Here is a 72,089-nt window from a genome sequence, read left to right as displayed (position 1 = left end):
CCTTTTACGACCTAACCTTGTAAGAAACATAGCAGCACTTCTGCTGTAGTCACAGAACCTACCCAGAGTCAAGGAGAGAGACACAGACCCCATCTCTCCACGAGAGGAGTGTCAAATCACCATGCAAGAGGAGCATATGGGGAGAAACCCATGTGGCCATTTTTGGAAAATGCAATCTACCACACACTCGTAGTTTATTCTGACTTTTTTTTTCACTAGTTCTTTGGCATTTCTCCCGTGAGCAGCCCACCATCTTATCCATGATAAATGTCCAACAAATTCTTTTCAAATGTTTAATGTCCGACAGACTTCTGCTCTTGATCTGCTACAATGAATCACACATTTGTGCAAATCTTTACTGATTTGAAGCTTGATAATAAGCTCTAAATCAGTTATTCCAAGAGTGAGATCACATTCAACATTCCTAATTTTTGGTGTGGAATTTAGATATTTAAGTTGCTCTTTGCACTCCCAAAGATCCTCTCTTGAGAGGGTTAATCTTCCTCCAACTCTTCTCCACTCCAGGCCTCCCAACTCACCAGGGAACTGAATGTTCACACAGCTGAAACCTGTTACCAAACCAGCTTTCTGGAGAGCACGGCATCTGGTCTCAATCCATGTGCTATTTCTACAGCTCCAGGAGCTGAGTTTGAAGGATCTGGGTAAGAATAACACATGGTTCTGTTATCAAATGGTTTGTTCATGCTTTCAAAGTCTACAGAATTGATTGACTGTGTAGGGCAAGTCCTGGTGTCATGATATGGGCTATTCAAGGGGACCCTTAATCAGCAGACTCTATAAGTGAAGGGGAGAGGATGGAGGAGTGGGGAACCATCCTGAGGACAGAAAACAAACAACGTAATTTAGCAGCAATTCACAGACAGTGTGCCTCAACATAAGTGTTCTTCGCCAGGTGCGCAGTTGTTGTTGTTGTTTTAACACATTGTCTTCCGGAGAAGTGCTTCTGGGCCTTGAGTGCAGAGTGACAACACCTGGAAATCAAACTGGGATCCCTGTGAGACAAGTCCAGGTAATTGCAGGTGCACTGAAGGCTGAGAACCAATGCTAGACGGGGTACTCATTTCTCGTTCTTTAATCCTGGGCCCCTCAAAGTGTGGTTCAGGACAAGTAGCATCAACATCACACAGGAGCTTACTATAAATGTGGAACCTGGGGCCGCGCCACTGCAGACCTACTGAGTTATAATCCACGGATTATATCTGCAGGTGAAGTTCTAGAATCCCTGTTCTGGTGCATTAGTGCTAAAACTTGACTACATGTTAGAATTAGGTAGGGAAATTTTAAAAATCCAGAGGCTTATATCTCACTGGGTCTAGACCAGCTAAATCAGCATCTCTGGACATAGGATCCAGGAAGAATCCTACAAACAGATCAGTTAACAGTTGCCAGTGCTCAGGACCGCTTTGTGTTTCTTGCATAAACCGTGCCCTGATTCACCTATCAGTTCCAATTTTTGATCTCTTTAAAGAGGGACAAGAATAAAATTACAATGAAAACAGCAGGAACAACAAGAGAGACATAACCTGAGTGTGGAATCTTTCTGCTTTTGACATTTTCTCCCCAATATTTCACACTGAGGCCACTTTTAATTTGAGAGCAATTTTTAAAGTCATTCATCTTTACTGAGATTTTCCAAAGTACTCAACTTAGTTTTATTTTTAAAAATCTCTTTTCAGTCACATTTCGTTGTTTTATATGAGTTTTTAATAGCTTGCATGATTTTAAAAATTGAGAAACGTGGATAAACAAGTTTGGGAACAAGCACAATTGACTCGGTAAGGACAGGACTCAACTTTTGGAATAAAAAAGGACAGGGTACTTAGAAAGTATTCCTTAATAGCTCATGTTGACCCATGAACAGCAGATATAAATACAATTCCCCAGGTGAATTAGACTCAGCATTTCTCACTCCATTTGTGAACTGCTTCCAAATACAGGAATTACCAGAAATGTTGCCATCTTTTATGTGAGGACAAAGTTGCCTGCTCACATTTTATGTACAAATGTATTGATGTTTTTGGACATTAGCTCCCAACAAACACAAGGGCTCCAAGTTTCCTCATACATTATTTTCAGGAAAATACGTCTTTCGAGTTATAAATATTAACCTTAGCTAGAAATGCATAGCACAGGTAAAGAGAGTTGGGAGGACACATCAGGTCTTGTTGGATGCAAAGACACCTCAGGAATCTGGTTTAAATGTGCACGTAGCTATTTTCGGATCTAATTTGTTCCCCAAGCAAAATCTAGGCAAAATCCTGAATTCCTCCCCAAGCCTCTTTGGAAATAAAACACTTGGCATGTGTCCTTTTGTCTGCAGTCCAAACCAACAACGATGCTTCTGCCAATTGCTATGGTTTAAGCTATTATGGTGAGCAAATGAAACAGTGACAGAAATAGAAACTCCAATTAAAAGATAATGCTATACCAGATCATTCTTGTTCCACACTTACTCCACATCCATAAGCTCTGTGATACCGAAGGAAGACGCAGTAAGAATGCACTGCACATGTTAAGCCGGGCTGCGGCTCTCTGCTCTCTCTCCAAATGCATTGCATTAGCAGGTAAATTTCCTCCTTGTGGGATCCAGGAAGAACTGATGTCAGTGAAGCATGTAGTTATATTACAGTGACTATGAAATATGTATTTAAATAAGCATGCAGAAATTGTAGGCACAATGATATATCAAATATTGATAAGCAATCTATTTTATTTTTTTTCCTAAGTAACAGGTTTTCATTTTATTTTTTTCTATTTATTTATTTTAAAATTTTTTTATTCTTTCTATTGGAGTATAGTTGCTTTACAATGTTGTGTTAGTTTCTGCTGTACAGCAAAGTGAATCAGCCACACGTATACATATATCCCATCTTCTTTGGATTTCCTTCCCATTTAGGTCACCACAGAGCATTGAGTAGAGCTCCCTGTGCTGTACAATCTGTTCTCAGTAGTTCTCTATTTTATACATAGTAGTGTGTATATGTCACTCCCAATCTCCCAATCCATCTCGCCCCTGCTTCTCCCCTTGGTATCCATACATTTGTTCTCTACATCTGTGTCTCTATTTCTGCTTTGCAAATAAGTTCACCTATTCCATATGTATGTGTTAATATATGATATTTGTTTTTCTCTTTCTGACTTACTTCACTCTGTACGACAGTCTCTAGGTCCATTCACGTCTCTGTAAATGGCACAATTTCGTTCTATTTTATGGCTAATATTCCATTGTATATATGCACCAATCTTCTTTATCCATTCCTCTGTCGATGGACGTTTAGGTTGCTTCCATGTCCTGGCTATTGTAAATAGTGCAGCAATGAACACTAGGGTGATGTATATTCTCAACCACTGCGCCACCAGGGAAGCCCTATTTTTAGCTTTTTAAGGAACCTCCATACTGTTCTTCATAGCAGTTGTATCAATTTACATTCCCACCAACAGTGTGAGAGGGTTCCCTTTTCTCTACACCCTCTCCAGCATTTATTGTTTGTAGATTTTTTGATGATGGCCATTCTGACTGGTGTGAGGTGATGCCTCATTTAGTTTTGATTTGCGTTTCTCTAATAATTAGTGATGTTGAGCATCTTTTCATATATTTGTTGGCATCTGTATGTCTTTTGATAAACAATCTATTTTAACAAGAACCTTGAAAGATAATGTGTATTAAAGCCACCCAATTCTTACAGATATTTTCCTATGGTTTGGGAAAATGCTTACGAATTTTAATTTTATAGTTAAAGTTTTGCCTACAATCAGTTTACAATCACAGAATAAAAAGAATATCTATTAAATTGTGAGACTATAAATAAACCCATTTGCAAATGGTCTGGCTCATCAATATCTTAAAAAAAATTGTCAAGGATGTATTCACATGCAAAAACTGCCTAATTCAGAATCGAAGCCAAATTATAGTTAATATATAAATGCTCTTACTGAATTTCATAACAGTAAACTCAAGCACAATTATGTGGATTAAAAAACCTCACATTGAGAGTATACTTCATTTCAGTAAAAACATCTTTCTTGTTTTTATTCTCACTACAAATAGTAAAAGTATTCAATATTAAAAAAGCAGAGAATGTAGAAAAATGTAAAACAAAACTGAAAAGTAAAAAAAAAAAAAAATGAAAAGTATTCGTAATCCTATCACTCAGAAGTGACTCCTTTTAATATATAGGTATATATCCTTTCATACATTTTGTTATGAGCAAACACACACACACACACACACACACTCATACATACACACACACTTATTAAAGGATATCACAACATAGAAACTGATTAACTTTTAAATTTAACAGTATAGCGTGAACAACATTTCTTAGTCAATAAACTTAGATGCAGATTACTATTTGTAATTACTGCATGGTTCTCCAAAAACTAAAATGCATCTATTTACTTCATAAACAACTTATTTTGGGACATCTAGATTATTTCTCAAAGTCATTTTAAAAATTAATTATTCTTAAATGTTTTATCTCAAAAATTGTATTGGAACTTAGAATACACAGTTTAAAACTTCAAAGAAGTCGTTAAAAAATTTAACTTTGTTTTTACGCTGAGCCATGATTTTCTTCACGTTTACATAGTTCTTATTTTTCTACATTACATGAACATAGAGAATCAGGCCAGCTCAGCATCAAAGGAAAAAATCACATAGTGCTAGACCTGTCTGATACCTGGTTTTTTTTTCCTTAGAGAAAGGGTATGCTAGCATTTTGTCCTCTGACATGTCTTACTGTAATAGGATTGTGAAACTGAAGTTCCTAAAAAGAACCAAGGCACAATAGAAATGGAATCCAAATTGAGGATTTAATTTACAAATAATAATTTAATTTCTAAAAATATTAATAATCATTTAATAAAGAAAATAGAAGATAATCAGTTTCAAGACTTCTGGGCATCTCATCTAGAGGCTCAAGAAGTGTGCAGATGTAAAGAGAGGATTTTGTGATGAGTACTTTTTAGAGAAAACTGCTCCTGAGAGGTGTAGAGAGGTTAGCGATTCCCGCAGCTGAACCCTAGTTGCTTGCGGGGAGGGCTCAGTGGGACCCCTCAGAGAACTTGAGATATATCCCCTGAGTTTTGGAGGCCCAGGAGCTGGAAGCCTGTCTCCTACCCTCCAGGAAATCTGGAGGTCAGGGGAAAGCTGGTGAGATTCTTTGGTGTTCATCTGTGAGTAGCTCTTGCATGTGGGAAGTAAGTATACTCCATTCACCCCTGGACATAGCATGTATGAGTGACCCCCATGGACCAGCTATTGACCCTGGAAGAAAGAGACCCTCCTGGAGCCGTTTCAGGTCCGGGGCAAGAGGACTGCCTTGAAGGGATGATGAGACCCTCAACGGTGAGCATGTGCACCGTGGGCTGGACATGGAGTATCTGGGCAGAGGAGAAGAATGGTCTGCGTTGTAAGATCTGCACCTGGAACGACCTGCAAAGGTAACTGCAGAGAGAGGTTGTCAGACATGGGTTCTCACAAGCCCAGCTCTGCCTGGGCCAGTACCTTCAGGAGGAGAGAGCAGGGTGGGGTAGGAGTGAAGAAGGACCAGCCCTGCCTCCACCCCTGAAACCTGACAGGCTGCAGTGGCTGAGCTGGGAAGTGGGAGATTTGACATGAAATCATCACGTTCAGATATTTCATTACTATCAAGGACGGGTCCTTCTAACTTCTATGTTGAAGCTTTGTGTGTTGCTTAAAGTGGCCATAAAACTGTCTATTGCCTAATTCATTAGACCTACCCCAATATTTACCAACAGGCAGGGAATTTAAAGGGAAATGGTAGAAAAAATTAAATTGTGTTTTGAGTATATTCTGTGAATGGTGAATGTTCAATGGGCTGGTCGCCTACTTTTTGGTGGTTTCCAACCGAAAACATCGTGGGTCTTCAGCAGCTCTGGTACCAACACTGTCAAGTGGTGGGGGAGCGGGTGTCAGCATTTAAAGTCTCTCGTGTATCATGAAAAAGTCTCTAAAAGGCAAAGGTAGAACTTTAGAAAAAGAGTACAGGGTATACCCCACTTGGATATTCTTAGTGAAGTATAGTTTATGTGATGAAGACGAAAATAATGTTTCTTGTCAAAGAACAATTCAGAGACATTTGTTAGTTTATTTTGCAGGCAGATTGTTTACTCACATGAGAAGGAGCTGCTTGGCTTGAGCCAGGGAATGAAGGCAAAAACAGGAGTCAAAGACAGAAGGGAGAAATGAGATTGGTGCATCTTGTACCAAATCTCGTTTGCACCATTTTTGCATAAACTGATTATCTGGAAGCTAGCAGAGGGAGGTCCATCTGGGCAGACTGTTTTGAGTAGGCCAACTAGGGGCATCAAAGATAGCAATTTCCATTGTTTAGGAATTCTCCAGAAAGCCCTGGAGGTTGGGCCTGGAGCAAACCGGATGGACCATCTTTCTCGAACGTCCGCCATCTTCCTTCCCTTGGCCCTTCTTCTTGGTTCAGCCGCACCTGCCCCGTGTGACCTGCTAGAATTCCTCATTATTCACAACCTCCCCCACCCCGCTGCATTTGTACTTTCTAAAACGGTCTCGGTGTGTTTGCATTAGCAAGAACGTTAGGGAGGAAAACCAGAGATGTTCCTAAAGGCTAAATTTTTCTACATTAGAAAGAACTGAGAGCTTTTCCTCTCTCTAAAAATGTGTATTTGTGCAGGGAGGAGGGGAGGAAGGGACAAAGGAGACAAGATCAGCTTGGAGTTCATTTTGGGAGAAAGCTTTGGGGAGCTTTATTTAAAAGGATGACTCTACAATTTGGGGGCAGTTGCTGTGAGGTGATCAGTAGGCTTGGGGAAAATGAATGAGGATTTAGGGGCATTTTTACTGTACATAATGTAGTATATTTCCCCTGTGGTGTTTTTCAAGAGTTCTGCAATAAAGATTTAAATTGCTTTTCAATTCTTTTGTAGCTCTTCTGAAAGCAATGCTGTGCCAAGAAAGGTAATGAAAAGGGCCAAGCTTGTTCCCCTTTTACATGTTAAAGGTTTGTTAAGGCTTCAATAAAGACACTCTTCTTTTTAAACCCAGCATTCACCAGACTTTTTTGAGCATACTATCCTAGTTTTAGAGAATGCGATTTCATACGTAATTATTTGGAACACACTTTGGGAAATGTGAGTCTCAGCTCACATTATCTCAAGGTAGGTCACGAATTTTTTTTTAAAATCACTCTCTCTTCCCAATTTTTTTTTTTTTTTTTTTTTTAAAAACCCTCTCCTTTCCCAATTTTTTTTTTTTTTTTTTTTTTTTTTGCGGTACGCGGGCCTCTCACTGTTGCGGCCTCTCCCGTTGCGGAGCACAGGCTCCGGAAGTGCAGGCCCAGCGGCCATGGCCCACGGGCCCAGCCGCTCCGCGGCATGCGGGATCCTCCCGGACCAGGGCACAAACCCGTGTCCCCTGCAGCGGCAGGCGGACTCTCAACCTCTGCGCCACCAGGGAAGCCCCCCAATTTTTTTTTTAATGTATTTTTGGCTGTGTTGGGTCTTCGTTGCTGCCCGCGGGCTTTCTCTAGTTGTGGCGAGCGGGGGCTACTCTTCATTGCGGTGCCCCGGCTTCTCATTGCGGTGGCTTCTCTTGTTCAGTAGTTGTGTCTTGCGGGCTCTAGAGCAGGGGCTCAGTAGTTGTGGCTCACGGGCTTAGTTGCTCCGTGGCATGTGGGATCTTCCCAGACCAGGGCTCGAACCCGTGTCCCCTGCATTGGCAGGCAGATTCTTAAACACCGCTCTCTTCCTAATTTGATTTAACAGAGCCATATAGCGTTTAATGGGGAGGGATGACTGTACTTGGGTGCATAATGTCTCCCCAAATTCATGTCCTTCCTGGATCCTCAGACTGTGAACTTATTTGGAAATAGGATCATTGCAGTTGTAATTAGTTAAGATGAGGTCATACTGGAATAGGGTGAGCCCTTAACCTAATACTACTGGTGTCCTTACACGAGGAGGAAAGACACAGAGACACACACATGCCATGTGAAGAGGAGGCATCTAAAAGCCAAGGAACACCAAAGACAGCTGCAGCACCAGAGGCTAAAAGAAGGGCACGGAACAGATTCTTCCCTTTAGTCCTCAGAAGGAGCAGGGCCCTTGATTTCAGATTCTAGCCTCCAGAACTGTGAAAGAAAAAAATTTCTGTTGTTTAAAGCCACTCAGTTTGTGGTAATTTGTTAAGGCAGCCCTAGAAAACTAATACAATGGACGGGTCTCAAAATTAAGAGTTACCTGATTTTGCAAACCTGCAAACTTGAAGACCACTTGGCAATAAAAAGTAATGGACTGGGCTTCCCTGGCAGTGGTTAAGAATCCGCCTGCCAATTCAGGAGACACTGGTTCAAGCCCTGGCCCGGGAAGATCCCACATGCCACAGAGCAACTAAGCCCGTGTGCCCTAAAGCCCACAACAAGAGAAGCCACCGCAATGAGAAGCCCACACACCGCAGCAAAGAGCAGCCCCCATTCGCCATAACTAGAGAAAGCCCGTACACAGCAATGAAGACCCAATGCAGCCACAAATAAATAAATAAGTTTATATAAAAAAAAGGTAATGGACTACTGACATATAAAAAACACAGATGAATTTCAGAATAGTTATGGTGAGTGAAAGAAGCCAGATTAAAAAAGAGTACATACTGTATGGTTCCATGGATATAAAATTCTAACGATGTAAACTAACCTATAGCAACAGAAAGCAGGTGGTTTCCTGGGACAGGGGTGCCAGTAGCAGTAGGAGGAATGGTGGATATGGTCACTCTCTTGATTGTAGTAGTGGTTTTATCATGTATACATATCAAAACATCAAAATTGTACGCTCTATTATATGTACAATTTATTGTATGTTAATTATACCTTAATTAAGTTGTTTAAAATGAAACAATGTAGGAATTCATTACTTTAAAATAACCAAGAAAACATTGTGCCAGTTTACATGGAGAAATGGTGGTGGTGACACAACAAAGTACTTTCACTGTTGGGTGTGTGCTCAGATTCATTCTCTCTGTCTCTCTCTGTCTCTTTGTCTCTGTCTCTCTCTCACTGTATTCTCGTCCTTAATTGAAAGTGGTAAAGCATACACATTATCAAATCAACTCTAATTATTTTCGCTGGACTAGTCTCCAGAAAATTAAGAAGAGGGAGCTGAGAAAGCCATTTCAGCCCTGAAATAACACACGAGCTCTACATCACGTGCCCAGGGGACATACCCACCACTGTGTTTAGAATGAACCTTGGGAGATGTGCCTTTCCCCTCCTGGTGTTGACACATTTATTTTCTCTCTCACTTTCCCTCCTGGCTTTAATTAAGCATCACAGCTGAAGAAGATTACCAAAGCAAATGACAAGAAGAGTTGTGCTGTCTTCTACCCATCCTTGAAGACGCAGGCCAGTCTGTCTTCCTCCATCAAGGCTATGCTCACTTCTTCTGCCTTGCTGATTCCCCACAGTGTTTACTCTCGTCCATGCCGTGTACAAGAGCTCTTCTCACATGCTGGGTTCTGCCATTTTATGTTAGTCTTCGCTCCTCAGTCAAAAGGAACCCTGTATCTTTCTACTTTGACGCCCTCTTGTCCGCTTCTAGATTCATCCCTATCCAGATACTAGGACCTATTCCATCTCCAAAGGGCTCAACAACAGCCCACAGCCCTCTTAAGCTTCCCTTCCCTTTCACTCTAGGCCCTGGAGGCGTCACTTGTCTGCCTGGAATTCTATTATGTCAACATACAGCTGATGGTTTCAGATGCCTGCTCCTGCAACTCTCTGTGACTGGAAACTTTCAGTAGGGCTACTCTGGCTCAGGACAGGCCAGAAGTGCCTGGGTATTAAGCATCCCCCAGGAGGACACTTGACAAATGAGTGATGGGAGAGGGTGTACGAATACCCCAGCCCCCTCACCCCTCAGGTGAGCTAGCTCAGAGGTGTGTTCTACAGTTTCCTCAGGCTCTCCTGTGGCGTGAAGTTCCAGTTGCTCATTATACAGCTAACTTAACAACACACTCTTTGTAGGCTGCCTTCCATTCCTGTGTTAGGCCCCCACTTCCTGGCCAGTGTTGAAGGAAACTTCCAGGTAAACTGCTTGCCTTCAAATTCTCATCTCAGTGTCTGCTTCTAGAACGCCCACCTGAGATTAAGACGTTGTCTTAGAGCCCATTGCACACTCGCTGACCTCCCTCCGCACCCTCTATTAAGGCAGCATTAGCTGCCTTCTCTTCAGAGCTCCCTGTCCTATGGTCAAGGCCCCACTCGGACCCCCACCTGTCGCCTTGTGCTTGCTCCCTGAAGTCTGATTTCCTATTTTCCTTCCCATCACACATAGCTTGGAAGAGTGGAGAGACTACAGTTGTTTCTCATGGACCAGCATCACCACAAGAGAAATAGATCTGGTGTGGTGTTGAAGGGGTGAGGAGACCTCAGCGGGAATGTGCTGGACAAACCTTGCTGAATGCACAGAAGCCGAGAGAGGAGTGCATTTGACCACGTGGATAGAGATGTACCTTCTTTTGCTCAAGAGAAATGTAGGCCCTGCAGAGATTCTCTGAGGAACCCATGAAAGGGTCCTTTCACCATTGGCCAGGCCAGTGAGTGAAAGACCCACAGCCCAGTGATGACTGTACTATCTTCTTGGCTTTCCTTACTCCAGGGCTTGGACCCTGCAGAGGGGGAGTGGAGAAGGGGAAGGAAGAATAGGACTACCCACGTGCCTTCTCCACCGCAGGGCTTCCAGCTCAAAGAACATTTCTGTAGCTGAAGTGCCAACTTGATCCCCAAACTGTGAGACCTAACCTGTGCTAGGTCCACCCCTTTATCCCACTGTGGTTAGCAAAACAAAGGTTTCCCCCAAAGGTTCCACACCTTAGTGCCTGGAACTTGTGAACACATCACCTTACACAGATGGCAGAAGAGGTGACGCAGATGTGATTAAGGTGATGCAGCTGGAGACGAGAGAGAAGCCTGAATTATCCAGATGGGTCCTGTTTAATCACATAAATCCTTAAAGGCAGAGCACTCTCCCCAGCTGGGGAGAGATACACTGGAAGAAGGAGGAGTGACGTGAAGCATAAGTGGAAATTGACCCCCCACTGCTGGCTGTGAAGATGCAGAAAGGAGGTCATGAGCCAGGAGACATGGGTGGCCTCTAGAAGCTGGGGACAGCCCTCAGCTGACAAGAAGCAAGGAGTCTTGGTCCTACAACCCAAAGGAAATGAATTCCATCGACAACCAAATGAGCAAGAAATGAATGCTCCCCCAGACCCCCCAGAAAGAAACACAGCCCTGCTCACACCTTGATTCTAGCCCAGTGAGCCGTGTTGAACTTCTGACTTAAAGAAGTTTAAGAAAATAAATTTGTGGTTCCATGAGCCACTGTTTACAGTTATTTGTTCTGGAAGCAATGAAAAATGAATACACTGACCATCTAAAGAGTTTTTCTCCCTGCTTGGGAGTCCTCTGAGAGGAGAAAGCAAACCTTTGCAAGTAGCTCCCTGCAGGTTGCTAATACAGGGAGACTAATACTTTACCAAATCACTTATTGCACTTCTGCTTATCAGGGAAAAGAGGGAGAGAACTTGGGTGCGTGATTTGAAACCAGTGGATCTGTTCTCAGTGTTTCCTCTAACTGGACAACACCAGGACATACACCTGGCTCTTCCTCTTTTCCCATTGTTCTCTTCTGCTTAATCTTATTGACCCCCTAGAAGCTGCATGTACATCTAGACTATTGTTCAGGAAGGGTCTCTGGAAAGTTCCAGTTGATAAAAACAGTATTTGTTCAGTTTTTACCCTGCTGTTAAATCCACTCTCTAATTGGATAGAAAATCCCATCTCTTTATTGGATCCTGTAATTAATCCCAGATAATACACTGAACTGTTTTTTTCCTTCCAGAATTTCAAACCAGTGATTTTCCAGGCATCAAAGCAGAGTGGAGAGGCCTAATTAATTTATAGGACTGGCAATTATACTCCAATAAAGATGTTAAAAAAAATCGATAGGACTGTGGTCACCTGTGCTGGGCTTGACACTGTGTCAGACTCAGTACACAGCCTCCGTAAGAACACTTCCTGCCTCACACTCGAGATTAAGGAGGTCTGAGGAAAACCAGCTGCCTACCAGTACATTTATTAGACCTTGCAATTTTTTTAAATTAATTTATTTTGGGCTGCATTGGGTCTTCATTGCTGCGCACGGGCTTTCTCTAGTTGCGGCGAGCAGGGGCTATTCTTCACTGCAGCGCGCGGGTTTCTCAATGCGGTGGCTTCTCTTGGTGCAGAGCACAGGCTCTAGGCGCATGGGCTTCAGTAGTTGTGGCTCGCGGGCTCAGTAGTTGTGACGCACAGGCTTAGTTGCTCCGTGTCATGTGAGATCTTCCCGTACCAGGGCTCGAACCCGTGTCCCCTGTATTGGCAGGCGGATTCTTAACTACTGGGCCACCAGGGAAGTCCCCTAGACCTTGCAATTTTATTTGCACATATTGTATTGGTTTTGGAATCAGAAGAAAAAAATCCATAGGGTTTTATTTAATTTATTTTTTAAAAAAACATTCTAAACAAACTCATCTGGAGATATGTAGGTGTTTTTATCTCAGGTATTGTCATGTTTTAGAATGGTTTTTGCTTCTCCCAAGAATGGCATTATTTTAAGAACAAGCTTTGGTGCCTGCTGTTACTCAAAGCTTCTCTAGCCTGTGCTTCCTCCCCCTTCCCCCTTTTCTTAATCACTCAGTTACCGAGAAGGGAGAGTTAAACATCCCCTACTACTATGGTAGATTTGCCAGTTTCTTCCAGCCTTCTGAAAAATGTGTTTGTTTTAGAGCTTTGTCACTAGTATCATACAAATTTACAATTCCTATAATATTTTTTGTGAATTGCAAGTTTTACCAATTTTCAGTGACCCATTTTACCTCTGAATAACGCTTTGCCCAGAAAGTCTATTTTGCTTAATATTAATGTACACCAACTCTCCTTTAGTTAGTATGTACGTAATATCTCATGTCATTTGTTTTAGGTGTGTTTATAAATACCATTTGCTTAACAATTTAAAAGATTATATGGTGGCATGTAAATATTCTTTTGGTGGTCTGTAAATTTTTTTTTTTTTTTTTTTTTTTTTTTTTTTTTATTTTGTTTTTTTTTTTTTTGCGGTACACAGGCCTCTCACCGCTGTGGCTTCGCCCGTTGCGGAGCACAGGCTCCGGACACGCAGGCTCAGCGGCCATGGCTCACGGGCCCAGCCACTCCGCGGCACCTGGGATCTTCCCGTACCGGGGCACGAACCCGTGTCCCCTGCATCGGCAGGCGGACTCTCAACCACTGCGCCACCAGGGAAGCCCGGTGGTCTGTAAATTTATGTCTTTTAACAGACTGTAAATTTTTGTCCTTTAACCAAATTTACATTGATTGCAATTACAGGTATATTTGAATTCTCTTTTATTATCTTATATTTTATTTTTTATTTTACCTTTTCATGCTTCTTTTCCTGTTTCACTTTACTTTTTACCTGGTTTACTGTCTTTTGTATCATGTGTGTGTTTTTCTAATGCATTCGTTCCTCTCATGGTTGGAAAATTATATATCCTATTTATATATTCTATTTGCTCTAGATATTTCCATCCTTATATTTTAAATTGTTTCTGAAGTATAATTCACATATAGAAAAATGTACATATCATAAGTACACAGCTTCCTGGATTTTCACAATATGAACACACTTATGTAACCAGCATCTAGATCAAGAAACAGAGCCCATGCCCAGAAGACCTCCTTATACACCCTAGAAAATCAAACACACTTACCTAACATAAGCTGAACAAGTTCTAAAATTCAGCATAATCTTTATGCTTCTTCCATAAAAAATAAGATTTTACTTTACAATATTTTACCTCCTATCACTATACCTCCTGATCTCTATACTATTGTTGTCAAGAATTTTAGTTCAACTTTATTTTTTAACACCATTAATTTACCATGGTGTTAAAAAATAAATTTAAATTACCATTAATTTACCACCATGTTTATCATTTTCTTTGCTTACCATTCTCTCTTGTATCTTAGATTTTCCAAGCATGACTTTTTTCTTTCTGAAGTTTATTTTCTGAAGTTTCTGCGGTTAGAGTCAATCGGTAGAAAAGTCTCCATTTTTTTTGTCTGTAAATGTCTTTATTTAATCTTTTTTTTTTAATTTATCTTGGCTGGCTGTACAATTTTATGCTGGTCGTTATTTTTTTCTTAGTGCTTTGAAATATCTTATTCCACAGTCCTGTGCTTTCTATTGTCATTGATACAACAGCTCTCTTTCTAATTGTCATATATTTTTCTTTTATTCTGCCTATTTAGATTTTTTTAAAATATGAGAATATATAGTCTTATTAGGATATAATTTACATATGGGTTTCTTTTTCTTTATTCTGAAATCAAGATCAATGTGTTTTCTGAATCTGAGGATTAATGTAATTTTTTTTCTGGAAATTTCTTAGTCATTAGTTCTTCAGATATTGCCTCAGTTGTTTTTTTTTCTGGAACCTTGATCACATGTGTTAAACCTCTTTACCCTCTCCTCCTTCGTACTGTCACTGTACTGCATTCTGTACCTACATCTCTGGGTACTTTTCTCAGAGAGATTTTCCATTCATGAACTCTCGTCTCAAGATGTGTATAATCTGCTGTTTTCCCCATCCATTGAATTTTTCATTTTAATTACAACAATTTTCTTACGAAGTTCCATTTGGTTCTTCTTTCAAATATGCTTAGTCAGTTTTGAGTGTCTTTTATTTATTCCTTCATCATATTTCTAACTCTCTTCTATCTATACATTTATTAAACCTATTTATTGTAGATTTTATCTCTCTTAATCCTAATGTCTGCTCTCATTACCAGTCTGATGATCTCATTTGTTGTTTTTCCTGACTGTCACTCATGGTACCTTGTTTCCTGTGCATCTGGTGTTATTTGATTGTGAGCTCTTTTCTTTGGAATTTCATCTCTGGGAATGTTTTTGGATTTTTGAGTCAAGATAATAGTCCTCCCAATATGATGTGCCCTTGTTTCTGTCAGCTCTTAGGGTACTACCAACTCAGGAACACTTCACTTTACTGTCAGAGCTTAGATTATTTCAGGAAACATGGGTTATATAAATTTTGCCCCCAGCTTGGTGATGGTGGCTTATGGTTACAGATTTTCAAGTTTCTTTTAAAAATTATTGTTATCATTAATGTTTCTCCCATTGCCACAGCCAGACATGAATGGATCACCACCCTCTCTTCCATTGGCAGAGTGTTTTTTCCTGGTCTACACCCCAGAACATTGTCTTCAAAAGGTCTCAACTTCTTGTATGGCATTTTTGATTAAGTCTCCCACCCAGTCTGGGCCCAAGTTTTGTCTCTTGTTCCCTATCACATGCTTGCACTAAAATGCAAGGTTTAGAGCACCTGATATCAGAGATAACTACAGAGAAAATGTTGGCATCAGCATTGCTTACTTCTTTGGATTTGGCTTTTCATTATTTCTACTTTTTAAAGAATTCCCTCATTCCTTTGCCAGCTAACTTATCCATGAGTTTAATTTTTTTGCTTTATTTTTTTCAATCCAGTATTGGGTGATACATGTACTATTAACTAGAATTTCTCCTCATATTTTATTATACCAAATTACTGCTGCATTTGTAACTATGTATATGATCAAGGAGGTTACCTCTTTGGTCAACTGGAGTGCGATGTAGCTGAAGAACTCTGGGAGACTGTGTAGAACACGCCTAAAGTTATCGTAAGTGAAGGATTAGGAAACTGAGATCATTAGGGACCAGCTCCCCATTCATCATTGGTTGAAGACAATTCCAGAGACATGGGAACAGGCTTGCTCTGGCTTGCTCTGTTCATAAGCAAAAAGAGAGCCTTCAGGCTGAGAATCACTGGGATTTGCTCTCAGCGTGTGGAGGTGACTACTGAGAGGTTATGGAAGGGATCCTCATAGTACCTGCCACAAGACATTGGGTGACATAAAGATTAAAGCAAACCTGAAACTTTAAGCACTTAGGCTTTCAGTTTCTTGTCCTCAGCAATTCAGGGACATATGGAAGGATAATTTTTTTAATTGAACAGAACAGACTTCAAGATCACTGATGCTCCAAAGAGCTGGCTGAGCCATCTGACAGTATAATTGATCAACTTCCAGGGTAAGGTAGGAATGTGCGGAAGACATGGAATTCTGTGCTATGAGAAGAGTGATGTAAAGGGAAGAGACAAAGCCATGGACCTGGAGAAGGATGGCGACAGCCCGGGATCTTTTTGCAGATCAGAGCTGATAGTAAGTGGGTGCACACAGTGGGACTCTTTCTTATAATGGGAGACTTGTGGCTTTACCGTTTAAAGGTCAGAGCCTGCTTGAAAGACATCATGTGTGACTAGGGAAGGCACCAGGGACAAGCTCTGTTTACCCCCAGGCATAACCAGGTGGTAAGTCCAGGCTGCCCTGCCTCAGTTGCTCTGTCTTTATTTGTAAGAGAACTTTCCTGTCTGAATCACGGACGTCCAATAATCAGCAGCAGATGAGAAACTTGTCAGAGTTCCCCACCTCTATTTCCAAACTCATTGCTTGACTGAAGTCCTGTGAACTGATTTAGGACTCATGTCAAAGGATTTGGTTATAAAACACAAGTGTTGGCCTGAGAATCAAAGTCTTGTCCTAATACAGAAGTTACCTTTTCTAGCCTTAAACACTGTTGAATATGCCCAATCTTCCTGATAAGAAAAACAGCCACCTGTAGGAAAAAAATAAAAAAGCAGACTGATATATAAACAACACAGTGACACAAGAAGCACAGCTCATTTGCTGCTAATTGGTGTAGATTTGCCAAAACTTGGACCTAAATTGCTACTTGTTCAAAGACATCAATTTCCATGGTACCCAAGATTCTGCAGTCAAACGCTCTACCCCTGAGCTATACCCCCATCCAAGGTACCCAAGATTCTGAATGACAAAGGAATTTCTTGAGTGTTCTTGAGATAATATATTTCTCATCTTACACAAATGGCAGAACACTCTATATATTATTTCACTTTCTGCTTTTCCCACTTAACATTAATTATTGGCATTTGACCCAAATCAGTACACAGAAGGCCTCCTCATTCTTCTTTGTGTCCATGTTCTTTTCTATTCTATGGAGAAGCCACCAGTCCCTTATTTATAGGTATTTAAGATGTTCCCAGTCTTGCTTGATTAGAAACTGTGCTGTAATCATTAACTTCAAGCACATGACATTTTGTACTTGGGAAGATAAACATGAATGATATTTCCTAGACTTAGAAAGATATTGCTGAATTGAAAGATGTGTGTACTTGTGATTTTAATGGATTTTGCCAAATTTCTCTCTATAAAAGCTGTACTGACTTCCCTTCCCACCTGCAATGCATCAGTCACAGCGCTGATTTCCAATGCTCGGCGTGCTCTCCATTGCAATGTGTTGTCAGCCTTGTTGATCTTTTCCACTTTAACAGGAGAAAGAGGGTAACTGCAATTTTAATATGCATTTCTCTTCCCATGTACAACACTGAGCATTTTTCCTGATATCTAAGAGCTGTGGGCTGTGGCTTCTATTCCTTAGGCTGTGATGAGGGTGGTTTTCCACTTTGTGGATTCCAGGAACTCACTAGAATTGTGTCTGGAGCAAATTGAAGCTGACTTAGGGAGAAGAAACTCGGGACAGACCTAATTTGAGAGTCAAGCTTATTTGTGTATGTAAAAGCCACAGGGAGATAAACTATGCTGATAAGATGGTGCTTAGATGCATATTTAATTACATGGAACATATATTTATGATATAGTATTAAAGGAAACAAAACAGGTTAAAATAGAGTACAGTGTGATCTCTCTTCCTCTTTTTTTTTTTTGCGGTACGCGGGCCTCTCACTGTTGTGGCCTCTCCCGTTGCGGAGCACAGGCTCCGGACGCGCAGGCTCAGCGGCCATGGCTCACGGGCCCAGCCGCTCCGCGGCATGTGGGATCTTCCTGGACCAGGGCACTAACCCGTGTCCCCTGCTTCAACAGGCGGACTCTCAACCACTGCGCCACCAGGGAAGCCCTCTCTTCCTCTTTTAAAAATACATTTGGAGATTGGGATTGACATGTAATACTGAAGTGTATAAAACTGATGACTAATAAGAACCTGCTGTATAAAAAAATTAATTAAATTTAAATTTTAAAAAAGTATACGTGAAATCTCTATACTTTGCTTTTAATCGTGCTGTGAACCTAAAACTGCTCTAAAAAATAAAGTGTATTTTAAAAAAAATACATTACATGTTTGTAGAAAGGTGATTATAAGGAAACATATGAAAAATTAACCATGATTATTTCTGAATGGAAGGACTATATGATATTTTAGTCTAATTTGTGTTTTGCTGTATTTTTGAATTGTCAATTACTAATTGCTGCCTTAAAGAATTAAAAATAATATTATAGGGCTTCCCTGGTGGCACAGTGGTTGAGAGTCCGCCTGCCGATGCAGGGGACATGGGCTCGTGCACCGGTTCGGGAAGATCCCACATGCCGCGGAGCGGCTGGGTCCGTGAGCCATGGCCGCTGAGCCTGCGCGTCCGGAGCCTGTGCTCCGCAACGGGAGAGGCCACAACAGTGAGAGGTCCGCGTACAGCAAAAAAAAGAAAAAACATAAAAAATAATAATATTATATTAAAATACATTCTGCCTCACTGTCGTACCAAATATACAAAATGATGAGAAGAGCATCAGACTAGAAGTCCGGAAACCCAATTTTTTATCCCAGTTCTGCCATTAATATGCTCTGAGACATTGAGCTTATGGTTTAAATTTTCTGGGCCTCAATTTCATTATTTGTAAAGTGGGGGAACTGAACAAATTTATATTTTTTAATCTTTATACTAAAATCCTCTCATATATTGAGATGAGTGGGACACTTTTAAACTAATGCTTATTGAGTCTTTCACAGATATATGTTTAAATAGTTGCATTCCATAAAATCAAGGTGATTCCACAAGCACCTGTTGTTCTTACGTGGATGTGTTGTCTGTGAGCTGCATTGGTGTGCGATGCAAAGCAAGTCTTCACACAGAGTAATTCTCCTCTCAAGACTTTCTGAAAGAGGTTACCTTGGTAACAAGAAATCAAACTCACCCACCTCATCTTAGGGGTCAAAACAAGGTTCTCAATGTAATCATTTCTACTCTTCAGGTACAAACTGAACCAACCTTCATAAGAATATTCAAATATTAGTAACAAGTACTTTTGTTCTCAAAGACACAGTGCTTTGAATTATTCTCTTATCATTTTGTATGAGCAGATTTACTCACAGCATCAGAGTGCAGGAAAGTCTTTGAGGACACAGACATCACTCTTACTTCTTTAGTACTTTGCCACCTAACGGGATAGTAAGGGCTACCATCTGTGGAATATTTAGTATATTCCAGGTACAGTACTGAATGCTATATTTGTGGAGCATCTCTCTAGTTCCTAAAACAACACAAGGTGTATCAGTGAGCTTTTGCTGTGTAACAAACACTCCAAACTTGTTGACCTAAAACAAAAAACCATTTATTTAGCTCATGATTCTGTAGGTTGGAAATTCAGGATAGGCTTAGCCAAAAGTATATTCTGGCCTCAGATGGGCTTACTCATGTGTCTGAAATCAACAGCTAAATTGTTGATTTAGCTAAGTTGACTGGTCTAGCGTAGCCTCATTTGGAATGGCTCTTTTCTGTTCTATGTGGTCTCTCATCATTCAGCAGGCTAACTTGGGGTTTTTTGCATCACCATTGCAAAGTTCTAAAAGTGACAAGAGATTGTGCCCTAATGTGCAAGCATTTTTCAATCTTCTGCAGTATCCTTGCTAATGTTCCACTGGCCAAAGTAAGTCACATGGCCAAGCTCAGAGTCAGTGTGGGAGGGGACACCCAAGGCCATGGGTAAGGGAGCTGTTATTGCAACAATTTACCACACAGATGGTTTGATAATAGGTCCTTGATAAATGGTAGACCAACAAGAGCCATAGGATTAATTCAGTGCATGTGGTCAGAGGGGTAGAAAGCATGCAGTCACAGGAAGCAAGAAGAGGAGCAACAGTGAAGTACTTATCTGGGTAATCTTACCCAAGGGATGCTGCTCTCTTGAGATGACCATTTGTCCCAGTTTAAGTCTGTTGTCCTGGTGGAAACATTAAGAGCCCTCTCGTTCATTTTCAGAAGTTTCCTAGTTTGCATGAAAGACTATTCTTATCCCTCTACCTCCTTAGCACCTTGGACAGTTCTTATCCACCCCTGTAGCTGGAAGGATCTGACAGCACTGATGTTTCTCCTTTGGCTTCTACCCGATAACCTCACTGATCAAGAACAACTAGCATTAACTATTCGGGATGCATTTCTAGGAATCCCAGACCCAAGAGGCAGTAGAAATTAGATAACTCCCTGCCGTGATTTCATAGATGAGGAAGCTATAAGATTAGCAACCAAGCTTCTGAATCCAGGGGTCTTTTCCTGCCAGCACTTCCACCAAGGATATTCCAGCCCTGAATACTCCCTTGTATGTGATTCCTGCCTCCCCCTCTCACAGTAATCAAGGGCTGCTGCAGAACTATACAGAACCTCTCCTTTCTTTCCCTTTTATACCAGGAGCACACTGTGTTCACCATATAGCCTCCTACTCACTTCACGGAACTGACAAGGGAAAACAGTGTGCTGGGGCACCAGAGCACAACACAGGCAAGTGACTTGAACAGGGGTGAAGTCTGGGACAAGCTCGCACTGGGCACCTTCCTGCCCTCCCTTCAGGTTCTCTGCTCAAGTTTCTGAAGGCTCAAGGCCAGAGCTGGCAGCACCTGTCTGGGGAGACCCAGCCAGTCTCCCACCTGCACAGGCAGCCCTGATGAATCAGTCAAGAGAATGTTATCGTGAAACACTGGCAGGCTGTGGCTGAATGGCTTTTCATCAACAGTCCGGGATCCCCTCTCAGGGCCTGGAGAAAACAAAGCCACAAGAATCAGGCTGTATTCAAAGCGCTGAGTAGGTGTCAAAGGCAGCATCAATCCAGACAACTGGAAACTTGCTTTAAATAAAAACACTATTTTATACTATTAGCAAGCCTACCTTGGCAACATGGGACCCCCCACTCCACTCCCTCAACAGAGATCATTTAATTTCCTCCATTAAAGGGAAGTGCAGAAAGATGACTGTTTCAGTGCCTGTAAACAACACAAATAAATCAATAAATGCAGCATTCTCTTGCTTAGCTCTGGGTTTGGAGGGGACCTGGAAGATCCTCTTACACTCTGATCATCTCTCAAGATTTCTGCCAACATTCCCCCAGAAGGTGGCTGCCAGCTCAGCCCCTGAGAACTGGCTGACTTGGCGTATGAGAGCTGGAGACGGTTAGCCAGGTCCCTGTCCAGCCCGCGCATTTTATACTCACAGAAACACAGAATCAGAAATTTTATGAGACCTACCCAAATTACATTATATGCTATTTCATCATTTTACTACCTCTTCCAGAGAATTGTTGAGATGAGATGACTATCAGATCAATTGAGTTAACAAGTAATTACTGAGTGCCCATAACATACTCACTGCCGGGAATGGCCCTGGAAGATGAGGAAAGGGCCCAGGAAACTGGCTTTCTGGGCTCCTGCCCCAGCACCATCTCTAGTCACAATGACGTGACCCCTAACATCCTTTCCTCCTGCCAGTTCTACCCAACAAATGTGTCTCTGGTCTGCCCTTCCTATGTCCTGGCACTTACCCTCCAACCTGGACCGCCAAACCTCAACAGCCTCTGTCCAGTCTTCTCGCCTCTATTACTGTTCCCTCAAGTCACCATCCACACTGCTGCCTGAATGAGCCTCCCTAGAAACCTCAGGGGATGTGTCCCTGCCCTGACCAAGCACTTCCATAGCTATTTAAATTCAAACTCCTGCCCAACTGTGAATTTCCCCTTGAGGTGGATTATGCCTACTTACCCGCCTTTCTCTTTTAGGGTTGAGCCATAATACATGAGTTCCCAGACATGCGACTCCTTCCTGGTCCCACTCTTTTTGTTGTTGGTGCTTTGGTTGGAAATCTCTCTCCATTCATCTACCTGGGGGACAGCTACCTAACTTCACAGAAGGGTGTCTCATCCCCTGTGAAAGGTCAAGAGGCCAAACCTGGGATGGGAAGCCAGTATGGGAAGAGGGGTGAGGGGTGCAGTGGAAGAAAACCTGCAGTGGTCTTGGTCTTCTTTGCCTCACAACAGAGTGGGACTTTGAGTGCTGCCAGGCCACCAGCAGGGCTTTGACTAGTGAAATGCTCGTTTAGTCGTTCGTGGGTCCTCTCTCATCTCCTTTCTTATAGTGTGTCAGCATTCATCACAGGCCATTCCAGGCACTGGGCTTCATAGAACTGATAACTCGTGTGTGAGTGTGTGTGTGTGTGTGTGTGTGTGTGTGTGTGTGTGTGTGTGTGTGTGTGTACGCTCTAAATTCCATAGCCTGACAACCTAGATTCATCAACTAGCATAAAATCCCTTGAAACGCCCTGGCTTCAAAGAACACCATGTAACTATTTTCCAAAGGGCTTTCTTTGACAGTGTTTATCATCAGGCTCTTTAAATGACTGTTTTCCAGTCTCCTGGGTACCTTCTTACACAGAGAAGAGCAAGAAGGTAATTAAAGTAGGTCCCTATACATGAGTAAAGAGAAGGAGTATTCCGCTCGGTGAGGTGGGTTTCTCGCTCCCAATTCTCTTCAGGGGACGCTCGATGGCACTGCAAGTTAAGTCATTTCAAGAACTGTGATGCTTCCATGTTATGAGCAGAGCTGAGCCATTTCTGTAATTACCTTTTGGGTCATTGGGGGCCCGGGAAGTGAAAAACATACCTCTCCAGCAAGTGCAATTATAAAATGAATCAGCATGTGTGTAACTTAAATGCTAACTGGGTCTTAGTGTTAGCTCCAGAGCTGGCTTCTTCCCTGGTGCTCTCATTTCTTAGGAAAGCATACAGTGTAGTAAATGGGAGGCTGCCCCAAATTCTCATTCTGGAGGCTTGCGGGAGGAGAGGTTTCTCTCCCAGAGCACACTGTAGCACTTTTTTCATGCTCCTAGAAGGTTAGGTACTGACCCCAGAGCTCACACCTTCCTAACCCTGAGGCTTGCTTCTTAGTGATGACCCCAGATATTTGGTCAGACATTTTTCTGCGTGTTTCTGGATGAGATTAATATTTAAGTCATAGACTGAGTGAAGCAGATTGCCCGCCGTGATGTGGTGGGCCGCATTCCAATCAGTTGAAGGCCTAAATAGAACAAAAAAGTGGAGCCTCTCCTGAGTACGAGAGAATTTTTCCCGCCTTCAGCCTCAGACTGAGACTCTTTCTGGGTCTCAAGCCTGCTGGTCTTTGGACGGGAACCACACTATCACCTCCCCTGGGTCTCCAGCTTGGTGACTCACCCTGCAGATCTTGGGGCCTGCCTGTCTTCATAATCACAGAAGCCAATTCCTTATAAAAAATAGTTCTCATCTCTCACCACCCCACCCCCCAAATCTCTCTGATTTTCAATCTGAGCAAACTGTAAGTTCAGAATTACCATTTACTGAGATGAGAAAGCCTGGGAGGAAGACTTTTGAGGCAGTAGGAGACCAGGAGGCCAGCTTTGAGCATTAAGTTTGAGGTGCCTATTATTCATCCAAGTGTAGAGATCAAGTGAGCAGTGTGATTTAGAGTGCTGGGTGAGGTCCAGGCTGGAGGTAAAGTGTTACAGCCTGCAGCATAAAAAATTTTATTAAAGCTAAGCAACTAAGTGAAATCATCAAGGGAGTGAGGGTAGATGGAAAAGTTGTGCCCATGATACAATACAATAATTCGAAAAGAACATGAGGAAAGTACTCAGACAAAGCTGTAACCTTTCAGAAATGGGCTGGGGAGCCACAGGAATGAGTAGAGTCATCCCAAATCACCAACATATAAGACTGACCCTGAGCAGGTATGATTATTCCCATGTGACACAGAAGTGGAATCCAGGGACCATAGGAACTATGGCCATAAAGCATTAATAAAAGGATCCATGTGGCTGAATGGCAATATTAGGCTGATCTGCCAATTTTAGGCAAGTTTCCTTTTCTCTGATTATCTATTGCCATGTAAGAAGCCACCCCAAGACATAGTGGCTTTAAAAAAACACCCCAGCATCTATTTTTCTTATGAACCTGCAATCTGGCTATGGCTAGGTGAGCACGGCTCATCTCTGCCCTGCACATCATCAGCTGGGGAGGCTGAAAGCCCAGGGCTAGAATCATCTGAAGGTTCGTCTACTCACATGACTGGTGGTGACACTGGCTAGTGGCTGGGACCGTAGCTGGAGCTGTTGTCCAGAACTCCTGCAGATGGCCTTGCCCAGAGGCCTGTACTTCCTTACAACGTGGTGGCCAAAGGGTGAGTATCCCAAAAGAGAAAGGGCCAGGTGGAAGCCATATTGCTTTCTATGATGTAGCTTTGGAAGTTACACAGCATCGCTTCTACAACACTCTATCTATTAAAGCAGTAACAAAAAACCACACAGATTCAAGAGGAGGGAAAATGGACTCCCACTTCTTGATGGGGGTGTGGCGAAGCTCTGGAAGACCCTGTGGAACCGGAGCTCTTGCTGTGGCCATTTATGGAAAATGAAATCTGCGGTACATCCTGCGGAATTTGCCACAGTTCGGGGTTGGCTCTCAAAACTGGAAAATCCATCACTTGGTGGCTTCTTATATCAAAATACTGATGAATAAGACTGGAATGCCCATTTATTATTTATAACGAGAAAAAAATGTCATTGCTATAGGACCACTCAGATTCTTTTTCCCTCTATACACCTGGTGAGGATGGAATCAGAACACAAGAGTGAGGGATTTGGGTGGATGACTTGAGAGGCAGCAGGTTAAAATGGGACTGGTCTTGTCAAAGGGACATGAATTATGATATCCATGGACTGAGGCTTCCGGGCTCTCTCCCAGTGCTTCTCTTTGTCACTCCTCCTGCTGTAGCTTCCTTGGCCAGCCAGCTGCTCCCTTGACTGGGATATTTTCTTTGGGTATGCCTGTCCACTCAGTCTTACCAGTCTAGGTTTGCTGAGGGGAGCCTTTCTACTCCTATAAATGCAACTTTCCACTTTTTTTTCTGATTGGTCATGTCTTGGTCTAAGAGCATATCCCTGAGAAAGCAACCTTAATTCTTTTATTTCCTACTTCTTGTGGGAGGGAGGAGTTCACCTACTTACAGTAGCCTAGGTGAGGGATGGTGGCTGGGCTAAGGTGATGTTGGTTGAATAGTGAGAGAAAGTTTGTGTTGGGATATAATTTGGAGGTCGAGCTGTCAGGATTTGCTGACTGAGTGTGGAGGAAGCAGTTCTGCGAGAGGAATAAAGGAATCCAGGATGGTATAGTAAACTCTGTCAGCGCTCCACGCAAACCCCTCCACCAGGTCAGTGCACCCATCCCCCAGCTGAGCTCTTAGCTGCCTCCTTCTCTGGAGAATTCACTTCAGGCAGTGGAAATATTGGGGTAGGAGGGAGAAGCTTGTAACCAATGACTCACTGACAGTGGAATAACAAAGCCCAGCTCCTTGCCTCACAGTGGCCAACGCTGTTGCCATTCGTGCTCCAAGCTCCCCGTGGCATCAGGCTAGACTCCAGCAGAACCCACACCTGCCAGGTGTCTTCTCCTGCCCTTACAGCTTCCCTTACACCTTTACAGGTTTTTTTCCTATGAGCTTTCTCACAGTATGTCACGTACACAAGAATCTCCAACTCAGGCTCTGCTTTTAAGGAACCCGACCTAAGACAGATAACTCTAAAGCTTTTGATTTGAGTAACTAAGTAACTTCTGGTGACATTTACTGAAATGGGGAACAGGGGTAAAAAGGTTTGAGAGGAAAAATGAAGAGTTCAGTTTGTATTTGTTAGGTTTAAGATGTCTTATATTGGACATCCATTGGAGATTCCAAGTAGGTGGATACCAAAATCTGTGGTTCAAAGGAGAGGTCTGGGCTGTAGACCTGAGGATCAAATAAAAGTATACAATTTAGACTGGAGGGTGAGGGAATGCTTCTCTAAAGAAGTGATATTAATTCATGACTTGAAGTATAAGCAGGAATTAGTGAGGCTATAAGTAAAAGGAAGAGCCTTCCAGGCAGAGGGTATGAAGTCTCTGAGTCATTTTTTATTGATGTCAGAGGCAGGAAAGTGCCCAAGTCACCGATTCCAGATGCATTGCTTACCCTTTGTCAGAATGGGTAAAATTTCTTTGAAGCTGATGAATTTAGGGGTATTTATTGCTAAGTGGCAGCCTCATCATTTTGTCTGTTGCTTTTTAGGCAGACTCTCTCTTCACCAGTAGGCAAAATTCATTAGAAAGCCTTACCCAGAAAAAGACATGCATGTCACAGAGCTTGCTATTTTGTGCTCAAAGGTAACTGTGGAAAGTGTGGAGGCCATTGTTCACAGGAAGAAAGGAGGATTAGGGGTCAGGGGCCAGCTGCAGGGACCTAGGGAGATACAATTTTTTATTGAAGTGTAGTTGATTTACCATATTATATTAGTTTCACGTATACAGCATAGTGATTCCATATTTTTATAGATTATACTCCATTAAAAGTTATTATAAGATGATGGCTATAACTCCCTGTGCTATACAATATAGCCTTGTTGTTTATCCATTTTATACACAGTGGTTGACATCTCTTGATCCCATACCCCTAATTTGCCCTTCCTTTATTCCAAAGCTACTTTTAAAAGAAATTCAACAGTGAGAGAATTAAAAGGAAATGAAAGTGAGCAAGAAAGACAAATACTGCCATCAGGTAAACACTTAGAAAGGAAGAGTGCTGATGCAGAAAACAAATATTGACTGAATTGGAGAGAGTATTGAGTTCGGAGAGCAAACATTCCTAGGATAAAAGCCGGACAGAACCAAACCTGTAAGAAGAAAGATTCCAAATGCAATAAACAGGGCCAGCCAGCCCTGAATTGGAGCTGAGGGACACGGACCCAGGCAGGAGTCCGGGAGTATCATGACAGAGAGGATTTCTGACTCTGACTCCACATGAGGGGCAGTTAGCATGGTCACAGGCTCACTGCAGAGCCCAGGAGCTGATCTCCTCTGTAGAGGAAAGGGGGCTGGTTACATAAACAGAAGGATTACCCCTGGCCCATCAACAAGGGAGAAGCTGGCTCTCCATGTAAAGGAGAGAAGCCCCCAGGGAGGACAAGTCTTTGCAGAGCCCAGGGCTGTGGCCTTTGCCCATAGGACTAATGAAGTGATATGTAATCAAGTGTTCTTGCTGCAAACAGGAATGTTAAGAACCTGGGTTATTTTTATGTTTGGTGCTATGGCAATTAACGGTCCAAAGGAAAAACAACAGAGACTCAAAGGACAGCTTAGCTGAGAACACACTGAAATAAAAAGTGGCTCAAGCTTCCCTCAAACCCCTCCCTTTGCCAATAAAATAAAACTGGAGAATCAGGCAAGTCCATACAGGAGTTGCTCAATGCTCTGATCCACTGGTGGGTTTGCTGTTATAAAAGAAAGGAAGATGGCAGCAAGGAAGCGATGGCGGTTGGCCTGTCGTGTGGACTTGGGTGCATCTCTGAGCTCCTACAGAGCTTTCGCTTTTGCTTTTGAGAAATGAGTAAGGACTATTTTATCTCTAGGTTCTTTTCTGGATCTAAAATGGTTGGATTCCAGATATCATTTCACTTGGGTGATGGCACATGTCTGAGAGTTTAACCAGGGAACTCAGGAAGTGACGGATAGGAGATAAAGAAAGGACATCAGCAGAGGATGTACACAGAGTGCTGATGTGGGCTGTTACGAAGCCCCCACTTCACGGAGTCTTTCCCAACATCTATGCCTCACAGGCGATCTCTTATTTCTGTGCCTGCTGAGACATGGAGAGATTTTTAAAAGTTACTCTACCCATGAAAGGTTGTCATTTATCAGAGGCCAAAAATCAATGAGTAGAATAGAAAATAAAACAGTAATGTCAATACTTCTTCTTTTGCTTGAAGTCCTGGAGAGTTAAGTCAACAAGATGTTCATGGTTGGATCACAGAGGATTCCCAGGGTCTCCTTTTATGCACATAAACAGAATAAAGTCCCTACCTCATAAGTAGGTCCAAAGAAAAATAAATTTTCTTTGAATTGGAAGAACCTATTGTTTACCATTGTCTGTTGTATGTCATCATTTTTTTTCAGTATTCAGTGCAAAGGCAATTAAAGGCACAATAATCTTAAACAAAACTAGTTAAAGAAGGCGGCAACCTTCCATATATACAAGTATATTATTTCTTCTTCCACAATGCAGCCTTCAAAAAAGTCAGGGAAGCCCACTGGATGTCATTTGGTTTATTGGATTCCTATGGTTTTTCTAAGTGAAACTGTAATCAGGCTTTGATGAGTAACAAAGCTTCCTATTTAAAGAATGTTCAGACTTCCCTGGTGGCGCAGTGGTTAAGAACCCACCTGCCAATGCAGGGGACACGGGTTCAATCCCTGGTCCAGGAAGATCCCACATGCCCGTGAGCCACAACTATTGAGCCCACGCGCCACAACTACTGGAGCCCGTGCTCCGCAACAAGAGAAGCCACCACAATGAGAAGCCCGCACACCACAATGAAGAGTAGCCCCTGCTTGCTGCAACTAGAGAAACCCCACGCGCAGCAACAAAGACCCAACGCAGCCAAAAAAAAAAAAGAATGTTCTGTCTGAGCACATTAGGGTTTAAATTGGATACCCTAAATTAAATTTATAAAAATACATGTGTGTAAAAATAAACACATGTATTTTTATAAAAATTATGATTTACTTACTAAATTTCCAAAATAGTCTCAATAATATCTGTTTAAAGTATTAGGAAAGTACTAGAAAATGTTAGAAAAATACTAAAATAAATTATTAGTACAGTTTGGTGAGTAAGTTCACTGTATTGGTTGACATTGTAGATTCATATACGCATACTGCAGTTAAGTATTTATTTTTTTTAAAAAACTTGCAGCATGTTTTAGCCTAACACAACTTCTCCCCAAGAGCACAACCCTGACCTTGCCTGAGAAATATCGTACCTGCAGAACCTAAAATCTCTGACGTTAAAGAGTGTGGAAGTTGTTTCTCCTATTCTTACAGGAAACATCTGGACAAACTGAAATCATAGACTTTTCTTGGATCCATAAGAGAACTGAGTTTGCAGGGAAAATCGACCACCCCAAAATCTGGAGAGGAAAGGCAACGCTGAAAATCATGGCTGAGACTTTCTTGGAGTAGAAGCCAGGAGCCATGAACTGGTTGAGTGTTCAATACACTTACATGGCAATTTTGATGAATTTCTGGAGGCTGAGTGTGGACAGCATGAGAGGGAGGAAATCCTGGGAGCTGCCATCTGCGTGGGCCCTTACATTGGTGTAGGCTTTACTTGCAGGAACCCACCATGTTCTATGTTAAAGATCTGATAAAGACCCTATTGTGAATCTGGAAGGGGGAGGGAAAAAGAAATCTGTGTGGAAGGTGCCCAGAGCTTTCTCCATAACAAATGCCTACCCTGGGGCGGGGCGGGGAGGACTTAACCAGAGCCTTGTCTCAGAGCTGTGGGGGAAGGGTATCCCTCCCACACCAGCCTCTCCCCCGCGCCCTCCCCCACCAGCTTCCTATCTTGCTTCAGTAGGAGGAAGTTCTATAGGACAAAATACGCGTGAAGGTCACAGTCCAGAGACACAGGCCCACTGTGTGACTGAGGTGTAACTGGAAGATTACAGAATGCTCCTCATCCCCAAACCTGCCATCATACTAGCTGGACTCTAGTATAACAACAGTGAAGTACAGCTGGAAGAGTTGTAAGACACAGACTTTCTCTGATGGGGAGCAATTACAAGAAGCCCTAAGTCAAGAGGGAAGACAAAAGCAAACAAACAAAAATGAGAAGAACTTGAAGCTTCTGACTCTATAGCTATAGGAAACATTAAACAAAACCCAGGTCCTAATTAGAGTCACATAAATCCTCACACCACAGGGCTATTTACTTAGTTCCTATTACCTAATAGGACATGTCCCTCAATTAACAAAAGACTACAAGGCTTTCCAAAAAAGTGAGAAAAGCAGTCTGAAAAGACAAACCGAGCATCAGAAGCAGACTCGGATATGACATAGAGTTTGGAATTATCAGGCAGGGAATTAAAAATAACTTTGATAAATATGTATGTAAAGGAATCTAATGGAAAAAGTAGACAAGATCAGATGCAAGAATAGATTGATAGGATAAGCAGAGAGGGAAATTCTAAGAAATAATCAAAAGGAATTGCTGGAAATAAAAATACTGTTGACTTGGCAAGGCAAAGCATAATTTAGCTTGAAGATAGGTCAATACAAACTTCCCAAACTGAAATGCAAAGAGAAAAAAGAATGATAAACACAGGACAGAACATTCAACAACTGTGGGGCAATTTCAAACGATGTAATATATCTATAATTGAAATACTAGAAGGAGAAAACGGAAACAGAAGAGCACAAAAAGATATTTAAAGTAATAATAGCTGAGAATTTTCCAAAATTAATGACATACACCAATCCACAGATCTAAGAAGCTCAGAGATCATCAAGCAGAATAAATACCAAAAAGCAAAAACAAAATAAAAAATTCTTATACCTGGGTATAGAAAACTGTTACAAGCATGGCTGATGTTAAACCAAATATATCAAAATCTCTTTAAATGAGTGGTCTAAATATACCAAACAAAAGATAGAGATGGTCAGATAAAAAACAGGACCCAACTATATATTGTCTACGCAAATCTACTTTAAATATAAGGACTCTGGTAGGTTAAAAGTAGAGTTGGAAAAATATATACCATGTTAACACTAATCAAAAGACAACTGGAGGAGCTATGTTAATTTCAAACAAAGCAGACTTCATAACAAGGAAAACTGCTAAGGATAAAGAGTGTAACTACATGGTGATAAATATCTCCAAGGGGATATAACAATCCTAAACGTATATGCACCCAACAAAAGAAAATCAAAATACATGAAGTAAAAAACTGATGTGACTGAAGGAGAAATAGACAACTCCACTATTAAACTTGGAGACTTTAACACTCATGTCAGTAATTGATAGATTATACTCAGGAAATCAATAAAGATGTAGTTTACCTCACCGGTAGTATCAATCAACATGACCTGGTCAACATTTATAAACTGTGTACCACATCCAACAATAGCAGAATACATGTTCTTCTCAAGCACATATGGGAAATTCTCAAACATAGACCACATTATTAGTCACAAAACACACCTTAACCTGATTGTGGTAATCATTTCACAAAGTATACATTATCAGATCATCATGTTGTACACTTTAAATATATATAATTTTATTTGTCAATTATACTTCAATAAAGCTAGAGAGGAAAAAAAAAAAAGGTAGAGCCTAATTCTCCATTCCTTAGAGTGGGCTGTGCAGTGACTTTCTCCCAAAGAGTACAGTAGGGAAAGGTTGAAAAAGAAGGGTAGGGCTTCCCTGGTGGCGCAGTGGTTGAGAGTCCACCTGCCGATGCAGGGGACACGGGTTCGTGCCCCAGTCCGGGAAGATCCCACATGCCGCGGGGCGGCTGGGCCCGTGAGCCATGGCCGCTGAGCCTGCGCAGCCTGTGCTCCGAAACCGGAGAGGCCACGACAGTGAGAGGCCCGCATACTGCAAAAAAAAAAAAAGAAAGAAAAAGAAGGGTAAGTTTTCAGTGGAGAGACCTGACAAAGTTATCTCACCCTAGATGATTAAGTTAACATCAACAGTGATAAATCACATTGATGGTATGTACCCTTGACATGATATGATGAGAATGGTACTTTACCTTGGTGGCTTTCCTCCCCCAAAACATATTATCCTAGTTTAATGATTAGAAAAACATTGGAAAAATCCCAAGAGTGGGACATTTTACCAAATACCTGAAAACTTTAAAGGTTTTCGAAAACAAAGAAAGGCTAAGAAACTGTCACAGCCAAGAGGAGCTAAAGGCGACATGAAAACCAAATGTAATGTGGGGTCCTGGATGGAATCTTGGAACAAAAAAAGGACATTAGATAAAAACTGAGGAAATCTGAATAAAGTATAGGCTTCAGTGAATAAGTGTCAATATTGGTTCATTAATCATGACAAATGTACCATAATAATGCTAGATGTTTATAATGAGGAAAACTGAGTGTGACGTGTACACAAACTCTGTCCTATCTTTGCAATAAATCTGGAACTTATGATACTGTATTGGTGGATACTTGTCATCACACATTTTCCAAAACCTATAGAATGTACAACACAGAGTGTGCCCTAATGTAAACGCTGGACTCTAGTTAGGAACAGTGCATCAGTACTGACCCTTGATTGTAACACATGTGGGAGATTTTAATCACATGGGACATTGGTTGGGGATGAGGGGTCCATGGGAACTCTCTGTACTTTGCACTCAATTTGTTTCTGTAAACCTAAAACTGTATCCAAAGAAGTCTATTAATTAAAAAAAAATACACAAAAAAGAAAACGCTAATAAATCTAAAAAAATTTTAAGCCTCCAAACTCGCAGCTAGAAGAATTTACTACTGAAAATTGAATAGACGGGGGAAAGAAACCTAGAAAGTACTTTACAAATAACTGGAGAAAAGGCTCAGCTGGCTGAAGTTTCTCTAGCTCCAGAAAAAAGTTTAGCAATGAGAGTCTGCATGGCCAAAGAGTGTGCATGTTGGGGCATCTCAGGATAGAAGAAGGCTCCCTGTGGCCACCTGAGTTGCTGGCTCTGTTATTTCCTCTCCCCAGACCCTCTCCTCAAACAAAGTGGTGTTCTGCTGATTCATGGTTTTGCACCACCAAGCAAAAGAAGTCATCCATTTTTCTGTCCAAACACACACCACCTGGGATTTTAGATCCATTAAGCTCTTCCAAATGACTGGTAATGGAAAGCCTCGCAGCTTCATTAGCAGAGGCAAATATTTGACTTCATGAAGGATCAATGTCCTGTTGATTCCAACTGAAAGAGGCCTGAGACACAGGGCCAGCTGGTGATGCCCCACAAAAGAAGATCAGTCTGACACTTAACACCGCCCTGACGCTTTTGGATAAAAAGGACAACTGTCTCGTTTCTCACAGGTCCTGATGGCTCCTGCCAGGTACTTATTTCTACATACCAATTTATCCCACACTTAACGCTTAAGGCAAACATTTTATTTTGCCCAGACATTCGGAGAGGGTTTGCCTGGATGGTTATCGTCTGGTTCACGTGGCATCAGCTGGGATAGCAGGACTGAAGGATCCATGCCCAGGATGCCTTCTTGACCCACATATCCAGTGTCCCGGGGCTCCTTGGCCTCTTTCCTTTTTCACATGGTGCATATCTTCCAAGGCCTCTTCATGTGGCTTGGGCTTCTCACAGTATGGTAGTCTTGGGGGCCGTACTTGAACTTCTTCCATGGATCTGGCTATCCTTGAAAGACAAGTCTTAAAGTGTGTTCTATGAGACAGAAAGTGGAAGCCGCCGGTCTCTTATGGGCCAGGCCTGGAGACAACTTGTGTCATTTCTGTCACATTCTGTTAGGCAAAGCGGTTCCAGAGCCTGCCCACATAGGAGGGTTGGGGGCATCGACCCCACCTCTTCATCGGAAGAATGTCAGAGAACGAGTCGCCATCACTAGTCGGCCACATAGCTTCCAATACCCTACCTAGCTGGAAGGACGGCAGTGTCTAGTCTAAGCTGGCCCATATCCTATGAACCAAAATAAAGACCAGCCATAAACAAACTTCTGGGGAGATACAATTTTCTTTTAGGTGCATCCTGTCACGTGATTATCAAAGTGTGGACAAAACTGAGTAACAATGAAAATGATCTAAAAGGATGATGGGAAAAATACTGTTGCTACTCCATGACAAGACCCATATCCTGCTTTTATTTTCATTTTGTATTTTGCTGTATCTATACATCACTTAGTGGCAAGCAAGTAGGATGCCTTCATGATGATAAATGTCCAGAGTAAGTTGCCTTGTCGTTAGTTTTGTTACCATCCTTATGTCAAAGTGTGGGAAACTTTTTGAAATGTTCTAGAAACTGTCATTCACTGCTATGTAGGAATCTTAGCTGTGAGCGATGTGTATACCATTTAGTACACATTCCCTTATTTTACATTAGACAGAACTGTGGCCAGAGTGGTAAGTCGCCTTGTCCAGGGTCCACAGTGATTCAGTGCATTAGCCAGAACCAATATGAGGCAGCCAGCTGGGTGCTCTGTCATCACGTCATGCACTGTGGGAAAAGGCAGGACCAGTTTCATAACAGAAATGCAGAAGAGCTTCTACTCACAATTCCTCAAAAACTACCACTGATGCCTGAAATTCTTCCCAAGGGGGGGTCATTTGATGTTATTCCTGGTAAAGAGTAATTATTACATTAAGTGAATGCCACTGTGTATAAGGGGAATGGGAGGGAGTTAAAACATAAAATTCCAAGGTTTGGTGTAGAACTGTTTCTTAGCCAGGTCTGCCCTCTTGTCGGCAATGGCCAGGAACAAAATAAAGAACGTGGGAGATTCTGTGATGTGGATATGGCAGGGGATGTCAAAAGGAGGACCTTCACAGAGAACAGGGAAGATTGGGAGAAGGATGGGCCATGATGACCCTTTCTGGCTTTCCCATGTGGCTGAGGACCATAGTTAAAAGGACATATCCCCTGAAGAAATGAGAAAGAAATACCCATCCCTTCGGCCTCAGCTCAGAGCCCTGGAAGTGCAGATAGAAACAAGTGTCAGTTAAAAGAAAAACCAAGAGAAAAACAAGATGAACAACTGTTAGCTGTAAATTGAAAAATAATTCCAGCCTAGATGCAGCCTAGCTGTTACTGTATATATCAGACTGTATCATGTGATTAAAAAAAATTAGCCGTGTCTTGTCTGTCTTTTTGCCGGTACAGAAATGCTGCATGCCACAGATGTTTCCATAGAAAGATGTCAAACCTGAAATGACAGTGCTGGCAATCAAAGACATTGTACATCAGAGAATGCAAAATGCAGCAAATCACCATCTCCCAGCAGAAAATTCCCTCTGATTGCAGCACCCAGCCGGCTCCGTCCCAACTGTCAAATCTTACAGATGTGACATCGTATCATAGGCGACCCAGTTTCCTGGGAGCTGAGTGCTGCCCTGGACCATATGAAAGACACACAGCTGAGAGTCAGGTGATTCAGACTACCACAGCCATAAAATATATGAGCATCCACAAAGAGTAAACCTCCTTATATGAAGTATCAGCTTAGCCTCATTAAAAGGAGTTCTAGTTTGAACTTGCTGTGGAGGTAACACATCCCTTGCCTCTTGGAGACTCAGTTGAATGTGGGTACAATTTGGATATCCCCACTTGCCTTACTTTATCATACCATAAAGACATCTGGGGACAAATATCCAAAATGATATCTAGAAACCCCCAGGACAAAGGATTTGAGAACTGTGGAGCTGAAGAAGACTTTAGAAATACACTGATCCAAAGTCCATATTAAATATACTCAACTTTGATTCAGTTTAACATAGATTCCCCTACTACCAACTTCAGTGTCCCAGTCAAGCTCTGGATACACGAAGATAAACAAAATACAGCCCAATGCCCTTAAGACATTTCCAGTGTACTAGAAAAGAGAGACAGGTGAATAGACAATTCGTATTCCATGTGATAATCTCTATACTCAAATACGCCTAAGAGGGATGGAAGCTTGGTAAGTGAAGCTAATCAAAGAGACTTCCTGCAGAAGGTGTCATTGGTTTTAAAGAACGAGTAAGAATAAGCCAGGTGGATGGGTGTCAGGGTGGTGAGGGTATTCCTGGCAGAGGGAATGGACCGTCTCACATATCACATGGCACAGGTATGGAATTGTCAGTAAGCAGACAGAGCTGTACCGGAGGATTGTGCCTGGCTGAAGTAAGCCTGCTGCAAAGTGCAAACCACTGCTAAGAAGCTGACTTTACTCTGAAAGAACAGGAGGAGTGAAACCCAAAGAGGTTCGTTGGCTAAGGCACTGTCAGCCGACTGAGGAAAAGGCTTCGGATTTGAGCCTTCAATGTGGGTAAAATTGTCTTAAATGAAGAAGGGCATTCTAGGGGTCACCTCCCAAAAAACAAGTTTCTTTTTCTCTTTCGGGAAAGCCTATGGAGCCTGTAGAAGGTGGATTTATTTTTGCTTGACGTACTAATTCCTTTTCCTTCTCACTGGCTCTGCTCATGCAAATGTCCTGTATTTGCTTGAATATTTGCTCTTTTTCTGCCTACCTAATCAATTCTGTCCTACCTACTTTTTCCATTACGCGTTTCCACATCTAGAAATACCCATTTTGCACTTTTATGCATTCATCCTCACTTTTTATCTCCAGAACTTAAAAAATATGACATTTTAACATGTGCTTCTGCTCTTAAAAAATATGACATCTGAAAAGGCAGGCTTCTCTCTCTTTGATCACATTTTCCTGTAACATTTTAAATGCATTTTTATTACAATAAGAAACAAGGAATTCTGTTTCTCTAACAATAATCTAAGATGTGTTTGCTCATCACATCCTACTGCCTAATTTTGACTCTTTTGAAAAACTGATTTCAGTTATTACCACAGCATGATTGGAAAAAAGCTTAACCCATTACCTTTGAATTCCACGGCTTCTTGCTTGCATGTGGATTTTTGTCAGTTCTATTGGGCAGCCTCCCAGGGTGGAGAGCTGGGGGACAGTGGATCTGCCAGGGGCAAGGGAAGACACCCAGCACTCCAGGTGAAGAATATTACGATACTAACATGAAACAGCAATTACTTTCATTGGGCAACTATTTATGCACAACTTACAAAGCAACAACCAAATATACTTTGTTACCAATGAAACAGAAACAAGAAAATGCCCTGCAGAGATATTAAAACTTGAAAACCAGTCTAGTAAAAAGGGACTTGCCAGTTCTAGATGCTTGTATTCCCAGAACCATGTCTGTGTACCAGCTGCAGGGCAAATTAGCTCTTCCCATTTTATGAGGCACTGTGGTGTAACGGGAAGAGGCATGTGGGACTGAACCAAGTTTTCCTATTTATTAGGAGTATGATCTTGGGCTAGTTACTTAATGACTCTAAGTCTTAGTTTCCTTGTCTGTAAACCAGGAATGAAAATAGCTTATCAAAAGTGTATAAAGGGTGTCTCATTTTTTCATTCCTCTAGAAGCTAATATTTGGTGACTATAGTTAATAATACTGTACTATATATTTGAACCTTGTTATGAAAGTAGATCTTAAAAGTTCTCATTACCAGGAAGAAGTTTTTATAACTAGGTCGGGTGACAAATTTTAACTAGACTTATCATGGTGATCATTTTGCAAGGTGTGCAAATATTGAATCACTATATTGGACACCTGAAACTAATATAATGTTATATGTCAATTATACCTCAACAATTTTTTTGAAATGAGCCATAAAAACGGAAGCTAATCCTGAGACAAGGATTATCTGGATGAGGACCCCCAGAAACTTAGGGATGTGGGAAGTGAGATGGGGAAGGAAGTCAATCCGAAGAGCTTTAGAGAGCAGGATACAGTGAGGGCACCTGGGGCCTAAATCCTGCTGGGACTTCCAGGACACAAAGTAGAACATGCTTCCAACTGGTCCCACCTGAAGAAAACTAGGATATTTGTTTACCAAATTTAAAAAATCAAGACTCAAAGAATTGCATAACTTGGGGGTCCATCCATTCCCAGATGTCCCTGTGACATGACACTCCAGCTCTTTAGAAACAACCTTTCTACAAATATTGACAAATACACTTTGGTCACCAACTCAGAATAATTCAAGAGCTCCCAATAGCCCAGAGACACATCGAACCCAATCATGCCAAGACTAGTTGTGCAACTTTGATTGTCACACTGGCAGCTACCTTCTGGCCAAGTTCCTGTAACACATGCAGAGTGAAGGCTGCAGCTGAAGTGTGTCCAGGAACAGCGCCCCCTGTTACAAAGTTCTAACTGGGAGGGATTGGAGCTGGGAGATAAACAAGCAAAAAAAGCTAAAATTTTGGAAATTTTTATTGATGGTGTCCTTTTTGGATGTTGTGTTGATGAAGAGAAAAAGCTGCAAGAGGGTAGGAGAGAAATTTCTTTACCTGAAGAAGAAGCACACTTTTCTCAAACCCTTCAATTATCTGAATGGTTCGAATAATTATTTGGCTTTCGGGAAGCAGAAGGAAGCTCTGAGGAAACCAGTTCCAACTTCTTGATATATTTTGAGCTCAACTGATTAAAACTGAATCTAGAAGGCTATACCTCTTGGCAAGCATAATAAGTTTCTTTTCTTACCAGAAATAAGGGTTCATGTTAATTATTTTGACACATAGCTTGTTGTTAGCAGGTACACGCCTACGTTGCATCAGCCAAAACTCAACAGTTCATGGGACTGCAACCTAACTGCTTTATTATTATTATTTACTATTATAACACATGGACCTACCTTGAATCCGAGCATCAGTACACGAGCCTCCTATCAAAGAATTAAACCTTGAACCTCCCACTCATCACCTCTTGCTGAAAAGGCAGCGGAGAGAAGCCACATTTAGGGAAGAAGTTGTTAGGGACAAGTCCCAGCTTCCTCCATATTGTCTGAATTCTGTCCCTGTATTAAGTTTGATCACTGTCAGGCCCCACTCTTGAACTACAGCTGAGTAATTCCCTGAAGAACCACCTTGACTCTGTTGGATTTTAATATTTAGGCCCCCAGTAGAAATGCTGACATTTCTTTCCCACGTGCACAGCGTTGGCTCCCGATGGGCTCTAGGAGAATCCCAAAGTGGGGAATCACAGCTCCACTCTGGCATCTTAAAAATGAGAAACTCAAGTACCAAGATGGGAAGTGCCTTTCTTAATGTCCAGTTGCCATCAAGATTTCAGTTAGATACAGGGCTAGCTTTTTTATAGGATTTTCTGTTTGCTATTGTTAGACAACCAAAGAAATTATTAAAGTGCTCTATGGGATAAAAAGGGGAAGGGCTTTCAATTATCGGTCTTTGGAGGAGAAGAGAAAGAAAAGAGAGAGGGGAGGAAGGGCTGCATAGAAGGTCAAACCCCATAGTTGAAGGTGACGATGGAGGACCAGGAAGCTGGGGTTGGCAGGGTTACCAGAAAGATTTTACGGAGGAGGAGCACCTGACCTGTGTTTCTACAAGGCTTGCTACACGATGCACGGTGTTCTTCTCCTCAGATGCTTGACGTGAATAGGTATGTTATGCAGACAAGGAGGGAGAGACCAGGTTTTATGTATAGGTTGAAAGGATTTAGAAGAGATAACACATATTGAAAGATGAACCAAGATCAGAGGTACCACGGCAACATTTACCTCATCCCAGAAATTTACAGAAAACCTGGGAAATTGTGGAATTCTACATCATTTAGAAAAAGGAGAGTGAGGCAATAGTGTAGAGATCTCAGCAAGCCAGAATGCCTATTGGATATTAAGGTTCCATTATACGAGTCCTTTCTAATAGAGTTGGTCTAGTACCAGGATTTTCTGACACCTAGCCTAGTGGTCCTTTCCGTAAATTAAATGTGGGTGAAATGCCTAAATATGGCTCACAAAATGGATGAAACCTTTGGGAAAATTACCTTTGTGGCTGTCCTACACTGGGACAGGCATAATACCAACATACCCTTTGAACAAGAACTTGGCTGAATTCAAATAAGATACTGGCAATCGATGACTAGCATTGCAGCTACTACTTTGGGGTTTATAGTTTTTTCTCTTTGTCCTAAATCATTCCTTGGCTTTGAACTTTTCCTCCGCTTTCCCCAGGGTGACCCTTCAATCCATATTACACGTGCTTCTTCAGCTGCCACTGAAATCCTACATTTCATCAAATGTTTTCCTCCTGACCCCGGGACAAGCCAATCTGAGAGCGACCATGTTTGGTGGCCTGGCAATTGGAAATCTTGTATCCGCTTCCCACTTTGATTGTTTTCTCTGATTCCTGGGGATTCAAATCAAACTGTCATCTCTGGGAGCAAGTGTCTAGTTCCGAACAAGATGCACTTTCCCAACAGCCTGATGGTGGAGGAAATTATGTATTGTCTGGCCCCTAAGATTGATGAGTAAAGGAAATTGAAGAGGCCTTTGCCTGATTTGGGTTGATAAGGGGCACTTGGGCATGCGGACATTGTTTACCACCAAACACTGCAGATGAGGGCTTTAGGACAAGCCATACAAGGAGAGGCTGGTCTGATCGCCTGGGTGTGGATAAAACACCATGGTGTTCCCTTGAGAGCTTCTAAGGAGACTCCCACAAGAGGAAACAAAAGCCAAAGAATAGTCTTGGGGCGAATGTCAGCATTTATTCATGTGAGAGTGGAGGAAGGAGGGAATTAGTGACTTTTTTCTTTTTCCTTTTCATGTATGTGTAGGGAGGAAGGTTAATGTCAGCTCAATCAAGAAGAGAGTATCAATGGCCCTGGGAGGGGGCAGACCTCTTCCTTGTGATAATTTAAGCCATAAAGCTGAATGCTATGACTGGCTACCAAGGCATGTGAAGCATCCAATCAGTCTAAAATCTAAGTAAGTCATGTTATGTGGGTCTGAAGGAGAGCTTAACTCTTCTGGCACGGGAGGAAGTGGTACAGGGGCAGCAGGACAGGTCACCTTAAATGTAGAGAAGACCCTTCTAATTTGTAGAAGGAGGAAAGGATGCATCTCCCTTTTAAGGTTTTCCTCCAAGAGAATACTGTCCTTCAAGGCACCAGGATTAAGAAAATGTTTTAAATAAGGATGAAATAGACTTTTATTTACTTTTAAAAATGTATATTTCATGGGATTCCCTGGTCCCAAAAAAAAAAAAAAAAAAAAAAAATGTATATTTCAGAAAAGAGCTATGTCTTTGTCTTGAGGCACTTTGAGCTCATACACTTCATTCCGTTGGCTCTCACTGAAGCTTGCAGCTTGTGGAAACGTGAGGGTTTTTATAGGCCATGGAAAGACTCTGAGGATGGAATATGATTTTCTGTTTCAGGGCTTGAAAGCAATCCAACTCTAAGCTTTGACAATGTTCCAGTTACTACTGCTGCGTAAGAAACTACCCTAGAAATTAATGGCGTAAAACAATCTTTTTATTACGCTCATGGATTCTGTGTGTCAGGAATTTGGATGAAGCACAGTGGGAACAGCTTCTCTCTTCTCTTTAATGTCTGGGGCCTAACTGGGGAGATTCAAAAAGAGCGACTGGGATCATTTGGAGGCATCAGCACTCCAGTGTCTGGTGGTTTTTGCTGGCACTTCACTGGGATCTCAGCTGGGCCATTGGCTGGAACATTTACACATGGACGTTCTGTAGGAGCCAGTTTGGTTTTCTTGCAGGGAGCTGGATTCCAAGACCAGTTGCACCAAAAGAACAAGGCAGGAGCGCATAGCATTTTAATGATCTATCCTGGGAAGTCACAGAGTATTATTTCTGCCATACTTTGCTGGTCATGGCAATGACAAAGTTCCATCCACGTTCAAGGACAAGGGACATAGAGTCCAGCACTCAATGGGAGGAGCCCTGGAGTCACATTGTAAGAAGACCACGTGGGGCGGGAGATATTGTTGCAGCTGTCTTTGGAAATACAACCAGCCACAGCCAACAATGATTTTTTTAGAACAACGTGGGAGATAGATTGGTGATGGGTAGAAGGATGAAGGGTGCAGCCCAACCGTGCATTCAGCAATAGCTATGGTTGAAGTAGACCAAGGTCGTGGAATCTATACCTGTAGGCTCAAGGCCTATGGCCATTCTCTACCATGAACACATTTACAAATGCCTGTGGCTGGTCACAATTGAGACGAGGGAGGAAAATTTGAGTAGCTTGGTGAAAACTGATCTCCACTGCTGACAGACAGCTCAACAAAGTGCTCTTCTGCCTGTGAGCTGGCAATGTGCCCAGTCTGTATATAGAAAGGCAAAGGTGCTTCCGAAGGTCTCAATGTCAGAAGGTCTCAGGTCCCCTTTGCCTGTTGGCCAGTCATCTGGAGTGGCTACTTGAGTAACTCCTGAGACACTGAACAAAGAACATGTAGCTTCCATGGGAAGTACAAGCCTGTATTGTATTCAGCTGCTTAGGTCATTTGCTGGAAGCTATCATATTTTTAGAAGAACTAATTTTGGGTCTGGTTCTCTAGGAGATTTTACTCACAGTTTGCACCCTCTGTGGGAATTACAAATGAGCATCATCACCTTGGTAAAATCAAAGAGCATTTAATGGTCCTTATTTTCATTAACATTATATATAATTTCATACCTATATAGACTCTTTAGAGAGGTTTAAAAGTCAGATGATTTATTTCAGGCACTTAAAAGGTGCCTGTTCAGTTAGCTTAGTACTTAATAAAATCATGAGGAAGTGCAAAAGTTCTGCTTCTCAATAGTGATAGAGGTTTTCAAAGTGATAAAAAGCTCTTTCATGTCTTAGGGTCTTTCTTTTGTAAGAACTACACTTGTGGGACTGACAATGGTAGCTCTTTCACTTTCCAGTGTGTTTGGGAACCTGCAAAGCATGATCTCAAGGCTGGATCTGCTCTGCTTTACCAAGTACCACAGACCTGACTCTGGCCACGTGAGTCTAGATCCTATGTCACCTCCATGCATGACAATATTGGCTCTGATTCTAATTTTCTGTTAACTCTCAAACAGCTACACATGTATTGAAATGAATCGAGACTGGCAGCCCACTTGGCAACTGCATTTGCATCTGAGAACAATTGGGATGAGTTACCAGCCAAGTGGCTCTTGAAGATCTAACACAATCTTAAATGTTTTCAACATGCTTAAAAAACAGTGAGGCTGGGAAAGGAGATGGGAGAGAATGAGAGATGCACAAAACCCACAGTCTCAGCGTTCTTTCACAAGCCTCTAATTGGAGAACCTTAAGAACGAATCAGACGACAAAGTTGACCTTCCTCTTGCCAGGAAAGTGGCATGGAAGTGCCTACCTGACTGGCCCGATGTGAAGCACATCTTTCCCCAGGTGCTTCTATAACAAGGGGACTGGAGAAGGGAAAGAGAGGAAGGAATTTTAGAGGCCCGGAATTAAGCTGTTCAAATGACTGAAATATTTGGGTTCTTCTTAGAAAGTATCTATTTAATTTTTTTTCTATGAGTGTTCTTCAAGAGGGTGTTTCCAACCTGATTTATTACCTTTCTCTTGAGAAAAGTGGATTTATGGAGCAAAACTAATTTTACACAGACACATTTACATATACAAACATGTTCACACATATTCCTTAAACATTTCTGGGACAATCAGCCTTTCAGTAGGAAGACAAAGGGCAGTAGCAGAAATCATGACCTCCACCTGTGCTGTTCCAGAAGCCGTGGACTCCTCCACCATCTGCTTTCAAGTCCTTGAGTCAGCAGACAGAATCATCCCTCCTGCATGGAGAATGCTTCATTAAGTCTCCCAGGTGACAGCAAACATGGCATTTTATAGCCAACACAACTCAACTGCTCCAGTAGCGTGAGCATGGAAAGAGACACTTTGCTTTCCACTGTGTGCACATCCAGTCTGCGGGCTAAAAAGATCCTAAGGACCTCATAGCCAGGAGCTTGTATCCCGGACATTTGAATGCATGAGGTCAGCTCACCCATCCTTTTTACAAACTAAGTGCACTTCCAAAAATAACTCTGCTTCAGATAAGACTAGTTCTCCTGACAAATAAGCTAAAGAAAACAGCATTCCTTTCCTTCAAATAGTTCCTAGCACAGTGTACCATTACTTCTTTGTACGATTCTGCAAAGTTGCATAGTCTATTACTCTCCGAAACTGAGCGGACTTGACTCCCAAATCTATCTCTTCAGCTTAAGACCAACCTCCAAACTCATTAGCAAAATAGAGATAGTAATATCTCATCATATAATTGAAAGAATTATACGAAGCTGCATATGTAAAGGACCTTTATAAATTGATCATCACTACTTAAACATAACGCATTTCAATCAGTATTATGACTTTGTAGTCCACACTACAAGCTCATGGTCTGTATTTGTGGAGAGTATAGAAGGAGAGTCAATATTTTTTTTGCCTCAAAAAGGTGGCAAGACAAAGCTCACAAATATCCCAGCATGATTTCACACACTTAGTTTGAAAGATGCTGCAAACGCGGCCTGGGTGTTTCCCAGCCATAGGCATTTGCTTATTGTACTGTCAATTCCATCCTCTTCAAATGTACCTCTATAAACTAACTATTAAGAAGCCTAGTTTATGTATCACTAGTCAAAGACTTGGCCCATTTTGAAAATTACATTTTTAAACCTTGGGCATACAAGGAAGAGTACTTCATATTTTTCTGAAAAAGACATAATCTGGGAAAATTTTTTAAATAAACTGAATTTGTGTGGATGATTGCTTCTCTAAAGACCAAGCATTCATTACCTATGAACACTGCAAGTAGTGCCTTTTCTCCATGCTGCCAGAATGTCAGTGATGAATACAGGGACACTGATTAAACGGAACTAGGATACAAAACAATATTCAACCACCCAATGACAATCAATTGAATTTGATGTTTTCTGATGGCAGAATACCAGACACAGAAGCCAAGAACTATCCAGGCTTCATCAACCGTAAAGCAGCCCCACGACAACTCAACACTCGTATAATTGTCTCAACTCTATAGACACTTTTTAAATCTAACCATTAGTCAAAATGGAATGAGCTAGGCTTCCTGCTTCGTTCATGCAACCTCTGGGTGTGAAGAATGGGAGGAAGAGAAAGGGGACTGGAGTAGAAAGAAGAGTTCAGAGGAGGACCTGGAAAAGGTCAGTCTCACATAGCTCTGCATTTCAGGATGTTGATGTAGCCAGAACCAAGCCTCCACAGTACTCATGCCTACTTTTTCGACCAGCCACTCTTCACAGACATCAGGGAAATAAGTGATGTGACATCTCCAGGCCACAGTGTGACATTCTTTATAATTATCCTCTACGTGAGCTGCACTTCATCACCATAACAACCTGCACCCCATACTAAGCAGGAGATAATCGTGGAAAATGGAGAAAATGAATCCTATTTCTGATTTGCCTTTGTACCCGATTAATGGATATTTATCACGGGGAGACTGTTTTATCTGGTGACCTCATGAGCTCTTTATATATCAATACATGGACCAAAAACTACTTTAAAGTCACCATCTGAATCCAGGTAATCAGGACTTCTTGGCACCAGTGTGGTTCCTGGCATGATAGGCAAAGCTAGAGTGTCTATATCATTTAATGTGCAACCCAGGACCCTTTGATAGGAAAAGGGGATGCTATTAATACTTACTACAGGGCAACAGGCATAAACCAAGACTACCTTGAGCCAATGAGACACAGGTAAAATTCCTTCATGTGAACCTGACGACGTGTTCACCAGCTCGAGGTTGACAGTTGGCCAGGACAGCGTTTCACTTTGAAGCCTTAGAATCAGGGGAATAAAAATAACAGAAAATGACGTCAGACACTTCACCTGCTGTGGTCAGCCATGCCACGTCCTTCCATTTCTAGGAGAGACAACACTTGGGGGGGAAGACAAAAGAGGTGTGTGCCAGTTAGAAAGGAACTGCAGGGACTGGGAGGGAGACTGGGAGATGGGCTGAGAGTCTTGAAAATGAAAGGTTTTCCCATTCAGGTTTACTCCCATGCTGTAGAGTTGACTATGGCAGGATCTGACATAACCCATTATATTTTTCTGGGAAAATACAGAAGTATACACTTATGTTGAGTTAGAAATACTAGTTGAGTTAGAAATACTAATGCCTTCCGGACCTGGTAAAGAGGTAAAGTGAAGATTTCCACAGAAGGCTACCGTAAAGGGAAAAACACTCGCGTTCGCCTCCTTTACTGTCCTCACAGAACACTTCACTTTTGAAACTTCTGGTTACCAAAGGTGTGGGTTTTTTCGCCCATATGCAATCCTCTGTGACACCAAATGGATGTCCTACAACTCAGTTCAATTCTGAGACTAGCCAGAGTTATCATGAACCCCACAGCTCAAGGGCTGTGTCTCATGATTTCCCCCGCTTTAGATGCCAATCACAGTAGTAGGTCTCCAGGTGACCCACAACTTCTGTCCTACTTGGTTACAAATCAGAGTTTCTCATATCTCCCTCCTTGGATTCAATCATTTGCTACAACAGCTCATAGAACTCAGGGAAACATGTTTAACAGTTAATTATATAACAAAGGATTCAATTAAGGATACAGATGAACAGCCAGATGAAGAAGTACACGGGGCAGGGTCTAGAAAGGTCCTGAGAGCAGGAACTTCTGTCTCCATGGAGTTGGGGTGCGCCACCGTCTAGGTACATGAGAGTGTTCACCAACCTGGAAGCTCTCTGAACCCCGTACTTTTGAGATTTTTATGGAGGTTTCATCACATAGGCATGATTCAACATTAACTCAATTTCCAGCCCCTCTCCTCTCCCTGGAGGATAGAGGTGGGCTGAAAGTTCCAGGCTTCTAATCATGGTTTGGTTTTTCTAATGACTAGCCTTCATCCAAGAGCCCACCAAGAGTTGCCTCATTAGAACAAAAGACGATCTTATCACGCAGGAAATTCTAAGGGATTTAGGAGCTCTGTGTCCAGAACCAGGGTCAAAAACCACATATTTGAACAAAAGATGCTCCTAGTATTCTTAACACTCAGGCAATCACAAGGGTTTAAACACACTGATTCAGAAACTCAGCCAATGCCCTGCCACGGTGGTTATCTCTGCAGTAATCATGCTTGCCCAACCCTCTCTACCTGGGATTGCACGGGAGCGGTCCCACACCTTTATATTCTCCAAGTCCCTGCATTTTCCCTCCACTCCAAAAGTAGGGTTACTAATCCTACTGTAGAATGTGACCCTCCCCTGTCTATATGCTGAATGTTTCCAGATTTGTACAATGCAAAGGGAGAGAAACTCAAGACTCAATTCAATCCTTCCATTTTATTGTTGAGTACCATAGAATTATGACATCATTGTTTATTAAAACTACAAAAGGACTTAGAGATCATTTTCTTCATTTACCCTCTCATTCCACAAATGGAAGAAGCCAAGCCACAGAGAGGTGACAACAAGCCAAAGGTCAAATGTGTAGGTTAGGGGTAAGTCAGGGATTAGGACCCAGGCTTCCTGACTGCCAACACAGAGTTCTTTCCACTATGGCACCCTATTCTCTGGAGCATTATTTATATGCTTCCCAGGTGTATTATTTAACAGGTAGGAAGATTGATTGAAACCTTGTTCAGTGTTTCTAGGCAGGTCCAAGAGGTAGCCATGGTGCTTTTTGCCACTTTCGTTTGACAATGCACAGTCCAAACCCTTAGGTGGCCACCAATCAACTCCTCTAAAACCCACAGATTGTTGTGTAAGACTTTGATCAGAAGACAATCATCTTTTTTTTTTTCTAATTTGAATCTTACAACATCTTTCCCTACTAAAAAGCCTCCTGCTATCAGCAAACACAAAATGTAGACATCAGTGCCTTAAAGCTTGGTAAGGTTAAGATTCTATTCATCATTTAGAGCTTCCTGCTAGTAGGAAATGTATTCAGGAGAGAGCAAAAACAGATGAAAAAGAATCTCAAAGGGAAAAGAAATAAATAGTGCAATTAATGTGATCTGAAACCAAAATAAGAAAATCTACTTTGAAGAAGCAACATCACCAGATACGGGAAATATTTCTTTGGCTGAAGGGAGAATGTTCTGCATCCAATTTCTCTGACAACGAAGTTTTCAAGTTGAAAAATGCTAAGGGGTAAGAGAGAAAGCTCGCTTCTCAGAACCTTATGTTAATGCATATTTGGGGGCATTTTTAGGAATCTGAAGGTAGACAAAGATTGGGACGAACAAATTTAGATGTTTCGTTTCACACAAAGAATAAAGTGATTAGAACTGAAATTAATTAGCATGGAGGTGGAGGAGGAGGTGTTTATCAAGCCACAGATGTTTCCTGATAGATTTGACTATAGTCTTCCTATTCGCTTTAGGAAAGTGATGGTCATGCTGGCAGCACAGAGGTGAAAAGCGAGAGATCAAAGCTGGAATGCACTGGGATAAGACAGATTCAAAGAAGCAGTTCTGCCCCAGGCCTGCAGAACAGAAGCCAAAAGTGTCATCAGAATAGTCCCTGTGTTTTCATTGCACTTGAGAAAAAAAAAATCCTTCTGCAAGGAATCACAGCTACTGCCTCTCTAAATGAGTACATTCTAAGGAAGCCCTATACGCATACAAGCAAAGAGGATGCAAAAAATGTTGAATAAATATGCAGTGGATTTAACCAAACTATTCTGTTTCTCCCCCACCCCTTGGCAGCTTTCTTGGATGGTACCATTCAGATAACTACCTCTCTCTTCCCCTGCATGTGCCTGTGTAGAAAATATTCATGGTTCCAAGGAATCAGCTGGACTCAGGGCCGTGATACTCACACGACACTCAGCAACACACAGAGTCTAGAAAAGTGCGTTTCATTGCAAGTTTTCCCAAATGAACACAAATCTGTGAATGGGTTCAAGTTGTTATCGGTGGCTCAGTTTTACAAGGAGGGACTTCTGCAACTTTGGATAGCTGCGCATTATCAGCAGGGATCAAGGAAGACCTGTTTTATGCTGTTTCATGTTGGAGCAGGTTGTTTTATCAAATGACCGTAGTATCATTGAGTGATCAAAGGATGGTTAGGTCACAAAGCCATGGAATATTCTAGTTACAGGATCCTCTATGGCTATAAGGTTTACAAAATATTTAAGGTAGAAAAGCATTGCATAGCAGGTGCCTCTGAAGCCCGAGCTGGTTCCCCAGCATTGGTAAAATACTGGCTTTTGATTTCCTTTATCTGATGATGCCCATGTAGGTTTTTACTTTTCATCAGTGATTGCTGCCCTTGAGAATGAATTTGAAATAGAAAAGTTTTGCAAGAAACTCATAATCAACACAAATACTATGTCATCCTTGGATGCCTCTCGAAATAATCTCAGTGTTCATTTCTGCCACTCATATTTTTTCCCTTCAAGGGTCAATTCATTTCTTCTCAAGAACACACCAGCCCCTGTGAACTCTCAACGCCTCCACCTTTACCCTTCAGGAACTGATTGTTCAAAGGGCTGCCTTGTGACATTTTCTGTGTTTTTGTCTTGCAGAGCTATTCGACCTTCCCTATCTCCCTCTCATCTTCCGGGCTACATACTAAATCAAATTCTCTGTCCAAGAGCAGTAGCATTGTCCCCCACCTTTCAGCCACTTTTTGGACACACGCTTAGTGAACTTACATATTTTAAAAACATACCAACAGAAAGTTAAACATACAGGAAACTTGCAATACTTTCATAAGCTCTGTCCTACCCACAGCTAACAAATCCACAAGGAGAAAAACACACTAAATCGCCATGATTCACTGGGTTCGCACAGCAGGAAAACCTATTCATCCTCTATGATTGCTTCAAAGAACTTGCCAAAGATAGGTGTTATATTAATCTAAGAGATTCCTGGTATTGCAATGTGCCCTAATGTAATTCTTAGCTGTTAAGTACCTTTATTGATTCCAAAGAATTCATCGGAGAGACATGGAATAATAAGGTACATTAACACTTTCCACAATGCATAATCCTTCTCAGGAAGCTTTGATGCACTAAAGGACCGGAGCTGAGAAAAATAATTTTCTCTCCAGTCTCCTGTGACTCTTCTCCAGGAAGGAAGGCAATTTCTCTCAGCAAGGTTTGCATTTCGCTGACTGTTTTCCATACCCAATACAGTAATATTATCGTATTAATCTCCTGCTTGCAAAGGAATGTGCAATATTTACAAGTGTTTATTTTTGTTGTTGCTCTTTAAATAACGCATGTTGTTTCTTCACAAATCCTGGGATTAAAAGAAACTGCTTAGTTCTAACTACATTCGACAAAATAGGAAAATTGATAAGCCCTAAATAATACAAACCACACCAGTTTTCCTGGCACTGGATTTAACGTGTTGTTCTTTACCTAGAAATGTGGGCCATAGAAATCAGCATGTAGAGAAGAGGTTGAGAAGCTTGGAACTCTCCGGGGCATGATAGGGTTCCTGAACTGAGGACTGAAGAGGGAGCCCATCCGTTTAGTTACTCAGTCACGCAAGTTGTGTTTATTGGTTGTCTACCATCTGCCAGGCACACTGCCGTAGCCATAGAAGCCAACAACACAGGCCTGGTCCTTGCCTTCATGGAGTTTATACTCCAGTGGTGAACAAATCATCAGTCATAACTTTATGCCCACATATTTACTCATAGTGCCCCAGGGGAGGCTGAGGCACAGGCTGAGAGGGTGTGCCCTTAGTTCCACCTCCTCTCCCTAGGCCTTCCAATGTGAACCTTAGGCACTTCGGTCTTTTAAGACATCATGGTGAAAATCACAGTGGAAGTCAGGCAGGAATAAGCTTAGAAAGAACGCTTTGGCTCTAACGTCTATGGGGCTTAGAGAAACACTGAGTCCTCAATACTAGATCTTTTGCCCTGGCTCTGACAGCTTGGATAATTCAGTCCTGCCTTGGGAACTTGGATTTTGTCTTCTGTATAATCAGGATGTCAGGATGGGTGGTGAGTGAAGTTCCTTCCGGAGCCTTAAGATTCTCTGTCTCAAACCACAATTTTTCTATTTTCTGCTTGCATCCACCCTCCAAGCAAGGATCTTTCAGATCCTTCCATGTCTTTCTTGCCTTCTTACCTTTTCACGGGTCGTTCTTTCTGCCTGGAATGATGTCCTCTGCCTGAATAACTCTAATCCATTCTCCAAGTCTCCCCTTAAGGGTCACTCTTCTGATCGCTTCACTCTAATTGGTGTCATCCTATTGCACGCCACCACGGCTGCCCTCACAACCACTGCCTTCTCTAATACCATTGTTTTGTACTCATCTATGCGTACATTTGTCTAATGACTATCTCTGCAACAGGGCTGCAAGTTCCACGAATGCAAAGATCATGACCGTAGAGCTTATCACTGCTTTTCCAGAACTTAGTACACAGCCAGTGCTCAATACATACTTGGCAACGGAATGGATGCTTGAATTTAAAGGACTAATCTTTTCATGTTAGCTCATTTTTAGATTATGTTCTAAACCTAACATTCCATTTTCCCATAGATTTCCATCCTAAGCTGAAATGCTTTGTTTCCAAAAACTCCAGAAAATCCATTCCTCTTTTTTTTTTTTTCCATTTGGTTGACAGTGTTCAGCTGTTGTTTGGAGCAGTATTTTTCAGAGTGTCTGTCTCCCGACCTTGACAAATTAGCAGTCACTTAGGAAGCGCTTCTCTATGCTTTTGCCCAAGGACTTTATAAAAGGTTAAAATAAACCTTTTTAAAAGATGAGCTTTTATTGGCAATTTATTTCTCTAATTGATGGAATTAAAATAAGAGTGGCAAATTAGCCAAGTTTGATCTCAGGTACAGGGATTGGACGTGAGTAATCCCTGTAATGCAGTCCTAATTGCCATCTGCATGACTCTGGGAGAGGAATATCCCATTATTGATTTAGCCTTTGATGCTAATCTTAGAACCAGAACCAACCAATCGTTCTTCAAATTGCTACTCTCAGGCGCCGTCTGCTGCTTCTGTAAATTTAGACCATGAGGCCCAGGAAGCTGCCCGTGGTGTACCCAAAGCCTAATGAGGGGACACCTTAGCTGCCTGAGGAGACCAGGAATGGGGAGGAACTCTGGGTTCTGAAACACTGGGGAAAGTACAGATCGTCAGAACAGCAAGAGCAACAGGCAGTGTCTTAGAAGAAGAACCACACTAGCAAATCTGTGAGGTCAGCAAGCTTGAGAGTAGGAACAGCAGTAGATCAAATCAGGGGTAGGCTTGTATCGCCCTCGGTGTACCCCAGGCTGCCCTCCTGAGGGTCTGTTTCTCACTCCTTATCAAAATTGCTCTCCTCGGTGCTAATTCCTGTTCTTAATTACCCTGATAAGGGAGGCAGCTTGCTGTGGTGCAGGGGCAGGGAATTTGCTATCACAGGGACCGGGATTTAAATCCCAGCTGACAAGCATAGGATCTTTAGCAATATCTAATTATCTTTTGGCTGAACTACCGTTTCCTCTTATAAAACCTGGGGATAACAAGAGCTCCTTCATCCAGTTTTATGTAGTGCAGACAAGGATCAATAAAATATTACTTTCCTGTCCTTTGTAACTATTAAAGTCTGCATTTGTTAACTCTCAAGTAACAAGAGCTTTATCAGAAATAATGTCTCAGTCTGAAGAAGTTACTGTGTGTTGGCAAAATGTCAGATACTAGAATGTGTGTGTGTGTTGAGGACTGGGTACCTTCGGCCCAACGTGGTAGTTGAACCATTAATCTCTGCTCTTCATTCCTCTGAAGCTGACTTTTTTTTTTTAGCGTCTTTGTTGGGGTATAATTGCTTTACAATGGTGTGTTAGTTTCTGCTTTATAACAAAGTGAATCAGCTGTACATATACATATGTCCCCATATCTCTTCCCTCTTGCGTCCCCCTCCCTCCCACCCTCCCTATCCCACCCCTCTAATGAAACTGACTTTTTTACCTTGTCATGCCTCATGGACCCAGTAACTAGGCTCTTGGCTTTTTTCTTAAAACTGAGCACCCTCAACCTCCATACCTACAACACCATCTGATTATCCCTACTCTTGGCTCCCCCTGGCCAGGGACTATGTCTAGATTCCTGGTGCCCATGCTCACCTGCTTGGTCAGCCTTGATTATTTGCATACAGAACCCCCCCTACTGAGATATGCCCAATTCTTGAATTCCTGTCATTGATGATCTGTTCTCCTTCAACACTGACTTGAGGACAGGTTGTGACATATGGCCAGTTGTCCTTTTTTTGCAAACCTCTGATGGTGTGAGACCATGTGATCAGCACAAACATTTAGTAGGTAAACCACTATGGGCACTGCATTTGTAACCAACTGTGTTTCCAGTAGTCTTATCTGCACAGAGGACCTATTGCTATTTTTCTGCTATAAAGACGGGTGAAAGCATTGTAATTAATTCTTAAACCACTGAGAAGAGAACTAGAATGGGAAAAAGTACTCAGGATTTCTTATAAAGTGGATTAATCCAAAGCTGACCTCTTTGTCAAGGAGATTACTTAGCACCAATTGCAAAATTTCCCAACACCCAAGCGATCGTTTGATGGAGTTCACCACACTCCAGTCAGCACTGCTCAAGCTGCTAATTATTTATTTTGGATTAAAACCTTGGTAATGAGAAGAAACTTTGAGAGGTCTCAGGCAAAGCCATGCTAGGATTATAGTCAGAAAGCAACTAACAATTTCTAGGAGGTTCCTTCTTCTTTGGGAGAAGAAAAAGTATAGGATACAGTTCCTGCCATGAAGATGAAGCTTCTACGATGAAACCAGCAGAGATGAGATAAGTTGAGAAAAATACTGTCATGAAATAATGACACAACTAACACATCACTCAGCTTTAACCAATATCAAGTTAATTTCAGATTCTCCTCTTTTTAAAGAAATAAAACACTACAGATACAGGTGAAGCCCTCACCCATTAAATTTCCCTCTCACCCAGAGGTAAACATGAGTCTGATTTTGGTGTGCATTGCTCTCAGTCATAATTTTATACTTTTACTATGTGCATAGGCATCCATTAGAAAACACTTAGTCTTGTTTTCTTTGTTTTAAAAATTTACATTCCATCACACTCTGTGTATTTCTTCACAACCTGCTCTTTTGACTCAACATTGTTTTTAGATTCACACGTATTGATACATATAGACCTAGCTCCTTCATTTTAAATGCTGTATATTATCCCATTTAAATACTGTAATATATATGTTTTTGTATCCATTTCTTCTACTGATTGACAGTTAAGCTATTTGATTTTTATTTTTTCTTTATAACTAGTTCTGCAATGATATTCTAGAACTTATCTCAGTATTCATGCTTGAGAGTTTTTCTAAGTTATACGGCTAGAAGTAACTGCAATTTCAACGTCCTATCTATGATATGGTATATTTTCCTCTTGTTTAGCTTATTTTATATGTATTTCACTAAAGACTTACATTTTTCGCCACAATGGTTTTGTACTTATTTTCATAGATAAATATTTCTTGCCTCTTAGAATTCATATTGCTTTTGATGATGGATTTCTTCTTCTTATTATTATTATATTTCTAATTTGTTTCTGATTATTGATCTTGTATCCAGAAATCTTGTTGAATTTGTAGTAATAAATAGCATACATATATCGGGCTTTTTTTCAGTGTAGATAATCATATCATCAGAAAATACTGTTTTGTTTCTTCCTGCTGTATATGATTTCATTTACTTGCAGAACTGGCTATCGGTAATACAGATAGAAACAACTACAGTGGTTATCTTTGTTTTATTCCTGAACTAAAGGGAATGGTTCTAATACTTCACCAGTTGGAATAGTTTTTGGTGGCATGTTTTTAGGTAAAGTAACTTCCCTTTTATTTCTGTTTTTGTTTTGTTTTGTTCTATTAATTTCTATCATGAGGATTTTATCAAAAGCTTTTTGCATGTATTAAGGTGACCATATGGCTTTTCTCCTTTAATTAATACAATAAAATCATTGAAATGTTTTCAGATTTTATGCTATCTTTTTATTACTTGGGACAATATTATTATCTTTTATATCTTACTGGCTAAAAGTATGAACATATTTTCTGCTAGAGTCAAAGGCAGGAGCCCTCTGTGAAACTGAGACCAATTTATACAGTAATATCATATTTTCATCCATCTGACCCCTGGGTTCCTGTTCTTTTCATTCAAAATAAAGCAGGGATCCTCCGTCTACACAGTAACCATCCACGTGGATGCAGTAAACCTCCTCCCACTATTTTCATATTTACCCTTGGAGCTGTGGTCAGCCATTGTCTACACAACTAGGGAATGAGGAAATGTATGACCCTGTTCTGTTGGCTGCCTGGATCTTTTCCTTAGGGAGTCATGGCCATGCGTGGCCTGTAATGTGTTGGGAATTGTGTCGATGATGTTGGATCTCAGTGACATCATTCCCACAAGAATGAACCCCACCTGAGAGGACTGGGGAGACAGCATCTCTGCAGACACCCTGGAAGGCTCTCAGTTCACCCTAGAACTTAGGAGTTTTTTATATCTATAATGCCTGCTCTCGGAACCCCTGTGCCCAGGGTCACTCCTAACTCTAGTCTCTCAAGATTCTCTTTCAAAAATCCCCTCATGTTTAACCCTCTCTCTCCTGCATACAGAACACTAGGTATTTCCCACTTATTCCATCCCTGTGTTCACTTACTGGTAGGTTTAGTCCAGGGTTACTCAAACAGGTGGGTCCCAGTGTCTGTGGTGTATGAAAGGTTCTCTGGCAGCTGTGATGCTGACAGAGGGTTGAGAACCACTCAGAAATACTCTAATGTTAAGAGTGGTTACATATGAATTATATGGTCTTTGCCTCTTTCTTTTATACATACATTTCTGAATTATTTCCAAGTAGCTTTTCTTTTAAAGAGAAAAATAGAGAGAATTTCATAATCTAAAGGAAGATTTGAATTTGTACAACTTGTCCAGTTTTCCTAGAATAGGCCAGAGGTGCCTGACACGCAAAATCCACACCGTCCATGTACTGGTCCCAGTCACTGCATCACCCGGAAGCTTGTTAGAAATGCAGCCGCTCGGGCTCCACCCCAGACCTGCAGATCAGAGCCTACATTTTAACAAGGTCCCCAAGGGATTTGTGTGCACATGAAAGTTTGAGAAGTGCTGATCTATCGAACCAAGAATATCCTGGGCTTTAAGTATCTCCTAACATAAGAAAGTTCCCAAGATGAATATCAGTAGGCCGTCTTTCACAAGCTCCAAGAAGGCTAACTTATTAACATTAAATCAAAATTTCAAGTTAAGTGTTCCTAAGTGTTCCTCTAAGTGTTCCTCAAGGAAGATTATTGTCCAAATTAAAGGCAAATGTCTCTGATGACCTGACCTAGCTCTTTTGTTAACTCAGTACCACAAACAGTGGGCAAGTGTTGGTTTGTTGCCATTTCAAATATTCTCTTTCTCCTCCTGGGGTCACTCACAGTAAACTGTGTTTTAGTCACATTTGCCCATAATGTCATATATGCCATAAATACAAGGAACCCGCTCCAATATGAACATAATTCCTTTAGCAATCATTCCAAAGGTAAATGAGGCTCTGCTTATGCTTCTCCTACTGCATGAAGTATTTCTGTAACTCATTTAGAACATGTATCAGGATGATCTAATCCAACTTTTAATTTTGTTTCTACTCAAATATTTGGACTCAAATATGCTCCTTGTTGAAACATGCATTAATTTCTCCTTGCTCTGCTTTCCAGGGGAATGGAGAAGAGCTTATCAGGGCCCTGGAATAACAAATTATCTTTCTAAAAATCAGAACCCATGACAAACACAAGATTGTTCAGATTCAGAGGCTATTTATCAAAGCCCCTGAATGATTTTGAAACACATAATTTCCAAGCTTCTGGGGGAAGAATTTTAAATGTTCCTGCAATGTTCTCAATGTGTCAGTTTTTGACACAAAATAACTTCACTAGGGTCCTCTGGTGGGTGTCTTCATAAACACCATTTCCCATCTATTCAGAAGATGAAATACATGAAAAGGGCTTTATTGGGCGTGCTTTTCTTTATCCTCTGACAGTCAGACAATCACAGAAGGGAAAGAAGTCAAAAGAAAGCAGGAAACCTATACACTCAAAAACCAGCAGACAAATAAGGTTCCCATCCCAACAGCACCTGCTTTCCGAGCTCCTGAAGCGTGTACCTCGGACGGAGGTGATGGTTACATGCAGTGCCTGATGGCGGCCACTTGGCACGACATTTCCTACGGGCTGAGAATCAGTGCTGTTGAGCGGATTTAACTCATCTGCTGAAACGGTGGTAGCGAGGCACACATCTCCTCTTAACACACGGCACACAGCTACCTGTGGCCACGTAAGAGAGCTTGGTACTTACCCCAGTTTTGAGGTCCCACTCCAGTTGGGTGAGTGTCCCCAGGAGGAGAAAGAGAATATTTGAAATGGCAACAAACCAACACTTGCCCACTGTTTGTGGTACTGAGTTAACAAAAGAGCTAGGTCAGGTCATCAGAGACATTTGCCTTTAATTTGGACAATAATCTTCCTTGAGATTTCCTATGTTGTGCACTTTAGGTGATTCCTGAAAATGGGGAAAAAAATCTTCAGTACATGAATCGCAGTATGTGAATGAACTGGTGTATAAGCATGACTATTACTTATTCATAACATAAAGGGCCATATTTGAAAAGAAAATGTTGTTTTACGCTTTCCCTTGGTGTTCAGAGTCCATTCAATATTCCCGATTTATGTCTTCAAACCAGCCGACAGCTTCTAGAAAATCCCAGGCCAGTCAACGTGCATTTCTAGAGTATGCTTTTAAGTAGGAGAGCTGCTAAGGTTTAGAAAGAAAAAACGTGACAGACATCTACATGTTGTTTCTTCTGGAACCTGATCTTAGGATCAGGGCTGTCTGTGTGGGAGCTCTGAACCGACCTTGAGCCTTTCTTTCTAGCAGAGCCAGCACTGCTGCCCAAGGGTGGGCAGAGAAACTTCCCCGTGGGATTTTTAGTGGGGTCACAAGCTACCGGGCCAGGATGCCAAAGCCCTGAATACTCTTTGTATAACTTTGCACAAAGGTGCTGTTCAGAAAGCCTGCAATCAAGTGGATACTTTTTGCCCTATTAGCACAAATTAGTTCTATTGATTGGTTTATTGGATAGCACCAAGCACAGAGCTGGTTTCCAAAAGGATAACACCTGCACGGTGGCTGGGTGATTTAATTACAGAGATCGCATAAGGGATACACAAAGGTACCATATGCAAGGCAGTGGAACTGGACAGGACAGAGCAGGTGCCACGCAGAGGGTGATAGGGCACATGGATTTTAATATCTACTGGCTCTTCAGTTACGTCCTTAGTTGGCAACTTATTAGCTCTGTAGCCTTACGCTCACTTCTTAACCTCTCTGAGCCTCTATTTCCTCATTCACTAAATGAGTGATAATGTTAGTCCCCATCTCCAGAAGCTGAGTGAGCACTAAAGAGTTAACCACTTCCATCTATGTAAATGGCATAAGCCAGCACCTCGGAGTCTTTCTGGACATTCCCCCTCCCCTCTCCTCACATCCACCAACTCATCAAGTCCTGCGCATTTTCCTTTTTTGAGATCTCCCCATTCCACTCACACCTCCCCATTTCTTCTCCTGCCACACCTCACAGGCTACTTGTACCTTGCTGGTAAGTTGCTGGGGTCGTCTCTTCATTGGTCTCCCAAATTGTGGCTGATCTACTCCAACCATTCAGAACTCTGGAACTAGAGCAATCTGCTAAAATGTAGTCAGACTCTTCCCCCTCTCTACCCCTTGGCTGTAGCTTGAACTTGGCAGTGGCTTCCACTGCATTTACCCTTCATGTGTCCTTCACAGTCTCCAAGCTTCCTCTCTACCACTCACCACACACCCACCTTGTTCATTATTTTCCAGCCACACCTGATCTGCTCTCAGTTTCTCCAATTTTCCATGTTCTATCTTCCCTCAGGGGCTGTGCATGTGCTATTGTCTCTACTTGAAGTGTTCTGATCCTACTTCTCTCCTCCTTTTCTCCCGCTCATCCTCCAAGCCTCAGCTTACCTGTCCTTTTCCTGTGCACCTTCCTCTAAACCCCCAGGCTAATTAATCGGATCTCCAGGAAGTGCAGTTCATCCATCAGAACCCTCACCCGAGGGCAGACATTTATTTATATCACTGTTCAGCTCATGCCTGTTCCCACACTAGTCCACCCTCCCGTAAGGGTAGAGGCAGTGCTTGTTTTGCACACGACGTTATTCACAGACTCTATCACAGCTCCTGGCTGTGGGGAGTATTTGATGAATTTGGCTGAATAGTTAAATAACTGATCAATGGATAGAGCTGAGTACAACGCCTGGCACATTGGAAGAAACCTTCTCTGCCTGTGATGGATTATTATTATGGTTGTTGGTTGGGGTGAAAAAAAAAGATGGTGAACAGAGACAGAAGACGGAAACTTCAGTTCAGCCCGCACACTGTAGCAGAGCTGCCAGAGCCCCGCCCTTATCCTCGGGGTCCTCACCTCTACACGCAAGACCCTCTGCCTGAGCAGTTTCTTGTTTGTATGTTTTGTTTCTGGCTGCAGGAACCTTTTCTATAATCATTGAGGAAAAGCCAGAGGTGCCGGATAGCTAACACCCCTGGAAGCAGCCTTCAGCAACCGATGACCAGAGGTTTGCAGGGCGGTGCTGCAGCGTCCTCTGCCCTAGGTTGGTAACACTCATGTTCCACACTGCTTCTCGGCATTCCCCAGTGGGGCTAAGCTCTCCTTGCCCACCTCGTTGAACACTCCATCCTTTTTGCTTCCTCCCCTTCCCTATAGCACTTCCTTACTTCCCTACTGGTGTTTCCTGGGATCATCCCACAAGCGAACCACTTGCACTTGACTTTGTCTGGACTCATACTCTGAGGAGGCCGTATGATGCCCATAGTTTCACGGTGAGGAAGACAAACTTTAAATCCATCGTGACTGGGTTAACAATGCCTACACTTACTCTTAGCACGTTTTACCTTGTAGGGCACGGCTGAGGTCCTGGAAGAGGCCCTGTAATTCTTGTTTGGCCTTCAGACCCAGATCTGAGGGGCAACATGTGCCTTCTGAAGATGCTCTTGCAAGAGGAGCTACAGAGTCTGGCTCCAATTCCCCAAACGCCAGGTGCGGCCCCCCGACAAAGCTGAAACCCTGGTTTTGAGGGGTGTAGAGTCAGTGACAACAGACTATAAAATCTAAGAAGATAGAAGGGAGTTTGCAGAACTGTCCAGCTCAGTTCCAATCTATCTCAAAGCTCCTTACCTTCATTCCACTCCCAACACATCATGTGAAAAACAGGCATTTACCGTGATTTGGTGATTCTCAGGTGAATGACTTGTCGGCATGCACACAGACCCTGGTGGAAAGAAAGGGCGGAGCCTGTTGGATATTGGGGAGAGGATGGGACATGGACACTTGACAAACTCTGTACCCCATTCTGTTGCCTTTCTGCTGACAACACATTTACATTACCATCCTGTCCCACAGGGCCGCCTGGGTTTATGATCTTTGCTGTGGCTTAGCTCAAATAGAAACCCTCAGTGAAAGCTTCCCTGACCACTGAGGCTGAATAAATCACTCCTCTTGGTCCCCATAGCAATACATAAGCTACTGTGCAAGATTCTGCTAGCATCCATCCCCCACTGCATTAGAATGAAGCGGGCACACCTCTCTCGCCCCTTCAGGTCTTTCATATTCACCCCTATCTTCTTTTTTCCTTTTTGAGGTGAAATTCACCTAACATCAAACTAACTGTGTTAAAGCGAGCATTTCAGTCGCATGTGGTACATTCACAATGCTGTGTAATCAGCTAGTTCCAAAGCATTTTCATCACCCCCAAAGAAAGCCCCATACCCACTAGGCAGTTACTCCCAACTTGCTTTCTGTCTCTCTGTATTCTTAGCACTAAGCATGTAGTTAGCATTTGATACATTCTTCTGGGGGGAATGAATGATAATTTACTGTGATAAGAGGCAAGGGGTGGAGCTGCAGCATCTTCAAATCCAAGCACAGGTGGTTGAAAGGATCACTCTGGATCCAGACTGCCTGAATTTGGATGCCAGGTTTACATCTGCATAACTCAGCAAGATAGCTAAACTTTTGTGCCTCTGTTTCCTTGTCTATAAGATGAAAACAAAAACAGAATCTACCTCGAGGAGATGTTATGTCAATTAAATGAATCAGTATGTATAAAACACTCAGAACAGTAGCTGGCATGTAGAAAACCAGATTAGTGTGTGTTAAATAACAAGTGACGCCCTACACTATTGCTGTTGGAGTAATAGCCTCTGAGTTCATCTTCCAAGAAAGAGTTAGAACAGAAATCTACACCTAGAAAACTGCCATGCTGACATGCGACAGCTCTCCATGAAAAGGATGTTCATGCTGCGTTTGCTCTTAAGTAACTGTCCATCCTCTTATCCCACTCCTGCCACCCTGACCACTCCACCCCACCGCCCTCCCCCACCCCAACACCCAGACTACTGCCCTAGTCTCAGTTATGTGTATTAATGCGACCAGCATGCAAGTTCCAGGAGGGTAGGGACCATGTCTGTTTTGTGCATCTCTGTTTTACCTACACCTAGCACATAATCAACACTCAATGATTGTCTGTTGAATAAATTAATTAATTAATGTATACAATGACCTATCCTTCTAACCGTAAAATTTCAGAATATATTACCATCTCTGCCTCCTCAGCTGCTCCCTATGCTTCAAAAAGGAACTTGTCAGAGCATAAAAGCTCATGCAAGGTGTACTCCTCCCTCAGCTTCCTGTCTGTACCTGTTCACACCTCCTCTTTCCACCTCTGTCCTTGGTGGGGGAGGGAGGAGAGTGACAGGGGATAAGGGTTACTGATCCCTCGTGTCCCTTTGCCTCTGAGCTGGTCCCCACACAACTTTATGTTCTAGCTGGGCCCCAGCCTTGATGTAAAACTCTCCAGTTCCATATAAATAATGGTTGTAATTAATAATAAATGAACAGCCTGGGGGATTGCAGAACGGAATTTAGTGGCTGGAGATTTACACATCTGTATTCGGTGCCAATAGGAGTCATGGATATGGAAAAAAAATGGTGGAGCTACCATCTCAGATCCAGGGCACTGCTAAGAGGCACCAGGCAACTGGCAGCTCTCAGCCTTGTAGAAAATCGTAGTTGTAATCACAGTTTCCTGGGTGTAAAGGAGAGGAAGGTATTTTTATCTTTTTGGTCCTTCTCCCTCTAAATCAGGGTTATATCCCCCCAAAGTCCAAGCAATTTATTTGGGGAAAGGCAGAAATCTGAACGTGAAAGCAAGGCTGGGGAAAGGATTTGGGTACATGGAAGGAAAATGAAATAAGAGCGCTGTGTACTTTTACAAGAACCAATGGGACCAATGAGTCTTGAAGAGATGATGAAGACTGACTTCTACAGAAAGCAAACAAAAATGGACCATAGGATGCACGGTTGGGGTAAAAACCTCTTAGCTCAGATGTTCTCACTGAGTGCAGTGGGTGAGCTTCTTCATTACATCCAGTCCTTCCAGGCAACACACGTCTACATTTCCCAGTCCAATTCCTCCACCTTCTCCCAAATCTTGATTTCCTGAGATGGAAGTCAACAGCTGCAAACATTTTCAAGGTCACTGGCTGATCAACTGCCCATAACCACAAAGAGGCAGGAGGTAGAACAATGCCAGGTTGCTGACAGGATTCCAAGACAACACATGTGAAGGGCTGAGCCTAGTAGCTGACACACAGCAAGCACCTAATGAGTGAAAGCCGTCACTGTGATGTTCCAGGCTCAGGGCTGCCTGATACCTGTATATTGTCCCATTTTCTCTACGTGAAACACACTTGAGATTCAGAACTCTGCTCAAAAGCAGCTCATGGCACTGTAGAAAATTGCATTTGTAACCACACATATTTTCTGAGTGCAAAGGAGAATACTGTCCTTCAAGTACCATTGTACTCAATTTATAGAAGCTGAACTGAGGCTTTAAGATGTTAGGTAACTTGGCCAAAACTACAGCTTGTAAATGACAGAACTGTGATTTGAACACAGATCTGTCATTTCTAAAGTCCCTGAACAACAGCCTCCCCTGTCCTGGACCTCCAGGTTAACGTCTCTGTGTGAAAAGAAAAGGGAGAGTGGTCACTAGGAACCTTAGGGGCTCACCAAGTCAAAACTCACCAGACTAGGGACTTCCCTGGTGGTCCAGTGACAAAGAATCCACCTTCCAATGCAGGGGACGTGGGTTCGATCCCTGGTCAGGGAGAACTAAGATCCCACATGCCGTGGGGCAACTAAGCCCGCGCACCACAACTACTGAGCCTGCGCACAACAAAAGATCCCTCATGCTGCAATGAAGATCCCGCGTGCTGCAACTAAGACCCGACATAGGCATAAATAAATAAACAAATAAATAAAATATGAAAAAAAAAAACTTACCTGACTAAACACAATTCCTTCTGGACGCGATGGATGAGGGAGACACCCTGGACATACACAGATCATATAAGACGTTGGATAAGGAACCGTAGTGACCGTGTGGCCAAGATGAAGAGATCTGAAGTAGATATTGGTACAGATGACTAGAAATATTGGGTGCAGGCTTTGAGGAGGCTTCACACATCCATCCCAAGCAAGGAAAATGTCTAAGCTTTTATTCATCCCATGCATAGTTACAGTTGGTGAAATGGCAGGGTGCTGCGGAGGTACTAAAAGAGATGCCAAAAAACAGGCATTGTCTTAGGTCAGATCCCCTAGAAGCAGAGCCTGAGAAAAAGACTTGGGGGCATTTAATTTTTTGAGGACCTTCTCTTAGGAGAAAACTGCAAAGGAGTAAGAGAAGCAGGATAGGAAAAGAAATAAGATAGGATGTAGTCTCAAAGAACATTTAGGCTAGGCCTGATCCACAGGAACATTCTGGAACCTAAATTATATTGCCAAGCTGTCCTCACCTTGAGGCATAGGGCTGGATTTTGCACTCTGCATAAGTCCATCATGTCTCTGGGTTTCCCCTCCCAGGGTGGGGCATCCCATCAACAGAGGGCAGTTCTCCGGAGAAGGGAGCAGCTCTGGGCCGTTAGCAGCCAACACTCACAGCAGCTGGGGAATGGTTGCATGGCGGGCACCAGAACAGTCTACTACAGACGTTTTCCCTATAGGAAATGCCATGACAGTGAGAGGAAATCTCAGTAGAGAGACCCAGCCAGGCACTGCGTGGGGTTCAGAAGAGGCCAAAAGAGCAGGTATGATTAAGAGGCTGATGAGAAGTGATTCTGAACATGAGAATGGTACGGTGGGTAGGATTATTACTTTCAATTCTTCACTCCCTCCCGGTTATAAAATTAAATGTCCCTGCCATTGCCATGGCTTCATGGTGGACGGAGGGCACTTTTCACCCCTTGTTTTGAGCCTGATTTGCTTTGGTCAATGAAATATTAATGAACACCATTTGCACAGAAGCCCTGAACATGCCTCCCACACTGCTGTGAACCTCCATGGAAAGGGCATAACCTCAGCAGCTACTGGTCAAGGAGAAACGTAGGGAGTAGACATCAACCCAACTGCCACCTTGAGCCACATCCGGCTGAGACACAGCTGACCCACAGACCACAAGCAAGAGGATAAATGTTGCTGTAGACCCACTGGTTGGTAGGCAGCAGGATCTAATTGACTAGAGGGAAAGATTTTAATGGTTCACTTTTACAATTGTAGGCGGAAATAGAATTTTATTAGGGCACCTGTACTAAAAACACAGTTTTAAACGGTGAACAGAGCTCACCACCTTCTGATATGCCATCTCCTCTCAATGGATTTTGTCTAGTCCACCTTTTCCTGGCCTAGAAAAATATCCCAATGACTTCATTTATCAGATGGGGAGACTGAGGCAACAGAGTGAATGACTTTGGGGACAGTCCTCACCCAGCGGAGAGTGGGGACAGGTGGATGGATGCCCAGCCTTCCTCCCGACCGCGGTGTTGACTCTGAGGTTGATTGCTCACCAGGTGCCCCAGGGGCAACACTCAGTAACACTCTCTCTCTTGCCTTCTTCCTTCCTTGCTTCACTCTCCTCACCTCCTCACAGAGCTTTGTGGGACTGTCTCCCAAATAAACTCTCTACTCCCAAGCCCTTGTTTCAGTATCTGCTTCTGGGGAAAACCCCAACTAAGGCTCTGTGCCACTTCTTCCCAATGCTGTTTGAAATGGCAAAGGGGAAAAGTGAATGTTAGTAATGGTGTGACTAGAGAAACAGAACTACAACGAGTGATATACAATGAGGGCTTATTATGGGGATTAGACCTCAAGGCAGTCTCTTAAACTATTATACTATTTTGGCCTTCTGCTTCAAAAGTTCTAAAATTTGATAAACTCCTCCAAATAAAAGGTCTGAATAATTTTCTTGATGTGCCACACATTTCTCTACAGGGGGCCATTCAGTGGAGTGAGCAAAATGTATATTGAGTAACCATTGGTCAAAATAGTTGAAGTACTTTGTTGACCTGAAATGTTAGTTGACATGCTTGGACCTTCTCTGGTAGGAGTGAACTTCACCCATGAAGGTAAAGGTCACCCTCCCTGGCTGCTGAATCGGAAGTTCAATGGACCATGGTTGTTTGCCACCATTACAGCATCACTGCCTCAAAGTTGTTTTCCAGAGTCTGCTTCAAAGGAGGCACAGAACTTATACCTAAGGAAGGAATGCCCTGTCCAACCAGCTTTGGTATTGTTGCTTTTCCTAGCACAGAACATTGAGAAAATTAGCACATGTGGAATTCATGTATGTATTCAGTTTGTTCCCATTCTAACTTGACACATGTTTGAAGAATGTGACATTGGATTATAGGACATTAAAACTGGGCAAAGGAGAAATATTTCCCTATTTACCGTACACATGCATATATTTATATACACACACACACACACACACACACACACACACACACACACACAAAGCCCTAAAGTGCAGGATCCAACTTCAGAGTGATAAATATATTCCATCCAGTCAACGAAAGGATCAAAGGAGAAATGAGAGAGAGAGAGAAGGTGAGAAAATGTAGTATAAAAACGGCCAATTAGGGCTTCCCTGGTGGCGCAGTGGTTAAGAATCCGCCTGCCAATGCAGGGGACGCGGGTTCGAGCCCTGGTCCGGGAAGATCCCACATGCCACGGAGCAACTAAGCCCGTGCGCCACAACTACTGAGCCTGCACTCTAGAGCCCGTGAGCCACAACTACTGAGCCTGTGTGCCGCAGCTACTGAAGCCCACACTCCTAGAGCCTGTGCTCCGCAACAAGAGAAGCCACCGCAGTGAGAAGCCGGCACACTGCAATGAAGAGTAGCCCCCGCTCACCGCAACTAGAGAAAGCCCGTGCACAGCAACGAAGACCCAACACAGCCATAAATAAATTAATTAATTAATTAATTTTTTTTAAAAAGGCCAATTAGAACATGACTACGGAGGTAATATGATTTCAAGTAAATCATCTCTACTAATTTTTTAAGAGTTAGATTTTTAAAAGAAAATATACAATTTAACTGGGCAGATATGTATATGTCTACTGAGACTTTGAATATACCTTATGTAATCAGCAAAACTTCTCCTTCCTGTATCCATGTTGTTGCTTTCCTTTGACCCTGGCTCTGACCTTGGCCGTGTGACTTGCTCTGGTCAATGGGACAAAAGCAAAGGTGACAAGAGAAGTGTTTGCACACCGAGCCTTTCCTCTCTCGCTGTTCCTGGAAATCTGCTGTCACTACGTGAAGGAGCTGGGCTCGTGTGCTGGCTGCTGAGAACCGTGCAGCCAATCAATCCCTCCATCTCAGCCAACAACCAGCCAACTCCAGAAGCAGCGCCGCGGACATGACGCGACACTGAACACAGATGTGTGAGTAAGCCCAGACAAGGCCAGCACAACAGTGCCGCCAAGCCTAGCTCACGTTGTCAATTCACAGAAGCACAAGCTAAGTCAATGGCTGTTATTTTAAGCTCCTAAGGTGGAGCTTAAGTTTTAAGGTGGTTTGCTATGCAAACCTAACTGGTACGTTTGACATTATGACATGAAGTACAGCAGAAGGAAGTACAAGACAAGGTCCCTGCCAATAGGGACCCACAATCTAGTTGGGAACCAAAGAATGTAGAATAAAATAGCCAGGTAGCGAGGCAGCATGCTGTCAGCATTATGTTCTGGCTCAATAAATTATAGAAAAGGTGCTAATTAGGAGGTACAAGCAGGAAGTGAGAAAGAAGTAAAAGGTGGGAGCTAATAATGTGTCTTTAGAGAAGGCAAGGTAGGACAGCCTGAACTCGTACAATCCAGGGAGGTACTTGGCGGGGGGACATGGGAAAGGAACACATGCAGGGAGTAGGGTAGCAGGAGGGCTTGGAGTCTTCTTGGCAGAAACTAACATCAAAACAGAAGGCAATAGGCAACTGCTCAAAAGTCAGAAATAATTTAATTCTCAGTTAAGTCCAATAATGTGCTTACCTTAGAGGCTGTACTGGGACGTTAATGAGGACGATGAACTGTCTTGGACATCTAGGGCTCCATCTGCCCAACCCTTCTCTTCAGAGCCCCGTGATCCCCATGGCAACTCTGGGCCATCATGTTATTACTCTGGGTCTTTGCTCGGCCCAACGAATCCTCCCAGAGGGAGAAAAGCAGGGGACTGTAAGTCCCTCTGTGAAGCTGTTAAATACAAAGCTTCGGAGATGCCATCAGCCATGCTTTCCTTCTCATGGGAGAGAAATGAAACTATCACAGAGAAACAGACATGAAAGTCAAGCACAGACCGAGCACCATTCAGGGCTCCCAAGCAGTGGGTTCACCCTGTGGAGGGAAGCAAAGGTTTTCCTGGACCCTTGTAGGGTGCCTGACTCAGTCTGAAAAGTAGACTGCCAGAGACAGATGAACAGGAGAAAAGGATACACATTTCGTTAAGTTTTACCTGACATGGGCGCCTTCATAAGGAAAGGAAGACCCAAAGAAACAGAACTGGGAATTTTTATGCTGGGTTTGAGGAAGAGCAGACGGTCATGGAGGAACATGACAGGCTAAGGGGTAGGAAGAAGGCTAGTAAACAGGGGAGACTTAGCATGTCCTGTTTGCTTAGATTCTTCTTGGTGTCTCTTTGTCTTGGGAGACAAAGATTCTCTTTCCTGTGGGTAGGGTATAAGGAGGGCATCCATCACATGAGAATTTTATGACCTTTTTCAGGGGAGAAGGTAGTTCTGCTGTTTTCTCAGACTCCTTTAGCTTAAAATTTTCAACACGCCAAGGTGCAGTATTTGTGGGTAGAGTATCCTGAACCCCATCACTGGTCACTGTCCTTCCCAGGGTTTGGTTGTACAACCCACTTGGATCTGGCTTAGGCTGGGTCTGCAACCAAAGTAACACACTGTGAAAATTGAGGTGCGTAATTAACACGTAGATCAAGATTTCCCCAAATAGAATCTGGGCTCTTTGCCCTTTTTCATGGACCTATCTGAGGGAGACTCAAACAAAAAAAATGCTACTGGGATGGGGATTTTTTTAATCGAAATAAAGAAAGAGCATCGATTATGGCTCTGGGGAGACCAGAGAGAAGGAGAAAGATGCTCTTATGCGTGGAAAAGATGAAGACACACCCTCAGGAAAAGGGGAAAAGCGATTGGAGAACTGCAGAGAGAAAACCCTCGCACCTGTCTTCCCACAAATCCTGTGTGTATACAAATGGAGCCAATCCCCGGTCCCCTAGCATTGTCACTTTGAGCAAATCCAGGATCTGTTAGGAGAGAGGAGAGGGGAAGGGACAGTGGGAGACAGCAGTGGCATCCTGAAAAGACAGGAATTCCGTTTCCCACACAGCTCAGGGAGCCCAGCAAGGAGAGCATTTCTGTCCACGTTGGTGGACTTCAGATGTGGTTAGGGTCAGCGTCCTCATCTGTAAAATGGGTACGATAATCACCCGTAGCTCAAGGGCAGCCGTTGGTGTTACACGAAATAACCCATGAGAAGGCTGGAATGGTGCCTGGCACTCAGCACACACTCAGGACGCGTGAGTTATTCTGAAGAACTATTCAACAGTGAAAACCCTGTGGCCTCAAAAGGTCACATGACTGATCTATAAAGCAGAATATCAGGAAGAAAACAATTATAGTAGAGGTGAGTCTTCTGAATAAGAGTTAGCGCACTACCACCTCGAAGGCATGGCCTCCAAGACCCGTGAGCAGAGCTGGGAGTCTGCACAGTTCTCACTGATCCCTGCTATCTTCCAGATCCTCCAAAGGACAAAGAACGCAGACTCCAGGAAAGCTGTCCCACAGTCTGAGTGTGGCTGTCTGGAGGGGGCATCGTACGTAATAAGCAATTCTCTAGTTTCATAGAGTCCCTTTGGATGTGCCCCAAAGCCCGCCTGTCCCACCAGGCCACTGGCTCATTAATGGGGCATCTTTGTCATGCAAATGAGATCTCCAACCAAGCACATTTTGGAAATGTTGGTAGAGAGAGACAATTGCTCATCTTTCTTTAGTGGCTGCACAAAGCAGTAAACACAGGAAAGATCAGCTTCCTTGGCATTCAGGCATAAAGGCAGCAGAGATAAAAGGCAAAGAGATTCTGTCAACTCTAGCTTTCTTCTGCTGTAGACTGGGGAGGAAGGACTGGACAGGGAGTTTCCATAAAGCACAGCGAAGCTAACAGAGCAAATAATGGAGACGGGGGTACTGCCTGCTCCCCATAAAGCACAGCGAAGCTAACAGAGCAAATAATGGAGACGGGGGTACTGCCTGCTCCCCATAAAGCACAGCGAAGCTAACAGAGCAAATAATGGAGACGGGGGGTACTGCCTGCTCCCCATAAAGCACAGTGAAGCTAACAGAGCAAATAATGGAGATGGGGGTACTGCCTGCTCCCCTTCTGGGATGGGTACCCAGAGAGCTGGTTAAATGTTAATTCTGGGTGTGTCTATGAGGGTGTTTCTGGAAGAGATTAGCATTTGAATTGGTAGTTTGAGTAAAGTAGATGCACCCCCTCACCCCCAAGTCGGGGTGGGGAGGGCATCATGGATCTGTTGAGGGACTGAATAGAACACAAAAGGGGAGGAAGGTTGAATTCTCCTGCTTCCCGCCCTCTTGCTTCCCAGGTCTTTAGGCTCAGACTCAAACCTACACCATCAGGTCTGCAGTTCTCAAGCCTTAGAACTACCACCCTTCCTGGGTCTCCACCTTGCGTAGGGCAGACCTTGGGACTTCTCAGCCTCCAGGATTGTGTGCACCAGTACCTTATAATGATTCTCTTCTATCATATTAATTCTATTTCTCCAGTATGCTTTCCTTCCCTCCCAGCACGTATTTCCAGGTGCAGAGACTAGAATGATGAGGGAGAATCACGTGCTCCCTGTCCCGTGGAGCAAGCAGCAGCTGCTTGGCCAGTTGGCTGGTGGCAGCAAGTCTCGAGGGCAGAAGATTTGTGGTCAGGTGACATCTGTGATGTACGCAGCAAGAAGGACCTGCTCCTCTGAGGGTGTGTCTATGTCAAAAGTACCAAGAATAGGATGGCTTCTTCTTCACAAGACAAAGTCGCGCCAGGGTCTTATCTCCGTAGTTAGTGTTGAGTAGCATTCCCGACCTGTGAAAGGGCTCACACAGCTCTGGGAATGAACTTCAGGTCCCTGTTTAGCTCTCGGGCCCCACCTGACCTCTGTTCTAGTGCTCTAGCCGCTCTGGCCTTCTGGGATGCCATAACCCTACCCCCTCCTTGGAGCCTTCACCTCACTGCTGTTTCTGCTCCGTTGCCCCAACGCCCCTCTGCTGGCACCCCCAGCTGATCACGACTGGTTCATGCTCCTCCCCGAGTTCAGTGCAAACATGCCCCGCAGAGAAATCACCACTAACCTCTCCTATTAACGTCCAGTTTAATTTCTTCATAATGGTTATCACTTCATGGCACTATCAGTCTCTGAAACTCTCTTTTTTATGTTTACTTGTTTACCAGTTGCTTTTCTTCTTTAAAGGGGTGGCATAGCCCAATGGTTGAGTCTGGACTCTACAACTAGACCCCCAGTTCTAATTCCAGCCCTGCCACTTTCTAGCTGCAGGATCCTGGGCACATTGCTCTACCTCTCTGTGCCCCTCTGTAAGAAGGGTGTGTGGTAGCACCAATCTTGGGGGGTGGGGGTGTCCCATGGGGGATGGGGGGAGGTCGGATGACATTACACACCTGGTGGCTGCTTGCTGTTAGCCCTGCTCCACATCGCCCACTGGTATGTGTGTTTCATGACAGGAGGGTTGCCCTGTCTCACCTCTTTACTCTGTGCATCTGCAAAGTGCCTGGAACATAGTAGGTGCACAATAAATGTCTGTTGAATAATGAATGGGTATCACTGATTCAAACTAATGGGGTCACAACCAATCAGCCAGTCTTTCAGGTATGCGTGAAAGTTTTGTCAGGCTAGCCTTTCCTGGGAAATGTATTGTTCAGTAATAATAAATAAACAAATGTTTTATTCCATAAAAATGCATTAAAATTGCTAAATGAACCTAAAGAAAAAAGAATCATTCTAGAGAATAAAAATGTAAAGGTAAACCTAATGTCATACAAGTATTTTGAAGAAAGCAGCTTCTGTCCTAGCTAGTATAGGTTTAGCCCTAGGTTGTAATTTCCTTGAAGGTAGTGGATGTTATATTTCTCTTCAACTTCAAGCGTTCTGTTTTCCTAAATGTATGTTGAGGAACTTTAGACTTTATGGGAGAAGTCTATTTGTGAACTTGTGCAAGTTCTTTCACTTGATATTTTTTCCATTCACTATAGTCAAGTATAGCATAAAATACTTAATGAGAAAATATACTAATGATATTTTACACATTTTTGTGTTAACCCGACTCCCGTGGAATTGACACCCTGACATTTTGTCCATTTGTGTATCCGTCTAACCCTTATGAATTTGTTCTGTTCCTTTAGCTCCAGCACCAGGAAATCTGCCAAGTTCCTTACATAACTAATTAAACTTCATGGGACTCTATAGGAGGTAGTATAAAAATCCTGTTTTATGATGAAGAAATTAAGAATCAGAGAGGTGAAGTGACTTGCCAAACATCACACAGCTATGAAGTGGCACAGCAGAGATCTGAACACAGTCCTTTAAACTGTAAATCCCATGCTGTTAACCACTACCTTAAAGGGTTACCCTGAGCAGAGGAGGGCAGGAGAGCTAAGCTTTATGGTCATCCTACCAGGGCTCTTGATGCCTCCAGACCTGAAAGCCCACCTGACCTTCGGTTTGAAGGTCCCCCTTTTCAGCCCTCTATCTGTTACCCTGAGCGGGCCCCCAAGGGAAGCTTCCTAAAACAGTGCCAGCATCTGCCGCCCTTAATGGGACTTCCCAACCAACCACTACCGTCTATTGATTCCAGAGTTGGTGGGAATTCTCAAGTAGGTGCTTCATCTCCCATCC

Source organism: Neophocaena asiaeorientalis, unplaced genomic scaffold (assembly GCF_003031525.2).
Source record: "Neophocaena asiaeorientalis asiaeorientalis breed wild unplaced genomic scaffold, Neophocaena_asiaeorientalis_V1.1 scaffold302, whole genome shotgun sequence".
NCBI lineage: Eukaryota > Metazoa > Chordata > Mammalia > Artiodactyla > Phocoenidae > Neophocaena > Neophocaena asiaeorientalis.
Note: the sequence above shows the minus strand (reverse complement) of the source record.